Source organism: Lygodium microphyllum, chromosome 24 (assembly GCF_053477565.2).
Source record: "Lygodium microphyllum isolate KBCC chromosome 24, Lygodium_microphyllum_v1.1.10, whole genome shotgun sequence".
Classification (NCBI taxonomy): Eukaryota; Viridiplantae; Streptophyta; class Polypodiopsida; order Schizaeales; family Lygodiaceae; genus Lygodium; species Lygodium microphyllum.
Genome location: NC_141158.1, coordinates 42,962,469 through 43,034,557, shown reverse-complemented (window position 1 = coordinate 43,034,557; position 72,089 = coordinate 42,962,469).

Genomic DNA, 72,089 nt, shown 5'->3' with positions numbered 1-72,089 from the left:
CTTTAAAGTTAAAAAGAGAACATTTTTGACCCTTTTTTCTTGACTTTCATAAACATCCACATACCATGGATACACAAAATCACCACTAACTCCATCAATGGTTTGGGTCTCATTTTTGGACATGCTGCCTTTCTTTGCCATTAAATAGTTCTACAAAGAGAAAAAGTTGTCAAACAAAAATGGATCTACAAATAGTCAAATTTCATAAAACCTAAATAATGTATAAGATTTCTAGGTTAAAAATTGAAAACACAACACAACAAGATTTTACAAAATACAAGATAAATATACTCCAAAGGGACTCTTTCATAAAATGAAAGATTAAAATTTGAGATTAAGTGTGGTATGAGATCTAAACATAAGTAGATGTGCTTATGTATCAAATCTCATGGATTATTTTGGCCCTAAGTTAGCATTAATTATGTTTCTCTTGCAAGAATCATATAGTAGAAACTTTGCCATGGACTCTATCTAGAAGATCAATTTCTATTAATAGTGAGACTTGGCCATGGGCTTAACCAAATGGTTAAGAGATAATAAAATGTTGACTATCAGTGTGGTATGAGATATAGTGAAAAATCATTGTGGTTATGCAAAAAATCTCATGGATGATTTTGTCCCTAAGTTAACATTGGATATCTTCTCCATATAAGTTTCCTATGCAAGGATCGTACTCTAGGAACTTTGCTAAGGTTTTTGGCCATGTGGTCAAATCCTATTTAATCAAAGAACGAGATTTAGTCCAATATGAGATCCACCCATATATCAATGTGGTTATGTAGCAATCTCACGACTCCATTTGGCCCAAATTTAACATTTTAATTATTGTACATGTAAGTTTTCCTTGAAAGTTCTAGAAACTTTGCCATTGGTTTTAGCCATGTGCTCAAATCCTATTTAGTCATAAGACTTATCTATGAGATTAGAAAATTGGTCATGGTTTTTAAAGGCTAGTTAAACATAGGATGTGGTTTATTGTGATATGAGATTCACATATAAACAAATGTGTCTAAGTAGCAAATCCCACAAAAATCAACATAAGGTAATGTGAAGGACACTTGAAAGGTGGATATTTGACCTCATGGTGAGACTTACAAGATATCTATATTTTTATAAACTAGTTTTAACCATAAGGCCAAATCTAGTTTCATAACCATATGAAGAAAGTGATTCATTTGTTGCAACATGTTGTGAAATTGGATTTGATTATATAGACAGATATCATTTTATAGTGGAATGAAAAAAGTGGTCTCATTGTTTGCAAGCTGTATGAGATTAGATTTGATCATATGGATGAATGAAACAAGAATGGGGGATTCTTGGATGCTAGCACTGATAATAAAATGAAAGATTTGATTATATGGCCACTTTTTATTTTTCAGTGGAATGGACAAAGTGGTTTATTTGTTGCAAAATGATATGATATTTGTATATAACCATATAGATAAGAAGTTATGAAAAATTAAAATAAAACAAATGGCTTATGGAAACAAAGTGGTTCGTTTATTGCATGACAAGTTTTGACCACATGGCCAAACTTCCTGTAAATATAGTAGGTAATTAAGGAGTTCCAAGTAGAATATGGCCTTCTTTTTTGGAGATAATATAAAATATGTTTGTCTTAGAAGATTTTTCCATACGACCAAATCTAGCATACCCAAACTCTGTGTGATTGAACCCACCATAGATTTAGTCTTAATTTTTCAGGATCAATTCCCAAAAAAGTGGTTTGTTTGTTGCAAGGCAAGATTTGACCACACAGTCAAATGATAGAAAGTAAGGAATTCTAAGTAGAAAATAGTCTTTCGTGTTAGAAGTAAGTAAGGGTTGATAATGTAAGAAAGCATATGACCAAATGGCAAAATATCATTCTTGTAGTAGAATGAGCAAAGTGGCTGATTTATTGCAAGATATTGTGATACTACAAGATTCCTTATTTTGGCCAAGAGAAAGCTTAAGGAGAAGATTTGGCCGCATGGCTAAATCTAATAGTATAGTGGAAAAAATAATACAAATTACATATTATATTATAATAAAAGATTTGATCACATGGCCAAATCTCAAACTATATTGGATAAAATAACAAAAAGTACTTCTTATATTGTAAGAAAATTTTTGACCATATGGTCTAATCTATAGATTGATGAAAGATCATGATATGTGTTGTTAGAAGATCAAATTTCATCCTATAGCAAAATCATATATTGCATTCCATGTAATATGGTTTATTGAGTATTGGTAAGTATTGTATGGCCATATGCTTATTGTAAAATCATAAAAAATGTAACGATCAAATATTACAAAAATGCTTTTACTATGCATATATAGTATAATATAGACTACTATATAGTAAAGTATAATATGATGCATAAGAACTTGATAAAATGCTCTAATATTAGTGAACAATATAAGAAATATAAGGCTATATTTAGCATTGAGGCGAAACCTTAAGGTATATAGCATCACACAATAGAAGGAAAGGTTAGTATTTTGAAAGCACTCATTGATGAAAGCATTGCACAAATGATTTACTTGATATCTATATCCTAGAGAGTTTTTTCAGCATTACACAAATCATATATTTCATATTCACAGCAAAGAGAGTATTTTTAACATTGCACAAAATCATGTTTTTCATATTCACATCAAATAAGCTATCATTCGGTTGCAAGGTAGTGGGCATAAAAAAAGACAAGCACTCTAAGAGATCAATCAAGCAATTGCGAAAAAGAAGAAGACATTGAGTTTCCAAGAGTAAGTGCCGAATCTCATTGCTACAAAAGTAAAGATTGCATTTAATTTTCATACATGATTCTTATTTAGATAATGTTTGTGGTGCTTGATCTTAAATATCATTTTATACTAATCATATGAAAGATTACTAGTGTGATTTGTAGTAATTGTATGGATTGAATTGATCAAGAGAGAGTATGCATTAGTTAGAGATTAGAAAAGAAGTGGAGCATCACTAGCATCAAATCATTAGTGTAGTTTAACCTAAAATCAGAAATAAAGTAGTGAAGAGTTTAAAACCTATTGTAATTAGTAGAATTAAGTAATCTCTGCTATTTAGAATGTAATAAAAATCACCCATCAAGTAGAGCAGACATGTTGTGGAGTGGCGATCATTCACTGCCTTGTAGAATTGCTGAACCCTTGGAGCAAGATTTATGAGTTGAAGACGCAGGTCATTTTGGTCACAATACCCATATTTGAATCAAGATTTGCACTACACAATCTATTTCAATTGAGAAAATGAAACAATAGAGAGTACTTAGAGAAGAGCAGGGAGAGAATCGCCAAATATTAGGGCCACAAAACTTATAGTAAGAGAGGGGTGATAGGAGCAGAGATAAAAACACAGAGGATTAGAGATGCAAAACTTGCACTGTAAAAATGCAATAGAGAAAACACTCATATTAGAGAGTTATGTGGAAGAGAGAGGGAGAGAAAGTCAAACTCATTTTAAAAAATTTCATGGTTAGTTGTAAAGACCGATCTCGTGAAAGAGATCATTTAATGTATTGCTCTATTCGCATTACCATAACTTGTTACAAAATACAAGTAGATTTAGATATTATTTTTGTAACTATTATTTAATTTATTTAAAGATTTCAAGTCATGAATTTTTCAAAAATCACGTAATTGCTATATCGTTGCATGCTAAGGTCTACCGATAGCCCTCAGATCCCACTGCTGGGGGCATTGTTTGCATACTCCCACCCAAAGCACTGCCCCCCCTTGGATTCCCCTTTGGGGCTATTGCCCCTAAACCCCTATCGGGGATGCTGCCTCCAAAACCCCCCCAAGGGATACCCCTTTGGAACCCCTGTTGGGGGCGTTGCCTCTAGATCCCCACCAAGGACACTGCCCCCAGACTCTTATTGGAGCATTTTCCCTAGACTCCCCCCCCCCCCCCCAAAACCCATGATTTGGGACACTGCCCCTATTTTCAAAACTAAAGATATCACCTATACACTCCCTATCCTACCTTGCTAGAGATTCTACTCTTGAACTGTCACTAAGGTGGCTTCAAAATCCTCAATGATATTATACGTTACATATTAAACACATTAAATATGCATAATCTTATAGAATATGATTTAATATATTTCGATTAGATCTATTAATTATTAATAAATTAAATTAAAAATATATTTTGATATTATATTCCATAATATAAACATAGTACAATATATTAATATAACATGATTTAGACTAAAATAGTATAACGTAAAAACAAAATGCAATATGATACATTTTATTGTTATGAACAAGTAGGTATTATAAGATTTATAAATATTTAACCATGATACAAATTATCTTTCCTTCTCAAATAGCTTCTAATTGATGGTGAAATTTTCTCAAACTTTATAGCTTCATATCATAGGGAATGAAATCTCCTATTCTTTAGAGGTTCTTGTGGTTTGAACATTTAAGCACGAGGTCCATGTTTCTCATTAAAATATCTCTATCCTTGTTGTCATGTGGAATACATGAAATAAAGATTTTGATCATTTGATCAAATATTTTCTTATGGAGATTTAAAAAAAATATTTATCCTTGTTGACATACAAAAAGGCTTTGACCATTTGGCTAAATCTTATTCTATAGATATCATAAACAATTATTATCCTTGCTATCATCTAGGTTACATAGAATACATGCTTTGACCATCTGGCTAAATCTTTTCTTATAAACATCACAATGAATTTTTATCCTTGTTGTATGTATTTTTCTTGAGGTTTTAACCATTTAGCTAAATATTTTTCTATGGAGGCCACAATGAACTTTTATCCTTTTTTTCATGTGAAATACATGCAACAAAGGTTTCAATCATTCGACTATATCTTTTTCTATGGGGATCATAAATAATTTTTATATTTGCTATGGTGTGGAATATATACAATAGATTTTTGACCAAGTGGCTAAATCTATTCCTATATACATTATAAAGAATTTCAATCATTGTTCTCGTGTTGAATAGATATAATACAAGTTTTGACCATCTGCTATATCTTTCCCCAATGAGAACACACAAAGAAGTTTTTGCTTATGTAAAGAGTAGCTAATAAAATAAAGTAAAATCAAGGGAAACTAAAAATAATAGAAGAATATTTTCTTCTTTAGTTTAGGGCATAGTTCATGAGAAAGTTTATTTTTGGCCATATGGCCAAATCTATCCCCTTTCTGTAAGATGTTTCCATTAACACTTTATATTATGGATGTTGGTCTCATTCTATCTAATGTTTTAGTGCTTTTTTTTTTCAACAAAACTTGATACTTCATTGTATTTAGCAATTTCATTACTATTTTCTTCTTTCTAAGAGGTGACAATATACAAATTATAAAATCTCCATTTTCTCACTTGTACAATTATCATGAATTATGAATTTTATTCTGGAGAAATTGTGATTTTGCTAGTTGATCATGAGATTGTTGTACTTGGGAGAGTGCATGCAATGCATTCAAATGAGACATGCCATTGAGAAACACTTCAAGATAGATATATTTCAATGGGGCTATTAATAAATATCCAAATGTAGTAGCATATTTTCCATTCCCAAGAATTGATGCAATGAAGGTTCATGAAGTTGCACGTGGTTTTGCAAAATGGGGAAAGAAAGATATAGTGGTTGTTTCAAACTCAATAACAATTCATGAAGAAGGAGATGATTGCAAATCAAACCATGTCCTACCTTCTAAGGTTATTGATGTGCTTAGCGTTCGTGAAAGTTGGAGAGAATGTAAAGTGATGCTATGGACAGAAGGCAACACGATGTGTGTTAGGACAAGGGTTATATTATTGGCTTTTCCATATGATGTGATAAAATTTAAATTGTTGGGAGAAGAGGATGTTGGTGTGGTGGTAGATAAGTCCCTTGATCAAACCACATGAACATATTTACGTGATAACCTTCACTGTGTCACTTTGGAAAGATGGCCTATTAAACAGGTCACCTTTGATGATGGAACACCGTTGCTATAACAATAATCATACATGCAATTTATCTCTACAAATGCTTGTGCCAAAAAGATGGAAGATACCAATGAAGATTTATTTTTTTTTGCAAAAAAATCAAATTTTTGTTCAGAAAAGATTATATTGTATAGTCAATAGAAAGCCTCGAATCATTTCCCTTAAAGGTGCAAACTTGAGGACTTCTATGGACTCCATTTCATAGGTTTCCATGATTGATTAATGCCAAGAAAAGTGTTGTTTATTTGCTGATAGAGAAAAAATGCAACAATTACGAAATACTTTTGGGGATTGCAATTTGAAGACCACAAACTATGTTTATGACAAGTTTGAATCATCATGTAAGATTGATCATGTGGAAACAATGAAATACAGCTTCATCTTCAATGGACAAGTGGTATGCGGAAGGGCATGGTATGAGATTCATGGAGTCCCAAATACATCTTTTTATAAGTACAAAACACAATTTGAGCATGGTGTGAGGAGGGAAATGCGTGGAAATAGGGGGTACTAAGAGCAAGTTGGGATCACAGAGAGATGGAAAGAGCCATCCTTAGAGACTTTGTCAAAAAGAATGTAGAGAAAATGCCACATAAGAGTAGAACAATGCAAGATGGATCAAGGGAGACACAATTGGTCATCCCAGATGTTTACAAGTAGGTAGATATATGGGCAAAAGTAAATGCAACATTGAATGGTATTGGATGTAAGAAAATGTCCTTTTCCACCTTCAATCGTATTTGGAACATAGAGTTCAAGCATGTAACCTTAGCAAAGACAAGTGAATTCTCCAAACATAGTATTTGCTCAGAGATCAAAGAGAAACTTCCAGCAAAACAAAGTGTCTTCAAGAGTGAAATATGCTTCTAAAAGAGCGTCAATGTCACATGCTACAACAACAAAGTTGTTGGAACATATACTACAATTGGCGCTTGGCCTCAGCATTAGATCCAAAGAAAAACTTGTGCATCATACATGATAAGATGGACTAGCAAAAGATAGCTATCCCTAGGTTAAGGCTTCAATCAAAAGAGATTGAAAGATCTACTCAACTACTAGTTTCTTTAATAGGCATGATTATACATGGGCATGGAGAAGGCAGATATGGGCATTTCTCACTTGATCTATGGCCTCACGATCCTAACTTCACAATTGCCTCATTGTCCTTGTGTTTCAAGAACTTGGAGTGACTGCATAGACATGCAAATGGTGATCTACAAGTAGATGGAATGCTGAGATCAACCTTTGTGCTACTAAATGTCCTCAACTTGAAAAGAGCACTAGATCACCATCAAGGTGTTGCACAAAATAAAGCATGCATGGAAGATAATACACCACAAGATGGCCATCATCATTTCAAATGATTGCTAGAGAACTTGGTACTTCAACTTGATAATTTTGGATTAGAAAATAAAAATCACTATCTCTTTGCATATCTATCATTGCTTGCTGCACGAGGAACATTGAAGATGATCCAGCTTGGGTTTCTCATGGTGGGTCGTCATACACATAAAAACATTGATGCAATGTTCAGAAATTTTTTAGAGAAGCTAAGGACAAGCATGACCACTTTTCCTCATCTTATGCAACATTTTGAATCATGCGAGATGAGAAGTACTACACCTTTCTTATTGACACATGTGCTTGACTTTAAGAGATACATTGAGGGATACTCATTTGATTCCAAAGATACACTTGTTGATCACTCAAGACCTCTTCAATTTCGGTTTTATATGCAAGGAGATACACATATCATGCAATACAAGATGCATCTAAATTCTTCAAACTAGTTACCAAGAGAAGATGGCATTGAATTATGGAAGAGAGACTTTGTAGGAAAGCCTACTCTTCCAAAGGCATTCCAATGTTGTTGCCCATATCTAATGTTGTTGCCCATGTTCAAGTACATTAAGGATCATCAAGAAGTAGTAAGTAGAGTTAAAGATTATTTGAATGTACAAGGACATGAAGTAGAGTTCACAAAGTTTATAACACCAATGGTTGATTATTGGAAACATATGATCTATGCTCTTAAAACTCCAAATGTCCAAGAAGATATATTTTTCATAGATTTTTGGCCAAGAACAAAAAGTGATGTAACTAGTATAGATGTAGATAATGTAGATGAATTTATTGGATTGGAAGAGTTGGATGATCACTATTGTGGTCCTCTCAGCAAACGACCCAAACATGCATTTGAACCAATGCTTGATATTAAGAAAGATGACTTTGTGCTTAGTAAGCCTTTAGATCCAGTATATCCAATATGGCTTGGTATTGCATAAAGTGAGGTGGATACAAATAGAAACTCCAAAAACTTCAACAAGGTACATATACAATATTGGGCACCAATTTGTGGCTATCAAGATGCTACAAATACTGAGTGTATCTTAATTGACTCAAAAAAATAAAAAGCTATAGCAATTTATATAAAGAAAATAGAGAAAAAATAGTTTGTACATCTAAAAAATTATGAAAATTTAGAAATATATTTGTGCAAGTATGACAGAGATAAAGCATGAGGTTTACTCTTAGTTTACCCTAGTTTGTATATCAAAATACATGTTTATCACTTTCTACATAAATAAAATATACATGAAAATCCCCTTTAACCTATCCATCGAATGCAAAATTTTAAATGGTAGGGGGAAGGGATTGTGGGAGTTAAGTATGATTCGAATTTTGATTTTATGCAAATTCTATCGTATAGAATTTGTTTGATTTATGTCTTAAAAATGGTAGTAGCATGGGTTAACTTAGTGCTACCTTAACAATGATGCAATACGTTAGAGTAAAATCATGAAAGGGCTATTTGTGCACATCCATGCTAATTGATATATAAGTTTAGTTGTTTGAGCACATATGCCATTCACTTCACATATGCATTTCCATAAGTGTAGTATCAAGAGAATTACCTCCTGGATGCATAGCACTTGATTTCGAATGATTGACCCATGTTGAGTGCGAGATTTCCTAAGCCGTAGATCTAGTGTTATCATTTCCTTTGGGGATTGATGTGGTAAGGATTATATTATCCCCTAGTAGAACATTTTACTAAAAGAGAATACTATGTTGCATATGTGCTTTATGTTGAAACATCACATCTTGGGGCTAATCCCCAGGATGTAAGAGAGCTGAAGTGGAGCCACAATGATAAGCTAGGGTGCTCTCTTCATTTGTGGTGCAAGGTGCTCCTTTTTCTTGGAGTTAGAAAGGGCATGAAGTTGGACTATGATTTAGAGATGGTATCTACAAATGCATTCTCTGGATTAATCAGCTTATAGTGTCTATATTCTCCTGGTCATGAGACCACGAGGTTGTTTATGTGAGTTTAAGAGGCCTTGCTAGAGCTCCAGAGTTAATGTCGGGCCCATTTTTTGTCTCGACAGGTGGTGAATTTGCAAGGAGTTGCTAATAAGTAGCAGTTTCTGATTCATGGTTGAATAGGGACTAATTAGTTAGTTTATGCCAAAGATCATCAAGACAGATCCATTGTTTCCCGATAAACACTATCAAGCTGAGATTCAAAAACAAGAAAGAGCTGGAACGGCTAGATGGCAGGCTGAAATACTTAAGAGGTATTCCCCTCAATGTAGTAGTTAGATATCCCCTACAAGGGAGAGATTTTAGTGATCCTAGTAAACAGTCTGTTAGGAGGAGGAGGAAGCTCTAGTGCTTCTCTTCTCCTAGTAATTCAACCCACTTTAAGTGGAGTTATAGTCTGTTAACCCTCAGACGAACAAGGTGGAAAATCCGAAAAATGTAAAGCAAAAGACAAGGCTAAGGGAAAAGTGAAACGAAAGACAAAGGAGTGCCAAGAAAAATATAGAAACACAAGAAATGCAGAAAACTCCTGAATCAAGGAGAAAGGCGCACAAGAAAAGCGCAAGTCAATACTTTTGTAAAGGAGCGTAAGGTGCATCATGATTTATTTTAAGAGCGCACGCAAATTGTATAGGTAGATGGATGGTAGGAAGGAAGTTAGAAAGATAGGAGGACAATGGAAAAAAGGACCTAGGCCATGGCCACCCATGTAAAAAAGTAAATAATGGGATAACCACCCAAAAGGGAGTTAGGGTTTTGTATATAAAGTTGAAAAGTGAATGAGAAGCTCATTCTTATGTGTGGCCAAAAGTGGCTCTCCTCTTCTTCTTCTTCTTCTTGCTTGCTTGAGCTTGTGGTTGAGAGAGGGAGTGTGAGAGTGTGAGGGAGTGAGTGTGTGAGGATGAGGGACAGTGATGGAGAAGCTCTCCATATTCTCCTCTCTTCTTCTCTTCTCTTCTCTTGCTCGAAGAAATGGAGCTTGGAGCGTGGAGATTGAGGATTGAGCTCACTTGGAGCTTGCAATTGGATCGTGGAGCTATCGTTGTGCTTGGGAGAGGAGGCAACACAATCGGGCATGGAGGTAAGCTCACTACATTTGTAGAGATAGATAGCACATCGACTATGTGAGAGGTAGCCATTAGTGCTAAGCTTGAAACGCTTGAAGAATAAGCAGTCCGTGGGTCTTGGTGGTTGCTCGCCTCCACATAGTCACATCATCACAAATTTCTATAACAAATTTGGTTGTCGTTATGGTACAACCTATTGCAATTCTTGTAGGAACACCAAATTTTCCAACTTTAGGTTATCCTCTACCCATCTTTAATGGGTTAGCAGAGGAGGATGCGGAGCTTCACATTAGTGAGTCCTAGGAACTCATGTTTAATTATCAAATTTAGGATAAGGGACATTTAATGATGTTCTTTAACATGACCTTGAAATGAAGGGCTACAATGTGGTATCATGGCTTAGAAGTGGGTACCATAACCACAATAGATTTATTATTTGCAAGCTTTCAAAGGGAATTTTTCCCTGGAGAGAGGTGGACAATATCAGCTATGTGTTCTAAATGCAACATGTCAAGAGCCCCATGAAAATGCCCAAGCATATGCCAAGAAGATGAAATAGGTCTTTCAAAAATTGCAAGCCTCTATTCCTATTCCACCTACTATCCAATTGCAATATTTCTTGCGTGGATTGGACTTCAATATCCAAATGTAGTTGAGTAGTGTCCCTCTAGCAGATATATATGCTGCTATAACTTGAGCAGAGAAAGTAGAGTCCCGCTTACAAGTGGTCAATGCATTGAGGGAAAATCTAAATTCAAGCCTCAACGTCCTAGAAATAATTTGGGATTGGTTAGTGGAGATCAAGGTGCAATCAATGCCCCTATGATCAACTTGAATGGTAGAAGAAGCATGATGCAAAATGTGTCTTTGTTCCTAGCTCCTCTAAATGTCATTAAGCCATCAATTAGTTAAAAAGCTCATTTTGTAAACCAACGGTCCGCACAGGTAGTGGTCCCTTTGCAAGATGTGCAACCTAGTGAGAGGATAGCTCTTGAACCCATTGGTTATGAGCACTTTACATCAAACATTGTAGAGAAGGAAAGGATATCAGGGCCAAAAATGCTTCAAAAAATGCACTTTTGTTAATCACGGGACTAAGGAAAGGGCCAAAGAGAGTTCGCCACATGTGCAAGAATATGGTATTCTTGTCTCCTCTTTTTTAGAGATAGTGGAGTCCATTTCGTGATTCTCTCTTCTTTTTTAGCCAAAACCCCTAAAGTCTGACATGTTTTGAAGTCCCAAAGACGTTATTTACTTACAAATTTGACAAAATACGTGACAGAGATGTGATGAAATTAATAATGAGTTTTTTGAAAGTCGGGAGATCTTTCAATATTGTTTTTGGCGCCCAATACATTCTCATTTGTGTTCTTGGCGCTACTTTTTAGTTCATTCACCCCTCTTTGAGCTTCTTTCTCTGCGCTTTCATTCTTTTCATGGCTTCCTCTAGACGCCCTTCTCGTTTAATACACTCTTGCACAGTCTATAGCCAGGGAGCAGATAGAAATTGGGAGCCCAAAACCTTTACTGTAAACGATTGGGTTACCATGTTGCCATCTTGCAAGGGCTCTCATAAAGTGAAAAGAAGAAAACGAGATGATATAAAACATCACTGGAAGGGGCGTATCATTGCCTTCAAAATTATGCCCGAAGGCTGGTTTGTCAAGGTGCAACATGTTTACATGGCCAAGGATATGCACTTGCCTCCAAACGAACGTGTTCCCCAACAAACACATTGTAAGTTATTAGTTGAATAACACATATAATTCTTTTCCATTTATGCAAGTTCTAATAAACGGTTCGTCATTGTAGATATCTTTCCGTCAACAAGTATTGAATGGCAACCTGTGGAAAGCCTAAGTGGGACTTTCCATGCCATTCATAAGGTATTGGCAGACATTATTTATGCCGATCAAACTGTGTCTTTTTTTAGTGAATGCAAGGTTTTTATATATTATGCATAGTATGTGGTTCCCTCTAAAGTGGATAGGTATGGGAATATTGAAGATTTGCCATTTCCAAGTCTTTCATCTCTAAACTGGGAGATTCCTAACAAGGTAACGGTGTAGAGTTTCAAATTCAAAATATCTCAGGATATTAAAAAGTCCATGATAGTTGGAAGGATCTCAAGAAGAATACGTTTATAATGGTTTGTACCCCTCCATATCTTCGTGGCTTGCTTCAAAACAACAAATTTACAAAGAATGAAGGTATCCTGGCTAAGTAGAAACTTTTTGGAAGAGGATTTGGACAACACTATAGGGACACTTTGGAAATCTAGAGAGTGCAACCATAAGGGTGATATCTTGAGGTGCAGTGCATGCCCTCAATCCTTGGCTTTGGCTTACAGTATCCCTCGCCAAACTCCTGCTTTGGGCTTTGATTACAGGAGATACAAACTAAGATTGGGTATTTGGGTTCCCTTGGATTCCGATACAGATTGCACACCATATAAACTTGCGGTGCACGTTTTGCCGCATGAAGAAGTAAAGAAGGTGAATGTTACTTCCAATTGGAGTCTGAAAGATGTGAGGGATACCTTGGAATTGCTAGACAATACATCCCCTAGATATAAGTTCAAAGTGAATGGCGTAACAATTGGTAAAAGAGCCGAGTGCTCTTTCTCTTGTACAAGTTGTTTGTCTCCCACAATTGTGAGTTTTAAGCCTTGAGAATGAAAACTTTGCAGGAATTTATCTTAATAGACTATCCTTAAGATATTTTTTAGTGGGAACTCATAAGCTATCATGAAGCAAGTTGCCTTTCGAATGTATATAAATAAAATGTACATTACATTCGATTTATAAGTGAAAATTTTCATTACACCATGAGGTACAAAAATGTCATATAAATGTACAAAGCCAAAATAATAAGGCTCGTGTATGCTTATGTTTGCTCTTTTGATTCTTTATCTACTGCCTTCTCCTTTGTTGGCTTTGTGGCTTCTTTATTGATTTCTTCAAAGATGTTTTTTCTCACAGGGCCTTTCTTTGATTGTTGAAAGAATTTCACATTTACAGGTAGTCTCTTTTCTTGGGGTTTAAGAGTGGATGGATCAAATTTCAGAGGAGAAAGCATTGGCATTCCTTTTTTTAAGACTCTGCAAGCAGTGGTCCCATTGCCTTTGCCCTTGCCCTTGCCCTTGCCCTTGCCCTTGCCATTGCCATTGCCCTTACCCTTTCCCATGCCCTTTCCCTTGCTTGTGCCCTTGGCCATTGAAGTTTTGGGAGGAAGAGGGGAGTCAGGATCATATGGTGTGATTGCCTTGTCCAGAATCAGCTCAATGCATCTCTCCCTTATGCACCAAACATATGAATTAGGATAGTCTCTACATTGTAAGAATAAATGTTATAAGTTAGTGAAAAGAAATCATGATAAGGGTTACACAAACATCAAATGAAATTAACTTACATTCACTCCTTCTATTTGTAACAACTTTGAATCCACTGTTCTGCAAATATTTGATATAACTCTCCATCCACAAGAATGCGTATCGCTTTGCAATGGAACTTCTTGTAGAAGAAACGTATAAGGCCTTTGAGGATTAGCAAGATCCTCATATGTAGTATCCAAAAAAGTAGAAACAAGTCTACCAGCACTGCAAAAGGAAGCTTCGTTGAGACTCCAATGCCCTCTGCAAATTCAAAATAGAGGTCAGTAGAAGGGTGAAAGCAAATGAATACAAATTTTCCTCTACAGAAAAGAAAAATACATTTCTACATAAGGGAAAAAGATGTGGTAATTTGTCACACTATCGAAGGTACGAAAAAATGGTGAAATATTAGACCCAGATCTTGCAAATAATTCCAAAGAGAGAAGTGGATCAACAATATATATGGTTCTACAGATATCGAGAGTGAGAGAGGAGACCAATGCCCTGCAGTCAATAACAAAAGCTATTCAATACAAATTACATCTAAAATATACTTGAACCTATAAGCCTTACCTTATGCAAAAAAAAACAAAAAATATAAGCCTTACCTTATGCAACAAAAAACAACGGAGTCAGATAGTTGGACATCCCTTTTCTCCAACATGGGCTTGTCCTCGGGAGATATACTAAGGTATTCCTCCTCAGGTTCCGCAGAAACATTCACAAGTATCTGCCCATACACTTTGCGCATCCTCTCTTTGTTGACGGGAGCAAGTGATGCGGCTTTCCTCTTGTAAACTTCGTCTTCAGTTTCCAACACCTCCTGATTTTTTTCACTCAAGAAAGACTCTTGCTGGGTGGCACCCCTTGTAGAGTAAAGGTGAGTTACATCCTCAACCTTTAGCTTTTTCCCTTTCCTGGACAATTTCGGGGGAATGTTAAGGATTTCAAGGGCTTTTTGATCGTTGGAAGGCAAGGGCCTCAGCACTTTATCGAACCTATACCTGATTCTGCTGATGATGCTGAAATCCTTATTCATAAGGGTAATTCTATGAGCATGGGCAGCATCAATGTAAGCATCGTTCATGAAATCAATAACAAAATCCTCTGCGGCCTCTTGTAGAGCAAGAATGGCTGAGAGTTGCCACTTCTTATTTAGACTAGAGACAGTTGCCACTTGAGACAATCTATTAGAGATCTCTTTAACGACTCTTATAAAAGCAGCCTTTGGAATGACATGCTGTGTAGCTCTCTGGGCTTTCCTAATCTCACTGAAACAGCTCTGCATATAGAAGAACCGGGACTTCCTCTTTCTCGTTTGTGGCTTGGGAGGTTCAGTGGCTTCTACAGATGTAGGCTCACGTGCAATTGGAGGGGATGAATCCTTCACAGGGCAAGTCTCACCCTTTGCCTCTTCAACTTCAGGAGAAGAAACATTCACTGCACTGAAATTCTTTAACTCCATGGAAGATGTTAGGCCAACACCTGGTGTAGGGGGGATTTCTATGGCAAAATGCTCTAGGGCCTATGATGGCCCAGCTTCAGCAATATTTGAAGAGGGCTCCTCTTCAGATTCATCAAATTGTAACTTTCTTCTACCCCCATTGTCCTTCCTATCCAGATACACTCTTCTTGCAATTTGCTTTGTCCTTGCCATACAGAGAAGCAAATAGAAGAACCAGAAGGACAAAAAGTGGTATAGCACATTTCTAAAAATGCAATAGGGCTTATACGGCGCGAGAAGGGACAAGAAGAGAAATGCCGATATGGCGCGATATGAAGAATACGAAGAGTATGGAAGTGCACCCTCGCTCCGTATTGGAGAGGACAAGAAGAGAAATGCCGATATGGTGCGATATGAGGAATACGAAGACTATGGAAGCACACCCTCGCTCCGTATTGGAGAGGACAATCGCATCGTATCGGAGACGAGAGGAGAAATGCCGATATGGCGCGATATGAAGAATACGAAGACTATGGAAACACACCCTTGCTCCGTATTGGAGAGGACAGAAGGCCGATATGGCGCGAGAGGAAGGTTACAAAAACTACGGAAGGATGTCCTCGCTCCGTATCGGCACATCGACTAAAGACCACCAATGCGAAGAAATTAGCAAAGAGACACACTCATTCTGAAGTAAGGACGATGACCGATACGACACGAGAGAATTGAAACGCAGCAGGCGCAAGACTTGGATCGCACCATATTGGCAAGCAAGGCGGAAGAGCTCGAGAAATGTAAAGTGTACATGTAGGCAAAATAACCCCTTATATACCCTCATCAATCATGACACGTGTCAGACACGTGTCTAAGACTGATTGTGCCATGTGTCCACGCATATTGTGCATATGCTACGTGTCGACTAACGACCGGTCCATGTGTTTGCTACGTGTTTGTCAGCCACGTGTCGGCCAACGGCTACTGCCACGTGTCGAAGCCCAACAGATAGTGCCAGGTGGCATTATTGCGCGCCTACATAAGGGGGTGTCCCTAATCCGTACGGCTTTTTTCGATTTCTTTGTGGACCTCTATCTCTTCTCCTGATACGGCGTGACAGCGAGTGTTTGTCTTCCGCGCTTTCATCTGTTCACGTCGTTTTGGGTGTTCTGCAGAGTCTTCCTTCAGCGTGCCTCCTAAGCTCATAGTGCTCGAGGTCGCGTGATCACTAATTCTCGCTCTCTCTTCTCGCGTCCTTACGGTTGCGGCCCTTTGGTAAAGTTGCTTGTTGGAATCACTGATACGGTGCAAGGAGGAACATCCGTGTCAAGCGTTTCAGTCTTATCGCGTCGTATCAGCACAAGTTGGAAACATGTCTGAACCCACAGAATTTCTAGGCTCCAAGGTTTTGCCAGGAACTGGTAAAAGAAGAAGGCTTTCAAAAGGCTCAAGGGCATCAACATGTGATGAGCCTGTGCATTCTGTTTCTTCTCCATGCTCTGCCACCAGTGTGAGAATGCCAAGCACATCTCGAGGGAAGCGAAAGTTGGTAATGAGAGGTCAAGGAGTATCAGAGCTTACTAATATCACTCCATCAAAGAGGCTTCTTGATTTTCTCCTTCAGAATGGAATGGATCTCTCTTTCTATGGAGTTGTGAAGAATGTCTTTAATCCTGATTGGGACCTTGACAGTGTTTTGAAATCTTGTAAAAATTATATTTTGGAGGACTTTTTGGAGTTTGAAAATCTTGCAGGTCCTTCTATTGAAGTTGGCACAAATGAATATGTCCATGTTCCCATTGGGTCAACAAGAAATGAAAAGTCAGTGTTTACTAAGAAGTGTGGTGTCCACTCTCTGGACAGGTTTTATGCAAGAGACATACTGTGCTCCACTCATTCCAAAAATTGCAAGATGATGAGAAAATCTGCTGCTTTTATTGTTTTCACCCTTATCAAATATCCTGTGAAAGCTGATGAGCAACAGTTGGAAGGAGCAAAGTCTGCCAGCTTTTGCATGTTAGATGATCTGGCAGATGAAAAGGAAACAGAGGAGGTTGTAGATGCAGATTTTGAGGCTTCTATTGCTGAGAATTTGGATGTTGCTCACTTCAAAGCTGAGACTATCATTGAGGAGAGCCAAGGAGATACAAACCCTCCAACTGATGAGAGTTCTCACCATACTGTTCCTTCTCTACCATCTATACCTTTCAAGGACAAGGAGTACATTTTACTGTCAGATATTCAAAAACTTTTCAATCTCAGGGAAGATTATTGTCTAGCAATTATTGCAGAGGCTTCTGATGCTGCAAATGGGATAATTGACACAGAGAATGAATCAAAGGAAGAGATACTCAAACTTGATAAAGAAACTCTAGACGATAAGTTTATTGATGCTGGTGAGGCCCTCTCTCTTTGTTTTGAAAAGGCCAAAGAAGCTGAGAAAGAGTTGAGTATTACTGATGAGGACTTCGATCACATTCAAAGCCAACTTGGGATTTCCAATTTTGGAAGAGAGGAGTCTGAATATGTTAAAGAATTGATTAACACCAATGAGACATCATCATCAATAAATTTATGGAATCCAGTTAAATTGGAGTACAATGAAAATCAAGTGGTAAGATAATTTTGAATTTGCTTTTACACATTGGTAGGTTTGCATTTCACGCTCATTCAGTATGGGTTTTATTTGCAGTTGGAGATTGCTGATACAGATAACTTCTTGGGACGTGGCAAAGGATTGAGAGCTGGTGGTAGTACATTGAAAGACATTGCACTCGGCCACTACTTGGCTAGGATTGACCCTGATTCCTTTTTAGTACTTCATAGTAGTTTCTCAGAGGATGCAGCATGGCCCATACTTTGTATTAAAGCTCTTACAAGGCTTTTAGGTTTCTCAGGATTACAATATAATGCTCACAAAGTAATGTTTTTGGAAAAGACTGCAGCAATTAGGATTTTTGGCTATGGTCCAGGTTACTCTGCTTCTAGAGCAGGATACTTTTTGGCGTTCACATCCTACGCCTTGGCTGCAAACCAAACTGATGTAAAATCTATAGATGGCTACAAGAGAAAAAAATTTCTATGTTATAGAGGAAAGATTCCTGAGGAGGAAGAGAATGTGAGAGTTTTGGAAAACTAGCTTTGTATATATTCTTTCTTATATATAAAAGTGCGATTGCTCATGTGTCATTGCCGTCTTTTATTTGCATTCTTTGAAGTTGTCGTCGAAAAAACCAATTGAATAGCTCCTCCAAAGCATTTGATGCCAAGAGGCATATTCCACGGTGGATTCCGTGCCACGGTGGATTCCGTGAGGTTTTACGGTGAATTCCGTAAACTTAGATGACCGGGGCTCATACACAAAGAGGATTCTTTGTGCGAGAAGTTGATGGGGACGCCTGTCCTTTTCGGGCGTTTCATTAATTTAGTGTGTACATGGGTGATTCCATAGCGGGTGATTCCGCAAAATGCATATTAAATTAATAAACGTTTATGAGTTTAGAGTGCGCACTCGTAATAAATTAAGGTTAGGATTTATTTCTAACCAGTTGATTTATTTATGTAGCTGAAGATTGCTAGGTATTCACTTTTGTCGGTTTAATTATATTATTTTACTAACGATTGTGAATGCTTCAGTTGATGTGTAGAGATAGCAGCAGTGGCGGAGGAAAGCATTGGAGTCTAGCGGGTATTCGACTTTTGGACTATATTTTGATAGGCGCCACGCCTATATTTTGTTATGTCAATAGAGACATTGATTATTGATTATTATTTTGTATGCGCTTATGCGCCCGGATATGTTATTTCTATTTGGACATTGAGATTGGGAGTGCCAGACTCTATGGGCACCGTCCACTAGCTTTATTTTCCTATTTTTGTAGAAAGCAAACTCAAAAGCTAAAAAGCTTGTCATATTTTTGTAATTGGGCTATTATTGAGCATGAAGATTGGAAATATACATAAAATACATGCTTTGTGAAGAGCTCACACAAGGCATGGGGGAGATTGAACCCAATTTGTCTCTTGCCTCTTGTCGTGCATGCTTTTACATTGTTTTTTGTGCAAAAAGGTAGAGTTCATTGTTCTTGGGGACCTTCAGGAATTCACTACGCGAGCTATCTGCGACCGATCTGCGCACCAGTGGTATCAGAGCAAGGTTTACCACTGGTGCGCAGATCGGTCGCAGATAGCTCACGTAGTGAATCCCTAAAGGTTCCCAAGAACAATGAACTCTACCTTTTTGCACAAAAAACAATGTAAAAGCATGCACGACAAGAGGCAAGAGACAAATTGGGTTTAATCTCTCCCATGCCTTGTGTGAGCGCTTCACAAAGCATGTATTTTATGTATATTTCCAATCTTCATGCTCAATAATAGCCCAATTACAAAAATATGACAAGCTTTTTTAGCTTTTGAGTTTGCTTTCTACAAAAATAGGAAAATAAAGCTAGTGGACGGTGCCCATAGAGTCTGGCACGCCCAATCTCAATGTCCAAATAGAAATAACATATCCGGGCGCATAAGCGCATACAAAATAATAATCAATAATCAATGTCTCTATAGACATAACAAAATATAGGCGTGGCGCCTATCAAAATATAGTCCAAAAGTCGAATACCCGCTAGACTCCAATGCTTTCCTCCGCCACTGCTGCTATCTCTACACATCAACTGAAGCATTCACAATCGTTAGTAAAATAATACAATTAAACCGACAAAAGTGAATACCTAGCAGTCTTCAGCTACATAAATAAATCAACTGGTTAGAAATAAATCCTAACCTTAATTTATTACGAGTGCACACTCTAAACTCATAAATGTTTATTAATTTAATATGCATTTTGCGGAATCACCCGCTATGGAATCACCCATGTACACACTAAATTAATGAAACGCCCGAAAAGGATAGGCGTCCCCATCAACTTCTCGCACAAAGAATCCTCTTTGTGTATGAGCCCCGGTCATCTAAGTTTACGGAATCCACCGTAAAACCTCACGTAATCCACCGTGGCACGGAATCCACCGTGGAATATGCCTCCTGGCATCAGCATTGCTTTTTGTAACTCCTCCCCCATGCCGTGTGCTTCGAAAATAACTTGTGCGTGCTTGATAGTGGGATTTTTCCATGCCTTGGTTACTATAAGTTGCTAAGGGGCCATGCTCCTCCACAAAGTAAGGTCCATGAATATGAAGAATATGCTGCAATACAAAGTAACACTAATTTTATACCAATTGAAAAACCTGTAAAAATAAGCCCATATTAAATAATTGTTACTTTACCATATAAAAAGTGATATCTTTTTCTCCCCATGCCTCTTTTATCGCCTGAACAAGATTTGTGATTGATCTTTTGAACTCTTCCGCATATGTATATGTTGCCTTATGTTGCCTAAGGAGTTTCAGAAAAACATCAAGGTGTATCCAGACCTCCATTCTAAGAAATGCAAGCCTCGGCGTGCTTGCAACATTTGTTGTGATCTCAAATAGCTCTCTCCAACACTCCCAAGCCGCATTCACCTGCTTTCCTGAATGGTTTCCTAAGAATCGTCTAGCTTTTGAGGCTCCCATAGAGACATCGGCCAAGATATCTCTTGTTTTTCCTGAAAGTATTGGATCCTTTCTCAAGTGAACTTGGCCCCCATGAAATCCCATTTTCGATAGTAATGCCTCGCATTTATTAATACACTCATCTGATAAAGATAATGACTTAATGGAATATGCGTAGTCAAGATGCAACCTGAGAAGCTTATCGATTATTCTAATCTCTGCATGCAAAGTACAAATATGAATATTCTTAAGAGAGATTGAAAGAATGGGATCCTAGATGTCTTCTATGTTTTTAAATTTACTCAAATCTATAGAGTCTCTATTTGGGGCTCTTCTTACTGGTCGCAAACTACTCCAATCTTTGGATCCAATACTTTCCATGCAATAAATGCAAGGATATTTTGCATTTGCACCATTATATATTCCAAGCATACATTTGATAGTTTTTAAATCAGCACTCATATGCCATTCCACATTAAAATTACCAACCCCATCAACTACCAACATTTTGCCTTCACTTTGAGACTTAATGATATTTGGAATACCTGTATGGTTGAACAACCATTTCAACATTTGATGATTTTCAATTGGTACCTAGGCTGTACCAATCCACCAAATCTCCATCTCGGATTGGATCTTATGCAATGGAGCTTGGCCCTCACCATTGCTATGGTCCAATGCCATGTTCATGAGGCAAATGCTAATTCTTTCCATCTTCTGTCCCTTTTGAATCTGTGCTTCATCCAACTTCAAGGCAAACTTTAGAACACCATAACTTTCTTCTACTGTGATTTTATACATGTGAACCATTGCAATTTGTACCTTTTTTAGATCAACCCATATATTGTTAAACGCTTTGTAATAAAAAATTACATTTTTTTTGTTTTTCATAGGACATAGACCTTTCGATGTGAATGTAATCTCCAAAAACATGTGGAATCTTGCGATTCATGGCAATTCTTGCAGTCGAAACTGCAAGGGCTCGGGGCAATCCAAATATAGTTACCCTATTGGGTTTAAGATTTTTAAACCATAATCCAGAGATAGCACGATAACCTTTTCGACTTATACCCACAGTATCACATGTCTCTACAATTTCATTTGCTTTCACCGTGCCTTTTAAGTCCTTCACTAACTCTTTGAGAGTTGGACCTCTCAAATCCGCATTTTCGAGTGACTTAAGAATCTCAAAATATCTTTCTTATTCATGGTTTCCTTCAAAAGTTTGATTCTTTCCTCATTCTCTCGGATATTGATGCCTAATATGTTAGAGACATATTTCTTTGTAAGATTTAGTCTCCTTTTCTTTGCTCTCTCACACAAGTTGGTTATATTTTTTAATGGTCTCTTCCTCTCTCTAAATCCTACTGGAGTTTCTCTCAAGCGTGTTAGCTTATCCTGCAATGACTTGTTAACATTTTTCAAAATATCAATCTGACTTGTCAACTCTAAAATATTTGTTTGTGTAGTTTCTAGTGCTTTTTTCATTTCGTGCATTTGAGCTATATATGTGTAAGATGCAGAGTATAACCTCATACAGTAGCCAAGCATCCCATTGTAACCTTCTTCAGCATATCTTATATAGTCATGGACATTGAAAAAAGGAGGTGGTTTACCTGTAGAAGGATCCCTGGGATAAATATTTCCGTCCACCCACAAATCTATATGCTTCATTCCTTGTGTTCGCAACCTGTTGGCTTCAACCTCATCTATCAATACTCGATGATGTATACTTCTCCAAGATGTGTAAATCGGATCTAGCTGAATAGTTAGCTTGTATTTACGTGTGCTTGCGCCTGTGTTATTTGAAGTAGTATTGCTAGACATTCTAGCAAATGAACCGAGCAAGAATCTCACAGTGATAGGAAACAAGTGCAACAAAAAGAATGGCAAAAGAGAATAGTGTGTAGAAAGAAAACGCGGGAGCAGACAAATGCGAAGTTCGTACGAAAATCTTGAAAATACAAAATCTCTCGAGTTCCAAGACAAAAACGGCCGAAAAGGTGACCCCTGACTTGGATTAAAAGATGAGGGCAATTAATGGTCGACCTCTTCAATGAACCAAATATTCTCTCATTAATCACATCTGGACAACCAAATTTAGAGGTTTTGTCACATGCTTATATGTATTTATATACATATGGGGGACTAAAGTCAAAGCATCTTTTAGAAGCCATTTTTTATAATCTCAATAACTCCCAAGAAAAAGCGAATTTCAAGAAAATTCCCGCAATGCCCGATCGGTTTCGACCTGGTCTACAAAGTTGCAGAAGAAACTTTTTTCAAATTCCTCACGGATTTGAAGTTACGAAGGCACAAATTGCTGGCTACATGCAATTTTCTTCTCTCTTTCACCACACCAACTTTCCACTCTATCCTTCTTGTAAATATATTATAATAATGTGCTTTAGGCACCCACCTCTTGTAATCTAGCTCCATTTCTCTATTTTGTCTACCACCACCCTTGGCTTCTTGCATGATGACCAAGTGGGGACTTGTCCCATCCACTATTCTCCATATTTTCAAAGATGCCATACATCATCTAGGATTATGTTAATCAAGAAGATTAGCTTAATCTAATCCCTCATGGAGGCTATATAAAGAGCCCATGGAGAATGAAGAAGGAAGGGGGAGAGAGGACAATGACAAGTCCATGAGAGCATTCTAGAATATCCTCATCTCTTTGAGGTAAGCTATGAGTAAGTTCTTTTATTATGTAGTATAATGGCAAGCTTCCTCTACCTCTTCTCCTATTATCTCCCTCTCTTCTCATCTTCTCATTCCATGTAGCATAATGGCAAGCTTCTTCTACCTCTTCTCCTCTTGTCTCCCTCTCCTCTCATCTCTCTCTCTTATATTCCAATATGGTGTCTAGTACATATATTCTCTCTTGTAAATTTGTGTCTTGGTTCTCTTGATTCTCTTTGAGAAAAGGGATGTCCTAGCCCATCCTCCCTTTGGCTAGGTGGTGCCCCTCTTTAGTTCTCTTAGTGAGGATTGGAGGTTGGATGGGTAAGAGGCAACCCGTTCATCATTTCAGCCCTCATTTTTGGTGCCCCCACTGAGGACATTCTCAACCACAATTCTCTACCTCCTTATGTGGAATGATACAACACATGGTGGTGCATCCTCTACAACAAGTTCCCCAAGTAGCTCTTCCTCAACGCCTTCACCAACTATTTTTGAAGCTGGTTGAAGTCCACGACTCCTAGAATTGTCTCCTAAAGAAGCTCAAGAAAGAAAGTATGCCTATCGGATGACGGCACGCATGCGGGTAAAAGGTGTTCACTTTAGAAATTCCATTATCTCACAACGGAAAAAATTATGTTGCCATCAATTGCTAGGTTCTCATAATTGTGGTGAGTGTTTTGCAAACAAAGTGAAAGCTCTTCCGAGAGGTCCTCGTCTCCAAATCATCAAATCCCTCTCTCTCTCTGGCCTAATCCACATCAAAGGAGGACAACTATGCATGAACGGTGTGGAGTTTTGTACAGTGCAAAGTATGGAGACTACCTTCAACTATTGTTAGCTCGAAGGTTGGGTGTGGTTGAAAAGGTGGCCATCACACCTTATGAAATATATGTCACCGAGGATGGACACACCAAGACAAGAACAATCACTGGTGAGCAAATTCTCCGTATAGCAAAGTTGGTGGGTTCCAAAAAGAAACACTTTGAGAAAAATCCTTCATAATTCAAGAAAGTGCATTCCCTCTACTCCCTTAAGTAGTCTCCACTCATGAATAATAACAATGGCCCGAATTTCTACACCTTCCACTCTGTACAAAACATCCGAGTTAATGTATGCATCAGTAGGAAGATTTTCTTCCAGCAGCGCCTTGTCATGTACTTTGGGGCTGAAAGATTAAGGGAGATTCTTGTATCACCAGAACCTATAATCTTCCCAATGCTAGACTACAATGCATCCTTCAATGTCCATGTCTTTATCCTATTATAATAGTTTCTCATGAATCAGAACGAGTTGTATGGACCTATCTGTCCACTTGCTATGCAAACTGTGCATATTGTAGCTAGCACAAAGCTTAGATTCCAAGGCATTATTAGAAGCATACTCGGGCCTAGACGTCTTGCTGAAATCAATGCATCTGTGAACCCATTCATCCTTCCCCTTATAAAATACAACTTAAGTCTAGACGTTTTCATCTTCATACTCTACTAAGGCGACATGGCATTTCCAAGTTTTTTTGGGCACAAAGGGGAGAAAGCTCTAGACTTTTTGGATGACTTAGAAATGGCCTTCCTAGTCACAGGCTGGGATGATGAAGCAACCAAAGATGGGCCTTCTCTTTAGTTCTAAAGGGTGATGCTCGAGTGTGGTATCAAGCTCTCCCGGAGGCTACAAGGAGTAATTGGGAGGATCTCAAGACCGCATTCATGCACAAGTATCAAGATACAGAGCCACCTGAAGATATTTGGAGACAACTCTTAGATCTTCGCCAAACCTTACCAGGAGAGTACCAAGCATATGAAGGCATGTTTATAAAATTGTGTGGGATAAATGGACAGCCTCTTTAGCCGAGAGAGAAAGAGTACCTGATTGCCTTAAGAAAGATTTTTTTCTAGCCGGACTCCATCCTCTACTAATGGACAAGGTCAAAGGAAAGTTTCCCACATCCTATGAAGAATCAGTCACTTATGCGAGGGAGAAAGATAGAAAATTGAAGTATCAAGCCCAATTGAAGGGGGGAGTTGAGCCCATGCAGGTTTTACCAACCATGCCAAGGCCTAGAGAAATAGCAGAGGCCCCACTTGAACCAGAGATACCACAGCAAGAGCTCCTACAACGCATTACTAATCAACTTGAAAGGCTTTCATTAAATTTGGTGCAAGGAGTGCGGCCCCCTCCCCTCATAAATGAAGGCAATCGAGGTCCAAGGAGACAAGAAAGAGAGTATGTTTGCTATAATTGTGGGGAGACTGGCCATGGTATGTACTTTTGCCCGCATCCTAGGCGTTTTCTAGGAAATGGGTTCCAACCAAGAAGGAGGGGACAACAAGTGACACCACCTAGGGAAAGGTTTGTTCCACCGAATCCAGGCCCTCCACCATCCGTTCAAGTTCTCCAGCATCCTCGACCACTTGCAGAGGTGTCGCCCTTACCTGTCCAACCGCCAGAGAATCATGATGTTAGGATAATTAGTTTAGATGAGAGTGATGTCAAAGGGAAGGCCAAAGTAGTAGAGGTTGAAGCAATGCCGGTGAATAAAGCCCGAAGAATTGAGAAAATGGAGCCTACACCACCAAAGGAGGTTGAAAATATGCAAGAGGAGGCAGAGTCATCAATGGCTGCAAAGACACGCATCAATAAAAAGAGGAGGGCTTTCTCATGCCGACACATTGAGCCAGATGATTTTTCCCTGGGTAAAGGTACTAGAGCTTATGATTTGCTTGCTGATGTGAGGAATCAAGGGCCAAAAATTTCATGGCCACAATTACTACATCTATCTCCAACAGTGCGGCGACAATGGTCAAAGATGGTAAGCATTAGACCCATAAAGAATAGACATGTGAATGCAATCCAGGCTAGAAAGATGAAAGATATTGTACCTCTAGTGGAAACCGAAATCAATGGGCAGAGAGTGTCAAAGACATATGTGGATGGAGGTGCAGAGATTTGTGTCATGACGGAAAAGTTGATGCATCGTTTGGGATTAGAGGTAAATGAAACTACTAAATTTGGGGCCAAAATGGCTAACAATGTAGTAGTAAATTGTTTGGGAATTATAAAGAAAGTCAAGGTAAAGGTGTGTGGAGTGCAATTGGAGCTTGACATGTATGTGATGCCAGTGAAGGGGGACGGCTATCCGCTCATTCTTGGGCGACCATGGCTAATGGGAATAAAAGCCAGACAAGATTGGGAGACAGGGGCTTTAGAGTTAAGGCCACAAAAGGGGCTGCATAAAAAATGGAAGAGCACTATCTACAACATGAAGGAGGGCCGACAGGAGGATCTTGTGTTAGAGACTACCGCTGATGAATGGAGTTCCAGCGAGGGTTGGTCATCTATGAATGACAGAGGGAGAGTCTTCTAATGAGGAGGAAGAAAGCTCTCTAGAAGTGATGGAGATTACATTAAAAGGGCCTTCTAGTAGTGCAATTCCAGAGCAGCTTCCAAAGGTCGAGAAGGAGGGTTTAGAAAAAATGTTGGCTAAGGATCTATGAGTTGAGGAGAAGGCAGCCTACATGGAAATGGTGATAAAACACTCTGCACTTTTTATTTCTGATTATGAACACATCACAGGTGTGACAGTAGTACAACATCACATTAATCTAAAAGAGGGAGCACGGCCAGTGGTGCAGTGACTACGACGATTGGGAGTAGTTCAACAAAACACTCTACTCACTGAGGTGCAACGACTTTTGAAGGCAGGCTTCATCTATCCAATAGGGGACTCAGAGTGGGTTTCATCTGCGGTGGCGATACCCAAGAAAAATGGAAAATGGAGGATTTGTGTGGATTACAAGCTGCTAAATGCTGCAACTAAGAGAGATCACTTTCCTCTTCCCTTTCAGGATGAAATACTCAACGAGGTGGCCGGGCATGAAAGATACACTGTTTGTGATGGATATTCAGGTTATTTCCAGATCCGAATAGCTGAGAAGGATCAACAAAAGACCACCTTCATTACACCTTGGGGTTGTTTTTCTTACAAAGTAATGCCATTTGGGTTAACAAATGCCCCAGCTACCTTTCAGCGATTCATGAATTATGTCTTCCAGCCATATTTTGGGAAATCCATCAGGGTCTTTATTGATGATTTTTGTATTTATAGTTCTAAGGTTCTACATCTAGGGAAGGTGGATGAAGCTTTCAACCAACTCGTACAAATGGGGGGGCAGTTAAACCATGAGAAGTGTCGCATTGGTGAAATCAGTGTAACTTTGTTAGGGCATGTCGTAAGTGAGAGGGGCATTGAAGCCGATCCAAACAAAGTTAAGGCCTTATTGGCGGTGCCATCACCATCTTCTGTGAAGCAACTAACCTCTTTCATTCAGAAGGTGCGATATATGGGGCAGTTCATTCATCTCCTCTCCCAATTAATATTTCCACTGCAACAGCTAACCCACTCTGAGGAGCTCCTGTGGAATGACGAAAGCAAAAGGTGCTTTCACGAGGTGAAGAAGGCTCTTAGCACCCTTCCTATAATTTTACAGCCTTGTTGGGATCAGGAGTTTTTTGTCAATCCGAGTTTTGGGGAAGATGCTCTAGGGGTAGCATTAATACAAAAGGATGCTAAAACTGGACTAATGAGATTGGTTTACTTTTCTAGTAGAGTAATGACAGTATCACAACGAGGGTACAAGATGGTCGAGGTGATGGTTTTGTCTCTAATGTTTGCTATAAGAAAGTTTCGTCCTTATCTTCTCCCTAGGCCATTCACAGTGATCACGACAGAAGAGCATTTTCCCTATGCCTTACAGCACATGGATGTTTCAGCTAGAATCGCTAAGTGGGTGATACAACTCCAAGAGTTTGACTACACCTTCAAGGTGGAGGATTCTACTCGAGCTTGCCAGGTGATTTGTTGACCCATAGATGCCATCAAAAGAAGGAAAAGGAGAAGGGAAAGATAAAAGAGGAGACACCTCCTCTTGAGGAGCCACCACGGGTGGAGAATGCCCATGCCCTCTACTTTGATGGGGCCTACAAGCGTATTAAAGATAGAGCGGCAACAGGAATAGTGGTGTTCAGTCCCGAAGGTGACAAAATTTATGGAGAAGGTATCAACTTGGAGGATGTCCATTCTAACAATGAGGTAGAATATCAAGCCTTGCTTTTAGGTTTGAGGTGGTTTCTCTCACATGGTGTCACTCGACTTAATGTTTTTGGGGATTCTATGCTGATTGTTAAGCAAATGAAAGGAATCTGGGCTTGTAAAAATAATAACTTACCAGTGAAAATGAGGGAAGCTAAAACTCTCATGAGAAAGCTACAGAAAGCCCAAATCTATTTTGTGCCAAGGCACACAAATGGCGATGCAGATGCTCTAGCAGCTGAAAAATTGAAAGAGGTAATGGTGGGCATTATTACAGTAAAGCTTCCCTTGTTTCAGGGTAAGTTTCAACTACAAGATGTGCTTTATTTTCTTGAGCAAGGTGAGGCACCTACACATATTACTAAGGCCACTAAATATCGCTTGATAAATTATGTGTTGTATTGCAAAGGAAAGGATGCAGTGCTTAGAAGGGTGCCAACAACAAAGGAGATTATAGATGTGATTAAGAGCTGCCATAAAGGGGTTTGTGGCGGACATTTTGCTCAAGAAATAACCAGTAGGAAGATTCTCCAAGCCGATTTTGTGTGGCCTAGTCTACATCGAGATGTGCAACATTGGTGCCGCACTTGTGACAATTGCCAAAAGGCCGGACCAAGGAAGCTAGTGCATGAGGAACAAAATCCCATAACTACATATGGCCCATTTGAGAAATGGGGGATTGATGCAATAGGGCCACTCCCACGAACTCAATCTGGCAAGGAATACATCATAATGGGTGTGGACTACATGACGAGGTGGGCAGAGGCTTCAGCAAACAACTAGTAGGATCACAGCCCAAGAAGTGGAAAAATTTGTGTTTGAAAATATTTGTTGCGGGTTTGGCATACCTTTGGAAATTATCTCTGATCGGGGTCCTGGTTTTAGGGCGAACCTAGTAGAGGAGCTAATGGAAAGGCTAAAAATCAAGCACAGGCATTCTACTCCCTACTATCCACAGTGTAATGGTTTGGTCGAAAAAGCGAATGGGCTAATTTGTAAGATAATTACCAAGCAGGTACACATGCACCCCAAGCACTGGGATAAAAAATTGAATGCAGCTCTTTGGGCCTACATGACTTCATTCAGAACCTCACTTGGCTATACTCCATTTCACCTCGTCTATGGCCAAGAAGCTTTGCTTCCTATAGAGGTGGAACTGGCCAGTTTGCGTGTTTTAGTAGCTAGTCAAGAGAAGAATCAAGATAAGAAGTTAGAGGAAAGGATCTTGGATCTAGAGAGGCTAGAGTTAGATAGAGAAGCAGTAGTCCAACACTATTCCATGGAGGCTGAAGAGAGGAGGAAGACCTTTAATAAGAAGCTGGCTAGCAAACACATAAGGGAAGGATCACTTGTGCTACGCTATGATAACCGCTTTGATAACAGAAAGGATGCTAAACTTGTGTTCAAGTGGGAAGGGCCATTCATGGTCATAAGGAGATATCCAAATGGCAGCTATAAGCTAGGTGACATGGATGGGAAGGTTCACAAGACAAGGGTAAATGGATGGCACGACTGAAGCCTTATTTTCAAAGAAACATGAACACTTTGGAGCAGTCATTCAATGAAGAGCCACCAATGAGGGGGTGCAGTCCTCCTTGCTCTATTGGACCATCATTCTCAAGCTAGAGGCATGAATACCTCTAGCCTAAGGGGAGGGCTAATGATCCGGGTTTTTTACAACCCAGATTATTACCACAAAATTTGGCCAAAGCCCCTATCAAGAGCTTACCATATCACTTTGGGTTTACTCTTCAGGCACTAGGTATACTACATTGCTTCTCAATTATGATAACTCTAGCAAATGGGGGGAACAAGTTCTTAGGAGGTATGTCAATGTAAAGGGTAAAAGGGATGGTTATCTTAGTGAAGATGGAAATGGATTACATCTAGGAGTTGAGTGAGTGCATAGATTTTTCAAAGGACTAGCCTCCAACTACACATGGGCCCCATCTGCATCACTAAGATTTGGAATCTATCACCATCATTAGAGGACACCTCACCCTAGCACACAAGTCAATATCCACATCATGGTATCATTTGGATCTTGCACAAAAGCTTACAAGCATGGACCCCTTTTGTCACATGCTTATATGTATTTATATACATATGGGGGACTAAAGTCAAAGCAGCTTTTAGAAGCCATTTTTTATAATCTCCATAACTACCAAGAAAAAGCAAATTTCAAGAAAATTCTCGCGATGCCCGATTGGTTTTGACCTGGTCTACAAAGTTACAGAAGAAACTTTTTTCAATTTCCTCACGGATTTGAAGTTACGAAGGCGCAAACTGCTGGCTACATGCAAGTTTCTTCTCTCTTTCACCACACCAACTTTCCACTCTATCCTTATTGTAAATATATTATAATAATGTGCTTTGGGCACCCACCTCTTGTAATCTAGCTCCATTTCTCTATTTTTTCTACCACCACCCTTGGCTTCTTGCATGATGACCAAGTGGGGACTTGTCCCATCCACTATTCTCCATATTTTCAAAGATGCCATACATAATCTAGGATTATGTTAATCAAGAAGATTAGCTTAATCTAATCCCTCGTGGAGGCTATATAAAGAGCCCATGGAGAATGAAGAAGGAAGGGGGAGAGAGGACAATGACAAGTCCATGAGAGCATTCTAGAATATCCTCATCTCTTTGAGGTAAGCTATGAGTAAGTTCTTTTATTATGTAGTATAATGGCAAGCTTCCTCTACCTCTTCTCCTATTATCTCCCTCTCTTGTCATCTTCTCATTCCATGTAGCATAATGGCAAGCTTCTTCTACCACTTCTCCTCTTGTCTCCCTCTCCTCTCATCTCTCTCTCTTATATTCCAATATGGTGTCTAGTACATATATTCTCTCTTGTAAATTTGTGTCTTGGTTCTCTTGATTCTCTTTGAGAAAAGGGATGTCCTAGCCCATCCTCCCTTTGGCTAGGTGGTGCCCCTCTTTAGCTCTCTTAGAGAGGATTGGAGGTTAGATGGGTAAGAGGCAACCCGTTCATCATTTCAGCCCTCAATGTGCAAGGACTTGGGCACTGAGTACAGTGTTAGACTAGGTATCTGAGTTACTACATCATGATCATGTAGATTAGCTGCCCCTTGCTCCATTGGTCCTTCAACCCACTACTTTAGTTCTTGCCATTGTGTTTGATGTTGCCTAAGTATATCTCCTAGGCTTAGAGTCACCCGCGGTGGTCACTAGCATGGTGAGGAGGTCGTTGGTTTCTTGCCTCTCTCCTAACTCTATGTTTCTTGACCAATGGCCCCGACTGGTTGGCTGACCTGTAGCATGTAGGCTCTCTTTAAGCGGCACTGCTTGTGGTACATTTGCGTCCCTTGACTTCGGTTGGGGAGGCAAGGCTAGTGTGCTTACGCTTGAGAGATCATTGATCTCATCTTCTAATATGGGATCAGCATCCTTCAGGTACTTATGGGCTTCCTTCACCCCTTTCTTGACCTTTTTGAATGGCCTTGAGGTGGTGCTTTGGGTTGAGCTACTCCCCGTGACCTTTGCACTCCCCTTCTCAGTCGTCTTTGGAGCTGACATTTTCGCTTCTATGTCCATCACCTTTTTCCAGTAAGTAGCATCGTGGCCCTCTTAGTTTTTAATGTGACCTTTGTATCAGTTTTTCTTTCTCCTTCATCTACACCTCTTCTCTCCGATTGAGGTTGCATCTAAGTTGTTAGGTCCAAACAGTGATATTCCGGCCTACTTTGTCTGCGTGCGGGTCATGACATGCAGTTGGATGGGTGTGTCCTCTCCATTAAATGTCTCAACTCCAAACATCCACAATGGTACAAATGGCTCGTTTTCCCCACTAGAGGGTGGCCTTTCTCTAGGGCATTTAGCAAACAGGTGAGTGATTCCACACTTTGGGCATCTAAGATCGGCCTTTTCTCGAGTAGCCTCCCGTTCGGGGCAGCGTGAGGGAAATGTGTTCTGGGTGACCGCAATTTCAAGAAGAAATTGGTTCTTGGGTCTGCCCTCCTAGGTCTTTGCATCTGCCCCTTTCTAATGCCATCACTGGTACCGATAGATAATCCATAAGGATTGCATTGCCTCTTTGTTATACGACATGTAGGGATGCAAGTAGGGCTATTCGTTGTTTGGCTCCTCCACATAGTGGATTGGAGTGTCACTCATTGGATGGGTTATGTAGGGTCTAGGTGGTCTAGGAATGCCTGTGGGGTCTATCTCTATCCTAGGAATGGCTAGTTTGGCATCATTAGGTGTCAAGAGAGCCAATGGGGCTCCCCTTTCAAAGAAGTTTTGTGGCCTATTCGCTAGGTAACGCTATCTGTATGGTTGCGAGTACGAGAGTCTCCTTTGTAGCATGCAATGCAGGGTATCGTGGTCAAACCAACCACAATTGGCACAAGGTCGAGACCTGGGTCCTAACATTTGGCTGGCAAGTGATTTTTGCCATAATATACGCATTGGATGTGAGGGCGTGTTGGCCATCTCATCATTTCTTGTAATTTGGCTAGCTCCATCTTTATCTCCACTAGCTCTTGACTTGCGTCTCTGCCCTTTCCTTTATCTTGAGTGATTGGGCCTGATTTTTTACTTGAAGTTGAAACTCTCTCAGAGTTTCTAGCGTTAGTCTCCTCTCGGGTCAAGCTCTTGATTAGAGCTTCTCACTTTGAGCTAGTTGTCCACTCTAATTGCATCGTCAAAGATCCTAGCTAGTGCATCTCGCTGCAAGCTTAAATTTCCTTCCAAGGCCTTATATATTTCTTCACTTTGTATCCATTGATGAAGAATATGGAGACTGCTCTTTTGGTAGGTCGCTCATCACCAATTGGGATTCTTTTGAAAAGACTCCGCATGTGGGTGACATAGTCTTTGATATCCTCCTTATCTTTTTGCTTGACGTTCATCAGCCGCACTAGAAGGTTATCTGAGTAGCTAGGCTCATAAAATCTCTTAATGAAGAGACTCTTGAGGCTATTGAAGTCGATTTGCTCAGCATCCTCTAGACTCAGGTACTGGGTTCTACCCTTATCTCCTAAGCATAGACCAAAAGCTTGCGAGCACAAAGTAAGGTCGGTGAGGCTATTGGCCTCGCAAACTTGCTTAAACTGCTCTATGAAGCTATATGGGTCATCATTTGGCTAGTACTTGTCTAGTTTCTTAGCCATGATAGGGATTCTTGATTGGCTCTTAGAGCCCTGGTTAACTCCAAAACCTACAAGCAACGAGGTTGCCATTGCAACAATGCTCTGCTCTACTTCTACTAATGAGTTGTCTAGCAGTCGCTTTGTAAGAAGTTGGCTCAGTGTGAGGTTGCCTTCTAGTGCTCTTTCCCTCTCTGCGTTCTTGCTACGGCTAGCACTCACCAAATCTCATGCATTTCTATGTTTTGTTATTGCAAGCTTCTGGCTTGCTCTTCTTGATTGTAGGTCACTATGCCCTACAAAGCTTCCCGCACTAGTCTCCTCTCTTCTTCAAGCTTTGCTTGATATCGTCAGACATCCTACCGTGCTGGTCTATCTGGGTTTATAAACCATAGATAGTGACTAACTATTGGATTTTCATTGGGAAATTGCCTAGGTCAACCTCTTCACCACATCCATAGTTAGTGCTTTTCTATGCCATGTTTGCAGTCTCTAGGGTCTGTGCTGCATCATTCAACTTGCTCAGGGTCTATTGGGTAGCGTACGGCTCTAAGTATGTTGAAAATGCTGATGTGAGTATCAGCACTGTGCAAGGCCATTTGGTTGTAGTTTCTAGGGTTAGATTTTCCTGTGAGGCTTGCAATGAATTCTCTTGTTAATTTTGATATGTCAAAATCCAGTCCGATTTCACAAATCAGACGTTCAATTGGACAAGTCTTTGATTTTGAATGGTCCGATTATGGGATGTTCAATTCTGGGAATTGGACATGGTGGTGCGTCTGATTGGATAGGTCAAGTTGGTCCGATTTCAGTGTGTTTGATTTCCAAAATTGGATAGGGTGTCCAAGAGTCCAATTTTCAAAATCGGACAAGGTTAGGTGTCCGAGTGTCTGATCCTCCTCAGGATCGGATGTGTGGTAGTGGTTTGATTATTGGGGTGTTTGAGTTTGGTGTGTCCGTGTCAGACTCCGATTTGCTAGGTCTGATCAAGTTGGTCAAGTTGGGTCATCTGATTCTTGGAATTAGATGGTGTAGGGTATCTAAGCATCCAATTTTGGGAATCACACACCTACAAATTGTGTCTGATTCCGTCGGCATGTAAACATCGGTAATAAAAATCGCTTCACACCAACAATTTTTGGACATGCATGCTAGCAAGCTTCACCAAGATCCAAGGTTAGATGTAGAGAAAGGTTTCTACACACCTAATCCAAGCAAAAAACTCCTATGGCCTTCAATCAATTTGCCAGAAGCACCAAGTCTTGCACAGGCTCTCAAGCTCTTTTTCTCTCTTTCTACTGCAAAACATGAAAATAAGGTCTCCCTTTGCCTCCCAAGGCCTTAAACCCTTGTTGACTCAACCTTAATCTACTTGATCACTCCTCGTGCAATTCTAACACCTCCAAGCACTCTTTTCTCCCATTTCTCTCCCTCTTTGTGCCTTGTTTGGGCCTATTTAATAGCAGAAGCCCTAAAGCTTTTTCCTTTGATTTCTTGGTCTAACCTACTCTAAATGCAACAAAAATTAAAAGAAAAATACTAAAATGCTTCCTCATACTTGTCTAATCAATAAAAATCCAAAATACTTACTTGTTGCCAAGATTAAAAACCCAAGATCTCCTATCTATCTCAAGCTCTAGTTCAGGGATGAAACCTTTACTTCGTCGCTTGATTTGAGATGCAAAAGTACTCAAGCATCTATTGGTCTCGACAATGGAACCAAAATATAGTGGCAAGAGCTCACGCTTAACTGCTAAGACCCACGAACCGCTTATTGTTCGAGCATTTCAAGAGAACACCTATGGCTATCTCTCACCTAGGCGACGCTTCTTCAATCCTATCGGGGTGTAGTGAGCTTACTTTGATGCCCAAATAAGTTGCCTCCTCCCTCAATCACACTAGTAGCTCCAAGATTCGTGATGCGAGCTTAAGCAACCTAGAGCCTCCACCTTCAAGCTCCATCCTCCATAGCCGTATGTGAGATAAGAGAAGAGAAGAGTAGAGAAGAAGAGAGGAGATGATGGAAAGCTTCTTCTCCTTGATCCCTCACCCTCACACACTCACTCCCTCACACTCTCATGCTCCCTCTCTCAAGCACACACAATCAAGAAAGAAGGAGAGAAGAAGAGTTCACTTTGCCACACACCAAAGAATAAGTTCCTCATTCACTTTTCAACTTTATATACAAAACTCTAATCCCTTTTGGGTGGTCATCCCTTTATCCCCTTTTTTACATGGCTAAATGCCCTTTTTCCTATTGTCCTCCTATCATCCTAACGTCCTTCCTATTGCCCATCTACTTTTACAATTTGCACAGGAGGGAGCCTGACGCTCTTTTACAAAAAGTTTTGGGGGCGCCTTGCATTTAAAAGTGCACTTTTTTCTTTGCCTTATCTTTTGAGACCGTCCTTGTACTTTCGGCTATTTCCTTTCCTACTTCTTCCGTTGTATCCAATTACCTTCTGGGCCGCCTCTTTTAGGTCTCGACTTGTGCTTTTTCAAATTTTCACTTTTTTTTTGTGCCACGGTTAACATTACCCCCCTCCTAGCCTAGTGTCAGTCCCATGGCACTAATGGTTAGTAATTGGAAGGTGGGATGGGTGTAATTAGATGGATTTTTGAGTTTGTATACAAGCCCTTGCAGGGGATGGTGTTGGATGGATTGGCCCTTGAAATTGAAGATAAAGTTGGGGAAGGTCCCTCCATGACACTAACAGTGGGTGGATCAATCATTTGGAATTGCACATGGTATTGGATGGATCCTAGATGGATGGATTTGTCCTTGAAATTGAAGATTGTGTTGGAAAGATCCTTCCCCTTGCCCTCCTAAGCATAGCTTTTTTGGATTCCCTTCAAGTTTCTTTATCCCTTCACTTATATCCGTTTAGACTTTACCACTTGCACAGGAGGAAACCTGACACTTTTAAAAATGAATTACATTGCACCTCGCGCTTTTCTTTGCAAGAGCCTTGGGAGGTGCTCCCTCATCCTTAAGAGAACCTTGCTAGAATATTCTGTGGTTATCCCCATGCTCTTTGAGCACCTTGTTAGAATCTTTGGTGCTTTCATTCCTCCTTGAGAGAGCATCCTTCATCCTTTTTTGATAGGACCTCCCTCATCCTTGAGAGGACCCCACCAAAGTAGTCCGAGTTGCCTCACATTTGTATTGAGGTTGCCATCTCCTGCACTTTTCTTGCTTGAGCAGAATGAGATTTTTCATTCATTTTTTGACTTGGGCTTCCTTGGTCTTCCTTTGCTTTGTTTCGGCTACAAGGTGACACGTCGAGCGATAGCGATCGTGGAAGTCAATGATAATAGGGTTTCATGAGGATTGGTCTTGCGGGCCGAGAGTGAATTGAGTGGATGATGGGGCCTCCGAAGTTGGTGGGTTACATCATTTGTATTTACCTAAAAAGAAAAGAAAGTGCACTATCTGGGGGTGTATCTATCCCACTGTGTGGTGTGTGGTGCATTGTGCTTGTGCTAGTGGAACCGAGAGTTGGATCAAGAACCATAAGCAAGCATGGGTGTTGTCCCACACTTAAAGACCTATTTTGTCAATCGTTAGAGGTGAAGTGTGTGGCTTAGGGAGACAAGTTTGGAAGTCCTACCCTTAAGGTGCCCTAAAAGTGAAGTGGGTAATCAAAATGGGCTAGCGGGTTAGTGGCAGAGATGGCCGATTGAAGCCACTAGGTGTTTCTAACTTGAGGGCCCCTAGGTGTAGTGATTGTGACATGCGTGAATTTTTTTAATACACATTGATCTAGCCATATCATAGATGTTTTTGTCAACATTTGAGGTCAAAAAGAGTGGTGGGGACATCCTTGTTGTAAATACCTCCCTCTAAGGAGCTGTGGCTAGTTGCCCCCCTCAAAACTTGGTCATGCATCTTTAGTTGACCTTTGCCTCTCTTCTCCCCTGTGCTCTTGTGGCTCTACTTCTGTGGGCCTTGCAATTTGTGTTTGGGCATGTAGCCCATGACTTAGAGTCTTGTAGGTGATCCCCAACTTTTTCCTTAAGGACTCAATGGCCTCCTCTTCCTTCCTCAGAGTGTATGGCATCCAAGAGAGTGTAGAGGAAGGCACGTTGTTGGGCTTCTAAGGTCACCTATATGGCCTCTACACTACTCTCTACTAGCACCTTGTCATCTTCTCTAGGGGCTGTCAAGAATTGCATGGTGGGGGACTTTGCTTGAGCTGCTATACCAAACACACACTGTATACACAAGAGGAAGCTCACTCAAGAACACAAGAAAAGAGATGGAGGTCAAAACGTTTTCTTGCTGATTTTTTCTTCTTCTACCACACACTATACAATGTACACAAAGTATAGATAAGGTACAACATAAAGGAAAGTTACCTTCTAAGTCAAACAGTGCATAACCGACTACACTAATCGACTACTTGGTACTATATCTTTGCCAATAGTAGGTAAGTGTAACAACCTAAATATAATAAGTGATAAGTCAGTGGCCATGTGAGTGTCATAATGACTACCAATGTGCTAAGTGTAGACGTGTAGACCCATCTAGCCAAGCGGCCCATCATCAATGTCCACACGTGTTGAGCTTGCCATCTCAACACTCCCCCTCAAGCTCAACTCTATCTCTGCAACTCCAAGTAAGCTTCAAAACTTTCGAAGCTTCTCTGCACCCAATGCCTTTGTGAAAATGTTAGCTATTTGATCTTCTGTGCTAACATATACCAAGTCAATCTCTCTTGCAAATACCTTCTCTCTCACAAAGTGGTAGTGCACCTCAATGTGTTTTGTCCTAGCATGGAACACTCGATTCCTAGCTAACTGTATGCTGCTCATGTTGTCACAATGAATGACAACTGGACTATCTCCCTGCACATCCAAATCACCTAATAACTTTTACAGCCATACCACCTCACATGCTGCCATAGCAACATCTCTATACTCAGTCTCTGTACTCAATAAAGCAACTATAGGTTGCTTTTTGCTGCTCCATGTAATTGCTGCACTACCAAGGGAAAACATGAATCTACTATTAGATCTTTTATTTGACATGCTACCAGCCCAATCTACATCTGTGTATCCAAAGACACGTACGTCCTTACCTACCTCATAAAAAAGTCCATAATGTAAAGTGGATTGATGACCAAACTTGCATCTCCCTTTCTCACATAAAGTGAGTGATCAATATAAAAATACAAAATCCAATATTGACAAGATGCTCTCCAATCTTGTCAGACCATGCTCTAGGTGCTTGCTTCAGCCCATAGAGCACCTTCTTTAACCTGCACACATATGTGGAATGCTCTAAATCCTCATAACCTGTTGGCTACTCCATATACACTTCTTCTTGCAATTCACCATGCAAGAAGGCATTCTTAACATCCATTTTCTACAAACTCCAACCTTTGGCTGCTGCCAAGGCAATCACACATCTAACAGTGGCCATCATAGCAACTGGACTATATGTCTCTTCATAATCTATGCCATATGTTTGAGCATAGCCTTTTGCAACCAGCCTAGCTTTATACCTGCTAACTAAACCATTTGCATTATGCTTGAATTTGTAAACCCACTTATAGCCAATATCTTTCTTACCCTTAGGTAAGGGTACCAAATCCCAAGTCTTATTGGCTTATAATGCAGCCATCTCCTCATCTATTGCTACATCCCAATGAGCATGACCAATAACATCCTCAAAACAAGTAGGCTCAACATCCTCAACTAGTTTCACCATATAAGCATAATGGTGAGTTGCATAACCTTCAAAACCAAATCTTTTAATAGGGTATCTGACCCTGCTAGATCTGCATACCACCGGATCACTCAATGGAGCCTTTACATTACTATGAGCTCTCTGTACACTTGGCGTCCTGACTGAAGGAATACCAAGCTCATCATCCAAACTCTCTGAACCACTAGAATCTCTGTCAAATCCCAAATGACTGGTAGATGTATCATTACCATCCAACACTTTCTTCTTTCGTTTTTCCTTCCCTGCAACACTTATAGATCCACTTGAAGATGTGAGGCTACTCCTTAGTCTCCCAGACCAAGGGCTCACTGTAGGTATAGTACCAGATGATGTTTTTGGTCCACTAAGACTCCATGATTCTTGTTTTTCTTTCTGCACATAGCTGTCCTGATCATTATTATCATTTAATATATCACATTAGCTGCATACCAAGTGCCCATCTCATCAAAGATAAAATCCATGCTCACTCTAAACTCACCTGTGACAGGGTTATAACAGCGATACACTTTCTACTCTAAGGAGTATCCAATAAAAATACATTTATTCTACCTTTGGATCAAGCTTATTCCGTAGCTCATCTGGCACATGAACATATACAACACATCCAAATACCTTCAAGTGCAATACATCAAGCTTCTTTCCAGTAAAGCATTCTTTAGGAGTCATCCCATGAACTGCAGCTGTGGGGGTTTTGTTCATAATATAGAAAACAATATGAACAGCCTCAGACCAAAAATGTTTGGGCATATTCTTTTCAGCCATTAATGCCTGTGCAAATTTTGCAATATGCCTATTTTTTGTTTCTACAACCTTGTTTTGCTGTGGGATATACCTGCAAGTAAATTGCCTCTTTATCCCATAAATCCTCAAGAAGCCACTAAACTCATTAGACAGGTACTCTTTCCCTCCATCTGATCTCAAGGACTTCACTTTTAAGCTTATTTCTATTTCAACAGCTGCCTTAAAAGATTTGAAGTGCTCAAACACATCACTCTTTTCCTTCATGAAGTATACCCATAACTTCCTTAAACAGTCATCAATAAATGTGACAAAGTATTTGTTGCCACCAAGAGATACATTCTGTGTAGGCCCCCAAATATCTATATGCACTACATCAAGTATTTTTCTACTCACTTCTCTTCCATGCGAGAAGGGTTGTCTTTCCTACTTACCAAACTGACATGCTTCACAAACTTTATGCAATTCTGCAACTCTAAATGAAGGCAACCCTATAACCAACCCTCTAGACTGCATTAATATCAGCCTTTGCACATTTGCATGTCCAATAAGTTTATGCCATATTTTAATATCTGCAACTACTCCTTTTCCTTTAGCGTACATAGCAGCACCCATTGCAGGAATTCTAGCATCTAAAGTGAACATGTAGCCAACTTAACTTCCTTTTGCGACCAACCTGCACTTATCATTAAAGTCTTCTACAAGACAACCTTTTGCATTGAATTAGACCTGCAACCCCTACTCTACAATTTGGCCAACAGACACTAGATTCTTTGTGATTGATGGCACACATAATACATCTGTCAAACTCTTTGTCTGGCCATCATACAAGGACAAGGGAACCTTTTCAATGTGGAAAATTGGGTGGCATGTGAATCATCACCCGTCTTCACATAACCTGGATTTTGTAAGTCCTGTATCTCTCCAAACCATTCAACATGATTGGTCTTATGATTCGATGCACTTGAATCAACATACCATACATCATCATGTGTCCCCTTTCTTGTAACTGCATTCATCATATGCTGCATAACAAATAGATGCTCATTTTTGTCTTCATTCTGTCGTGAAGACGATGCATAGTTTCCACTACGAATATCATCCTTCTTAGTATAACAATTGGCTGCAATATGACCTATTTTCCCACAATAATGGCAAACAATAGTAGAATTTTCAGAACCTCTATTTTGCCATCCATCTCTTCCTCTAGAGCTCCCCCTGCCTCTAAAGTTTCCTCAGCCTCTTGAAACCTGCATTTCACCAAATTGCTGATTGAACCTATTTTGCTTGTTATCGCTAGCAGTCCCATACCACGGCCTCTCAAAGAGGATCTACCACTTCCCTTTCCTGAACTTGAGTAAAATGCTTGAACCTGTTCACCATTTTTTTCAGATGAGTCACCTTGCATATTGATCTCTTCGATAACCATGAGAGAGATCAACTCATCAAAATCTAGAAATGGCTTCTACACATATACTAAAGTAACAAATGATTTCCGTGCTTTCTCATTATTAAGGCCACTCAAAGTGGATGAAAGCAAATCATCATCATCATCATGCATTGCATCAATCACTGCTAAACCATCTACAATGCTCCTCACCTTCAATACATACTCATTGACAAACATTTTTCCTTTCTTCAAGGCATTCAACTCTTGCTTGAGTTGAATCTTTCATGCCTTTGTATTTACTAAAAACATGTTCTCAAAAATTGTCCAAACTGCATGTGAAGTTTCTACATTCATGATATGTCCCAACATCGTAATATCAATCACTGCAGATAACCAGTACATCACTTTTTTGTCTTTTGCATTCCATTCTTTCCATGCTTTTAATTCATCTGCAATCAGAGGGATGCCCAGCTCTGGCTCCTTTTCTTCACCTGAAACAAACTCATAAAGGCCCTTTCCAATGAGGAAGTTTGTCACACGGAACTTCCATGAAGGGTAGTTGTTCTTGTTAAGCTTCTCAATAATGGGATTTCCATAGTTCTCTGGCATTATCACAAACAAGGATACAACACAGCAAGCTAGTCTTCTACAATCTTTCACAACACGTGCACAGCAATACACCAAGCAACCTTTTTCACCAATTTCTCAATAGTACATGTAATCTGCAACCTATTTGCAGATAAACCTTATGTTTATTTCATGCAAAAACCTCAAAAATTACAGATTCAAAAGCTGTAACCTGTGCAGCCACTTTTGGTCAATACAACTGAAATCACAATGTACCCTGAAATTGATGTCCGTAGTCTTGCGGCTCTAAAACCGGGCCTAAAACGGCCTCAAATGGCCAAAATAATTGTGGGTAGGCCCTAAAGGGCTGTTCTGTAGAATAAATAGTGCTATGCTCACACACCAAATTATCAAGATTGTGGGAGAGAAGGAAGGAGTCTCACTTGTAGCTTTCTTGCTTGCACAATGGGGAAATACACACAGAGGTGGAGGCTGAAAATAGTTTTCCTCTTCTTAGTTGTGTAAGCCAAAAGAACTCACATACAAAGAAATAGAAGAACCCTATATATGGGTCTCAAACCAAAAGACAACTAACTAAGGTGGCATACTAACTGAGCCACGAACTAGAGTAGATAAGGATAGCTGTCATGTAGCTATTATTCATGGACGGTGTACCAACCGCATCTGCAACTGACACGTCGGTGACATAAATGCACAACGGCCACCCTAGCATATCACGAGTGGAGCTCGATATCTCAACACTCCCCCTCGAGCTCAATCCCAATTCCTGCACACCAAGGTGGTCTCTGAACTTGCGTAGCTTCTCTGTGCCCAATGCCTTCGTGAATATGTCAGCTACCTGATCCTCTGTGCTGACATAAACTAGATCAATAAGACCTAGTAAAACCCTCTCCCGCACATAGTGATAATGCACCTCAATGTGCTTTATGCTAGATATCAATATCTGCAACTACACTGGTCCCATGTGCAAACATTGCTACACTCAATTCAGACATGTCTGCATCCAACGTAAACATTCTGCCCTTCTTCTTTCCTTTTGCTATCAAGCGACCTTTATTTTTCATATCCTAAACAAAGCATCCATGAGGATTAAATCTGACCTGCAAGCCCTGCTCAACCATTTGACCAACAGAAACCAGATTCTTGGTGATATTCGGGACATGAAATACATCGGACAGGTATTTCTTTTTCCCATCCTGCATATACAGTTGCATGGATACACTGATGCTGATTGGGCTGGTAGTATTTCTGATAGACAATCTACTAGTGGATATGTGTTCTCTTTTGGGAGTGCTGCAGTCACTTGGAGCAGCAAGAAACAACCTACAGTTGCCTTGTCGAGCACAGAGGCTCAGTACAGGGGTGCAGCAATGGCTGCATGTGAGGTAGCTTGGTTGCATAAGCTACTTTATGATATGCATCAGCCTATAGATGGGCCAGTTGTCATTTATTGTGACAACATGAGTAGTATACACTTGGCAAATAACCCAGTCTATCATGCTAGAACAAAGCACATTGAGGTGCATTATCACTATGTGCGGGAGAGGGTTTTACTAGGTCTTATTGATCTAGTTTATGTCAGCACAGAGGATCAGGTAGCTGACATATTCACGAAGGCATTGGGCGCAGAGAAGCTGCGCAAGTTCAGAGACCTGCTTGGTGTGCAAGAATTGGGATTGAGCTTGAGGGGGAGTGTTGAGATATCGAGCTCCACTCGTGATATGCCAGGGTGATCGTTGTGCATTTATGTCACCGACTTGTCAGTTTTTGCATATGCGGTTGGTACACCGCCCATGAATAATAGCTACATGACAGCTATCCTTATCTACTCTAGTTCGTGGCTCAGTTAGTATGCCACCTTAGTTAGTTGAGTTTGGTTTGAGACCCATATATAGGGTTCTTCTATTTCTTTGTAGTAGAGTTCTTTTGGCTTACACAACTAAGAAGAGGAAAACTGTTTTTAGCCTCCACCCTTGTGTGTATTCCCCCATTGTGCAAGCAAGAAAGCTCCTAGTGAGACTCCTTCCTTCTCTCCCACAATCTTGACAATCTTTTCCTGCAATATGCTGAAATTCAGGGTTCAAAGATTTAATGTGTGCAATCCACCGGAGCATAGCAATGTCCGGGGTAGCACAACTAGTAATCATACCCAATACCGGCAAACAATCAGTCTCAATGACTATATGAGCACCCATAAAATACTCCTTATCACATTTAAGGGCTGTCACAATTTCCCAGAATTCTCTTTTAACCTGTGGATATCTTCTCTATCGTTCAGTCAATACTTTAGCACCAAAGCAAATTGCATATATTTGTCCTTCCTCATCATCTTGCCCAATTGCCCATACAATCCCGATTGGGCTTGTATCAACAGTAATAATGATAGACTTTCCATGTGAATAGTCAGCCTTTCTCAACGTTGGAGCAGATTTTAAGAGTTGCTTCAATTTCTTCATTGCTTTCTGATGCTTCCTTTCCCAATGAAATTTTTGACCTTTCCTTAGAAGCTGATAAAGAGCATCGGCTACATGTGCAAAGTGAGGAATCCAATCAAATAGAACACACATGCACCCAAGAATCTATGCACCTCTGATATTGACTCATAAGGCCCACACATATACCCAACAATCAAAACCTCTTCAACTCCAAAGATAGACTTTTGTCTAGAAAGAGTTAAATGCACCTCTTTTAGATGTGCCAAAATCCTCTCACAATCCACAATATGGTCTGCAACAAAATTTCTACATCCATGAGCATCCATCTCTTCATTCTTTTCATCCACTGCACACCCTTTGATTAGAACATCATCCAAGAAGGGCATAGTAAATTGTGGTATAAAATCCATGAGTACCCTATTCATAGCATTTGTCATGTGTGCCACTGAGTTTGTTGCACCTTGTGGGAGAGTACACATCCGTACTAACTCCAAAGGAGTTTTCATGGTTGTGATATCCCTGCTTTTAATTGCAAGCTGAAACTAATCATAACCCGATAAAGATCACCCAAAGAATAGATTGCTCTGCCTGCAAAAGCCTCTGCAAATTCATCAACCACACGACCTGCACCCACATTTCTTGTGGTCACTTTATTGACCGGTTGCATGTCTTGAATAAATCTCAAAGCCCCATTCTTTTTGGGCACATTAAACCAACGATTTGAGTACGGGGCTGAAGAAGGCTCCAAGATCTTCATGCGCATCTTTTCATTTAGCAAATCCATCAACTTTGGCAAGTAAGATTTAGGCACTGGAATAGGCCTCAAGTTTCATGGTAAATGTGGCACAGTAAATATGACCATAGGAGAGACAACATCTGGATACAAACAACCTATTTCACTTAGTTGAAATGCAAATGCCTTCCCATGTCTAGACAACATCTGCATAAAACAGTTTCTCTCAGCAGGCAAAAGAAACCCTTCTGCACCAACTTTCAATTCCTTTAATGTTTGAGATGTAAACTGATGACCTATATCTTTAGGATCCCACAAGCTTGGCTGCCTTGACACTTTTTCATACATACCCTCACTCTCTAGTGGAAGTGGCAAAGCAATTGGTTGCATCTTTTTGTAAACTGTCTTATACTTTGTCTCTACAAGTGCTTCAACCCATTGTAATCCTTCCTGCTGAGCAAAGAATGCTATAACATCATACATATCCAAAGAACATACTGAAAACACTCTGTTTTTAGCCTCATTTTCTGAATGTATAGTTGCTGAAATTTCAGCCATAGTGTTAGTAATATTCAGCCCATAAAAGATGCCTCAAATGCCATCGTTTTTAGCTAACAGGCCCAATGATCTCAGTTTCTTAATAGCCTGTTTCATAGATATGCGTTCAGCCCTACACACAGCTTCCATAGGCTTAAACCAACATGATCTGCTTGCTGTAAAAATTGAGAATTACCAATAGTAAATACATGCTTTATTTCATCAAGAGGCGAGTACACCCTCTGAACAACACTATTGTAGCCCCGCATTACAGCAGTGCTTAATGAAAATCGAGGTCTTTGAATTCCCTTGCAGTTGGAACCAAAGGAGACTCTCAAAGCGTATCACGATTTCTAGGATGATTAACACAAATAGTAAGAAATTGGACTGCTTTTCTCCCATCCTTGCTTCTGACTCTTGCATAAGCAGAACCATCATCAAGCACCTTTGTTTCCATATGCACACCTGTATAGGGCTGTCCCAAAATCACTGCATATGAGGAATTATCTTGCACAAAGAAGTGTTGCTCTTCCTGTACATCACCAATTGTCACTTTTACATTAGGACATGCAACATAGAGCTCCCTTGAATAATTATTTGTAGCCCTCATACGCCAACCATGATCAGTGTTCACAGGCCATGCACCATTTTCATACAATCCCTGCTCGATGACATTTATCTTAGACCCATGGTCAAGTAAAGCAACACAAGGAGTTTCACGTTCCCCTATTTTCACTACCGTTTCAGTGGTAGCTCTAGCCCAATGATTTCTTGTGTAGTGACTGCGAGGAATAAATCCTAGAGTTTCTTCTCCATATTGTTGCATTTGCCTTACTCCACCATGCATATTGCTACAAGACAATGCATTTTCAGTCGCTTTCTTCTCTTTTCCACATGTTGTCCACTAATTTGTAGCTTCCTACATAGATAATCCAGTACTTACTTCATGCTCATATTTAGCCTGAATACCCAACAAACTAGTTTCCTCTTCCAATTGCAACAATGCACTAGTGGTATCACCAAGAAACTAACGCTTCCTTTTAATTATGTCAATGATCTCATCATGAAATTCTCGCTTGGCAATGCCAATCACCTCTCCTAAGGTAAATTCCACCCGACTATTTAAGATCCATTCTTCAAGAACCTTCTTAATATCTGTGGCTATCTCAATGTCAGATTACAACTTATATCCTAGTTGCTTGCCCTTCTTTTTGCTCTCTTGTTTGTTATCTTGTTTATTCTCTTGACTTACCTCTTCCATAACATGCTCGGGAGGTGGCTGATTTGCAGCTTTAGGCTGATCCACACTTCTTCTTGTCATTCTTTTAGATGTCCCTGCAATATCTTCATCTCTTTTTCGTTTTTCTTTCACAAGTACATCTGTGTTTTGTACCTTTGCTAAATATGCATACACTGAATATGCATCTACCAATGATTCCCAACCAATTATGCCATGAATGTCTTGCCCTGCATGAGACATTTCACTATCAGTGACCTTTCTCTTTTTAGCTGCATGTAAAGCATGTGTCCATATTTCAGCCTTTGGACCAACCATCACTTGGCCATGCATTCTATCCAACTGTGGACCAAAAGTAGATGCATGTACCGCCGCATAAGCATTTCGGACAGCCAAGCCTTCCAACAACTTTTGCATACCTCCCTTTCCAAAATTCAAAGCAAGAGGCAATCTCGTTTCTTGTACATGGATCTTGCCATCTTTCCAAAAGATAAGTTGTCGTACCAAGGCCTCCTAATAGGCAGAACCATCCTTTCTCTCATGCTGCAAACTGTCACACCACATATATCTTTTTCCAAGCTTAGGGGCTGCTGCCCATCCCCTTTCCTCTTGTCCTTTTTCGTCTAATTTTGCAACCTTCAATTCAAGATCCCGCATCCCTTTGACCAATTCATCCAAGACATCTTCCCTAACAGAGGGAACAATAACATGTATAACCATAGGGTTAGCCATAGAAGTAGGTGGCTTACTGGATACATCAACTGTCTTGCCCATAACAGTGGGCAAGTTAGAGATATGCAATCTTTATCTTCTTCTATGCTTCTTCACAAGTGCAGTAACAGCTTCCTTGACATGTCTCCACTCTGTTTTCAAACATGTCTCTGTAGTCTGATCCTCTAGTAAATCATCAAGCTTCTCTTGAAGCTCAGGATCAACTGTCTGTAGAAACAATTCAATTTTTTGACTTGCAAGAGCTTGCTATTCTGCAAGATCCAACTACTCAAATCCACTTTCAAATTCTCTTAACAATTCCGTAGCCACAAGACCCTTATTGGGTTGTATAACCCACTCCTGAAAAGTCTTACGCGTAATCAAACTGGTGTCCTCAATGTAAGATTCTTCCCTGAGTGTCTTCTTGAAGGCTACCCAGTCTGCACCCTGCAAGTATAATTCAGTAATCCGTGCTTTCAATTCATGAACAGTAACACGTTCAAAATACCAACTCCATGCAGATTGAGCCACTCCAAAGAATTCTATCTTCTGAGCATAGGTATGTACATATGCAGATACATTCCTGCCATTGAATAACTTCACCTCACGCTCAACTACTTGCAAAGCATTCATCACAACACTTTCTGTTTGAGCTGAAGCTTGCATCACCTGTTGTTGTTATTGTATCTGCATAAGCATATTCATATTTTACACCAAAACAACTGTTGCAAAACATCACTGGAGAATGTATTCGAAGATTCTCCCATCTTGTCTTTCCTTCTTCTGACGACCTTTCATGTCGGGTTCACCAATGTTGGAGGGGTTTTTGTCAAAAGGTCGAATCCATCAAGGAACAGAAGTAGAAGGAAGTAGAGATAGGAGATGGAAGAGAAGATAGAGAATACCCAAGTGGTAAACATGACAAAAACAAATCACAATGAATTGATTCAATATGTATTGAAAGAACCTAGAATCTTTGCACTACTTAGAAGCAATCTCCAGGCATTAGTTCTCCTGGAGCTCCTTCGTAGATAAAAAACATGGATCAGAAAAATTAGCTCTTTCTCTGCTAACCGGAACCCAAATCTGATGGCTTCGTTGGCTCCGAAAGGGGGGTAAAACCCTCAGGACACCTACCCTCAGGACACCTGCTCACAGATCTCCCAGATCACTCATTCTTCTTCTTTCAGTTCAATCTGCAGTTTTCAGCCTGTTTACAACGATCGCGACGCTGCGATTTCATCAATCTGTCCTTCTTGTGAAAATCCCCTAATTGGTTGAAAAAGCAACTAGCTTTTGCATGCCATCCTAATCTAGAAGTTTTTCTAACTTTTTCAGATTTTTACAATAAATAATATAAAAAATAGACTAAAATTATCCAAAAATCTAGTATTTTTGAATAATCCATGCAACTCATACTAGTACTAATGGCTCAAATCACATTGACTCTCTAGATCAATAGAGAAGTCAGATGATGATGCATTCCATACTTTTTCACACTGTGCCCTCATAACATCATGACAATGCACCATCGACCGATTCGATATCCCAAGGGCATGGAGGAGATTCCGCGGTTCATGTCAATTCGATGGTGCATGGATCTTTGACTGCAACATCTCGCGAAGGGGTGGAGGTCTCAACGGAGGAGTGATAATTCTCGAGGGGATGTAGTCCAAAGGTGATGATGTGTTTAGGATTTGTCGTATCTATAGTTTATATGCGACAACTAATTTGAGTGTTCCAATGTACAGTACAAAATATATAGTGCAGCGTGGTCATGCGGATGACATTTTCGCGTGGAGCGTATTGACAAAGTGCACTCCACAATGGACTATGGTATCATGGCAAGGTTCGAGCAGGAGAGCCGACAATGAGCAACAGATTCAAACACGGTTATAGATGAGATGGAGTATTTTGGGAACTTGCAAAGTATTGTTATGGTGGATTATCATAGCTTCTCCATGATACTATTCGATGTGCAGTGGTTCAAAGTGGTACTTGAAGGAACTGGAGCAACAGCTTGACAAGGTCCATCTGGATTTCTCAAAATAGATTTTTAAAAAAATGGATGGATTTGCGCGACACCTTTGTGTTGCCGGCCCATTGTGAACATGTGCAAGAACTCATTTGTTTGTTAATTGTATTACGACATGGTACATGTCACAATAGTTTAATCTCTCTTGTACGTGTTTGTGAACATGTAATCTTCTATCCAAACCCTCGACAACCTCGATGGTGGTATGTTATACCTTCAACTCCCCAAAGTGCGAGAGTATATTATCAAAGCGATGTTCCGAGCATAGATGAGGACAATATGCAAATAGAGGGGTCGATATTGCAAGGGGTGGAGGCCACCGAAAGCTTGGAGAATGTAGAGGAGCTAGCATCGGCTAACAATGATGGAAATATAGGAGTCCGAGAATGAGGTGGACTCATCCTTTTGTGGTGACATGTCTATCGACCTTCCACTGTATGTGGAGTTGTGTCAGGAGATTGACATGGGACCATAGGATACTTCATACTTGGAGTATCCACTTACTCAATTCGTTTACTAATCGCTTATAAGGGTACATAAGATATGTATTTTAAGTGAGATCATTTTTTTAGGATTTATATTACCATGCTTTGTATGATTTAAATTGATTATGCTTTGTATCATTTTTGTTTGTGTGCAGGTGCTTTATATCATTTTTTGAGAATGAGGTGGACTCATCCTTTTGTGGTGACATGTCTTCCAGTGTATGAGGAGTTGTGTCAGGAGATTGACATGGGACCATAGGATACTTCATATTTGGAGCATCCACTTACTTAATTCGTTGACTAATCGCTTATAATGGTACATAAGATATGTATTTTAAGTGAGATCATTTTTTTAGGATTTATATTACCGTGCTTTGTATGATTTAAATTGATTATGCTAATAATATTTTTTTTCTATGTGCAGGTGACCTTTTCAGGATATAAGAGTATATTATCAAAGCGAAGTTCCGAGCATAGATGAGGACAATATACAAATAGAGGGGTCGATATTGCAAGGGGTGGAGGCCACTGAAAGCTTGGAGCATGTAGAGGAGCCAGCATCGGCTAACAATGATGGAAATATAGGAGTCCGAGAACGAGGTGGACTCATCCTTTTGTGGTGACATGTCTATCGACCTTCAAGTGTATGTGGAGTTATGTCAGGAGATTGACATGGGACCATAGGATACTTCATAATTGGAGCATCCACTTACTCAATTCGTTGACTAATCGCTTATAAGGGTACATAAGATATGTATTTTAAGTGAGATCATTTTTTAAGGATTTATATTACCGTGCTTTGAACACCATATTGGGAAATATGGGAACTTTCCATAAGTTTGGGACACGTGGTCAAATCTTTAGATTTTTCATAACTTGAACACTATAACTCCAAATCAAGCGCTCTATAGCTCAATAGATTCCATTTTTCAAGTGCTTTCCAATGATAGGTCACATCAGATGGTTTTGAGAAACTTATGGGCATGTTATTCGAGTGCCACCTTTCTAATATTCAAAAAATGAGAATTGGGAGATTCCCAAACTCACTAATATTGTGTTTTTGTATGATTTAAATTGATTATGCTAACATCATTTTTTATCTGTGTGCAGATGAGCTCCAGAGATGAGTGATGAGGAGTTGCAGGATATCTTCACGTGCATGTCTCCAGATTAGATGGCGAGATTCAAAGACATGGCAGACCAGGAGCTGTCTCGGACATCATCAGGCCGCTCTACTAGATCTACTTCGGCGCGATCAGATGCTTCTGTTTCGAGCAAACGAGGTCAACAATTTAGACTTGGGCCAAAGGGAGGGAGTGCTTCAGGGTTAGAGGAATGCTATAGAGATATGGAGGCAGTGAGTCCGCAGTCAGCATGGGATACAGGTGTGACTCCTCACTCTCATGGCGGTTCTAGGGAGCATTGCTCAGGTGGATGCTGTGGAGGCACGGACACGGTGTCTCCGTCTCGTCATTTTTCTAGAGTTGTGTCACCTCCAGGATTTGTCACACCTGTAGGGATGTCTACTCTAGTTACTCCAGCTTTTGCTTAGCCGTCTATAGGTGGGACCCCTATGGATGCTACTCCAATAGATACTACCCCGATCGGTACACCAGATATACAGGGGTCTCCTCGATATGCCCAGGAGCGTGGACGCAGGTGGGAGATGACTCATCTTAGGCATATCCCAGAGGGATATGCCTATCTTGTCGATGATAGGTCAGGAGCCATCATCATGAATGATGAGGGGACGAGGGTGATGGCTCGCATGAGAGAGTTGTGCCAGTTTTTCAGCACAATGTCTTAGATCATTGGAAAAACATACTGGAGGGGAGCAAGGACTACATAGTAGCATCCTTGCATAGTTTTAGTTCCAACCATAGCAGATAGATTTTCTACAGGCTGGATGATGGACTGCATGCGTGCCTATATGTCACATGGACGATCGGATGCACGCAAGGCACTCAAGAGTGGGGCTACAAAGCCCGAATGGCTAGACGTGGACGATTGGCGCCGACTGAGGGAGGAGGCTACAAATTCTCCAGGATGTTAGAGTCAGCATCACGAGGTGGCAAGGGCATGACTAGAGGCCGGAGTGGTCCATCATCTTGGGAGTGGCGGCCACATGACATATCTGGAGGACTTTGTAAGTTTCTCTTTTGTTTTGCTTGCTTTTTTTTTTTGCAATATCCTTTGTACTGACAATCATGTTTCTAACAGTTAGTATTTTGTTTTCTTTGCAGCACTCCATTACAAATTGCGATCCGACCAGCCTTGAGACTGGATATGCAGAGAGGCATGGTCTCACTGCATTGATTGACCGATTGTATAGATGCGGTGGCCCTGTAAGTCACTCATCTTTCTTGTCCGTAGTTACCATGTTTAATTAGAATGCATTATTGTATGGTGGACTAATGTGTTGTTTCTTTTTTTGCAGAGTCCATTCGATGCTTCTTTGTAGCGGTACAAGCTTTCAGATGGCGAGGATATGCAGCTCACCCTTGGATCCCTGGAGCTAACACACCCTTTTTTTCGGTCGCCCTATCTGTGTAGACATTTTCTATGTAGTAGTGATATCTTGTCATGATTGTACTAGTCACTTTCATTATGCGATCATATTTATTTCATGTATCAGTGTTATGATTTCAATACACATTGTTTTTGTTTACACTAGCATTGTACACAGTGTATAAACTATTTTGTATGGTCCAAATAAAGCACACAATGCTATATGTGGCAGGGCAGCTTGCCACCCTACCACAAATTTTTTTTTCCCTGTTACCGTCGCTATTAGTGTCACAAATTTACCTGCACGCGTCATTATTTGTGTCGTTATTAGCGTTGCAGAGCATCGTTATCAGCGTCACTATTTGCATCAGTATCAGCATCACAAGGATGCTGATAGCGACTGTTCTATGGCGTCGCCAATAACGACGCATTTTGTGACGACGGGGGAAAATTTTGTTATTTATATTTTTGTCGCTTTTAATGTCGGTATAAGGCCTATATCTTGTAGTGAATATATTCAAACTAGGATCACAATTGAAAAAGAGGTATTCTTCATATGCATATTTGGCTAATGAATCAGCAAATTGATTCCAATATTGTGGAATGAGCTCTAAAGAGACACTCTCTCAAAGTCATTGATTAGGTTCATGGCAACACAATAGTACATACGAAGAATAAGGTTCTGTATTGTGTACATCCCATTCAGTTGTTTCAAAACCAATTGGGAATCCCCTTTCACTAACAACTGGCAAATATGGCTCTTCTTCACAATGTTCAATCCTATAATCAAAGCTTTGTACTCTACCATATTATTAGTACAGCCTACCCCAAGGTAGACATCTAATTTCATCACGATTCTACATCGGGGATCCCTAATAACCACGCCTATACTGTTGAGATATCGAGCTCCACTCGTGATATGCTAAGGTGACCATTGTGCATTTATGTCACTGACGTGTCAGTTGCAGATGCGGTTGGTACACCGCCCATGAATAATAGCTAGATGACAGCTATCCTCCTTAGTTATTTGAGTTTGGTTTGAGACCCATATATATGGTTCTTCTATTTCTTTGTATGAGTGTTCTTTTGGCTTACACAAACTAAGAAGAGGAAAACTGTTTTCAGCCTCCACCTCTGTGTGTATTTCCCCATTGTGCAACCAAGAAAGCTACAAGTGAGACTCCTTCCTTCTCTCCCACAATCTTGATATGGTATCAGAGCCTTGTTCGTGGTAAGGAGCTCAAGAAAGCAAGCCAAGCTCGCGGTGTTCTGGTAAGAGGAGCAGTGTTGCTTTCATTTTCTGTCTTGGGAGTAGATCTCTGCAGGTAGCACAGCCGGAAATTGCAAGAGTGCATTGTCTCAGGTTGAGACGCCCTTCGCGGTGAAGCAAGAGGGCAGTATATGCTGCGGGTAAGGCCTTTAGCCCTTGGCGACCCTATTTTTTTGATTTGAGGCCATTTTGGGGCCTGTTTTGGAGACAGAAGTTTTCTGCACGCACTCAGGAAAAGGCCCAGTTTTATACTGTGCAGCCACTGTTCTACAGGTCAGTGAAAAGTTACTGTAGAAATTGCATCGTATGCCTGTGCGCAGAGACATTGGGAGTTACAGAATCATCCCTGTTGCCTGTTGATGCAAAATCGTCACTAGGAAGTGACTGTGTGGTCAAATACCACTTTCGTCAGTTTTGCAGATTAGCCCTTGTGAGGCTAAAGCTGTGTTCTTTGCAGTGACAGAACTTTTTGCAGTGTTCCGTAATGGCGTCTGATTCTCTCTCACATATTGTCACTGAAAAGCTTGACAAGAACAACTTCCAAGCATGGAAGTTTAGAATGACGAATTTCCTTATGGGAAAAGGATATTGGGAATTTGTTGCAGGAAATGAAGAAGAATCAGTTCTTCCTGATGTTCCCAATCAGCAGCAAATGCAGGCATTTAAAGCATGGCATGAGAGAGCCAGGAAAGTTATATACTGGCTGTCTATCAGTATTTTAGACTCTATGATTGTGCATATTCAGGATGCAAGTACGCCAAAGGAGGCATGGGATACTTTGTCAAAAATGTATAGCACAAATATGCAAGCCAGGAAAATGCAGCTCAAGCAAGAGTTGCATAATGTGCAAAGAGAAAATATGAGCATCAATGACTATCACATGAAGGTGAAGAAGATTACAGATGCACTTGCTTCCATTGGGTCGCCAGTGGAAGATGATGATTTAGTTTCTGTGACCCTGAATGGTCTAGGAAAGGATTATGCACAGTTTCGGACATCCATTTCAGTTCATGAAAGATTTCCTGATTTTGAGGAGTTGATTGCTCTTCTAATTTCTGAGGAGCAGAGAAATGGTGGTGCGTCTTCTTCAGGAGGAACCTCAAAAGAAGCTATCTTCTACTCAAATGCTGGAAGAGGTAGAGGCAGAGGTAGAGGAGGCCGATCTGGAGGCCGTGGTAGAAATAAGAATATGCAGCAAACTCAAGAAAACCAGTCCTATGGAGGAGGACATGGTAACTCTAGAGGCAGGGGGAGCCAAAGAGGTCGTGGTGGATGGCAAAGAGGCCAAAATGCAAACAGTAATGTTGAATGCTACTACTGTGGTAAAATGGGTCATATGGCTAAAGACTGCTATAAAAAGCAGAATGACATCATGAATGGAAAACTGCAACAAGGGAATTATGCATCTTCTAGTAGACAGGGTGATGACAGAAATGAGCATTTGTTTATGGTGCAGCACATGAACAATTCTGTGACAAGTGCAGAAGAAAGCAATGATGTATGGTATGTTGATTCAGGTGCATCAAACCACATGACAGGTCATGCAGAATGGATGGAGGATGCAAGGAAAATGGAAAAACCAGGATTTATGGAGACTGATGATGATACTGCACATCCTATTGTGCAGATTGAAAAATTTCCTTTGTCTATGCAGGATGGGAAAAAGAAATACCTGTCCGATGTATTTCATGTCCCGAATATCACCAAGAATTTGGTTTCTGTTGGTCAAATGGTTGAGCAGGGCTTGCAGGTCAGATTTAATCCTCATGGATGCTTTGTTGAGGATATGAAAAATAAAGGTCGCTTGATAGCAAAAGGAAAGAAGAAGGGCAGAATGTTTACGTTGGATGCAGACATGCCTGAATTGAGTGCAGCAATGTTTGCACATGGGATCGGTGTAGTTGCAAATATTGATATCTGGCATAAACGCATTGGTCATGTTAATGTACAACGACTTAAATCAATGCAGGCCCAAAATATTGTTGCAGGATTGCCTAAATTCAAGGTTGCACAAATGCATAAGATATGTGAAGCCTGTCAATTTGGAAAACAGGCAAGGAAACCATTTCCTAGACATGTTCAAGAGAGTAAGAAGCCATTGGAATTAATCCACTCTGATGTGTGGACTACTAAAGCTGCATCTCTTAGAGGCTGTCATTATTTTGTCACTTTTATTGATGACTATAGCAGAAAAGTTTGGGTGTATCTTATGAAAAAGAAAAGTGAAGTTTTTGGACATTTCAAAACTCTTAAAGCTATGGCTGAAAAAGAAACAGGTCTGCAAATAAAATGCCTAAGGTCAGATGGAGGGGGAGAGTACCTCTCAAATGAGTTTGCAAGGTTCCTGCAGGAGCATGGTATAAAGCAGCAATATTCATGCAGTCATATCCCACAGCAAAATGGAATTGCAGAAAGAAAAAACAGGCATATTGGAGAGGTATCTCGTGCCATGCTCAATGAAAAAGACCTGCCAGATTTTTATTGGGCTGAAGCAGTTGCTACAGCAGTCTACATAATGAACATGATTCCCACTGCAGCAATACATGGAATGACTCCAGAGGAGAGGTATACTGGTAGGAAACTAGATATTTCTCATTTGAAAATCTTTGGTTGCATTGCCTATGTTCATGTGCCAGATGAGTTGAGATCCAAGTTGGATCCAAAAGTTGAGAAGTGCATCTTTATTGGTTACTCTCTGCAGAGCAGAAAGGGTATAGATGCTATAACCCTTCTACTCATAAGTTTACGGTGAGCAGATATGTTGTTTTTGATGAGATGAGTAGCTGGTATAAACCAGTAAATGTGATTGATGATGTAGATGCACAAAATGGTAATGCTGCACAGAATTCACAGCAACAGTCACAAAATATTAGTGGACCTGGAGTGTCCTCTAGCAGTGGTTCACATTCTTCGCCATGGACAGGCAGATTGAGATCAAGAGAATCTTCTCAAAGCAATGGAGATAGTGGTATGCAGGTTTCACGAAAAGGAAAAGAGAAGGTAGATCAGCCCATGTTTGATATGGATGTAGGTCACTCTTATGTGGATGGTGAATCTAGTGGCTCAGAACAGAGCATTGATGATGAGTTGGGTATCCCCTCTATTGTTACACCTGGAGTAAGGAAGACCAGGGATGTTTTGAGAGCACCTCGAAGTGAGCCTACTTTGCATAGGTCTACCAGAGCTAGGTATCCTGTGGATAGGCTAAAATATGATGGATTTACAGCCATCCACTATGCATATATGGTCAAAGTGATATAGGAACGAGAACCCACTTCTTTTGAGCAAGCCATGGGAAAAGAAAAATGGGAGAAAGCCATGGATGAAGAAATGGATGCCTTGGAAGCAAATGCTACATGGGAATTGGTACCTTTGCCTAAAGGTAAGAATGCAATTGGCTGTAAGTGGGTTTATAAGGTGAAGCACAATGTAGATGGTTTTGTGAACAGATACAAGGCAAGATTAGTAGTCAAGGGGTATGCACAAACATATGGCATTGACTATGAAGAAACATTCAGTCCGGTTGCAAGGATGGCAACCGTAAGAGAAGTCATTGCTATGGCTGCATCAAAGGGATGGTCTTTACATCAGATGGATGTAAAGAATGCCTTCTTGCATGGTGATTTGCAAGAAGAGGTCTATATGGAGTAGCCACCAGGTTATGTGCATGATGTTCATCCTGAGTTTGTTTGCAGGTTGAAGAAAGCCTTGTATGGCTTGAAGCAAGCACCTAGAGCATGGTCTGACAAGATAGGACAGTATCTTGTCACTATTGGCTTTCAGATTTCCAAGGCAGATTTCTCACTTTATGTGAGAAAAACAGAGAAAGGTATTATGCTACTTGTCATTTATGTTGATGATTTGATTATGACAGGTGACAGTGATGAAGATATCCTTCATGTGAAAATGCTATTGAAGCAAAAGTTTGAGATGAAGGATTTGGGAGAGCTGCGTTATTTCTTGGGCATTGAGGTGATTAAATCACCAAGTGGGATACAGCTCTTACAGAGGCAGTATGGCTTGGACATGCTGTCCAAATATGGGATGACAGGCTGTAAGCCTATTTCAGTTCCTTTGGAGCAGAATGTGAAGCTGAGCGCAGATGCAGGTGAGCTTCTGGAAGACCCTACTATGTACAGACGCATAGTAGGAAGTTTGATTTATATGACTATTACCAGGCCAGATTTGAGCTATGCTATTGGATTGGTAAGTCAGTTTATGCAGGCTCCAAGGAAATGGCATTTGGATGCGGCTAGACGCATACTCAGGTATGTGAAGTCCACATTGCAGTATGGACTATTTTATGAGACTGGGGTTCAGATACAGTTGCATGGATACACTGATGCTGATTGGGCTGGTAGTATTTCTGATAGACGATCTACCAGTGGGTATGTGTTCTCTTTTGGGAGTGCTGCAGTCACTTGGAGCAGCAAGAAACAGCCTACAGTTGCCTTGTCGAGCACAGAGGCCGAGTACAGGGGTGCAGCAATGGCTGCATGTGAGGTAGCTTGGTTGCATAAGCTACTTTATGATATGCATCAGTCTACAGATGGGCTAGTTGTCATTTATTGTGACAACATGAGTAGTATACACTTGGAAAATAACCCAGTCTATCATGCTAGAACAAAGCACATTGAGGTGTATTATCACTATGTGTGGGAGAGGGTTTTACTAGGTCTTATTGATCTAGTTTATGTCAGCACAGAGGATTAGGTCAGTTGCATGGATACACTGATGCTGATTGGGCTGGTAGTATTTCTGATAGACGATCTACCAGTGGGTATGTGTTCTCTTTTGGGAGTGCTGCAGTCACTTGGAGCAGCAAGAAATAGCCTACAGTTGCCTTGTCGAGCACAGAGGCCGAGTACAGGGGTGCAGCAATAGCTGCATGTGAGGTAGCTTGGTTGCATAAGCTACTTTATGATATGCATCAGTCTACAGATGGGCTAGTTGTCATTTATTGTGACAACATGAGTAGTATACACTTGGAAAATAACCCAGTCTATCATGCTAGAACAAAGCACATTGAGGTGTATTATCACTATGTGCAGGAGAGGGTTTTACTAGGTCTTATTGATCTAGTTTATGTCAGCACAGAGGATTAGGTAGCTGACATATTTACGAAGGCATTGGGCACAGAGAAGCTGCGCAAGTTCAGAGACCTGCTTGGTGTGCAGGAATTGGGATTGAGCTCGAGGGGGAGTGTTGAAATATCGAGCTCCACTCGTGATATGCCAGGGTGACCATTGTGCATTTATGTCACCGACGTGTTAGTTGCAGATGCGGTTGGTACGCCGCCCATGAATAATAGCTAGATGACAGCTATCCTTATCTACTCTAGTTTGTGGCTCAATTAGTATGCCACCTTAGTTATTTGAGTTTGGTTTGAGACCCATATATAGGGTTCTTCTATTTCTTTGTATGAGTGTTCTTTTGGCTTACACAAACTAAGAAGAGGAAAACTGTTTTCAGCCTCCACCTCTGTGTATATTCCCCCATTGTGCAAGCAAGAAAGCTACAAGTGAGACTCCTTCCCTCTCTCCCACAATCTCGACATATACTTCCTTTCTTGTTGGGACCCCTGGATGCTCCATCAAAGTATAGTGTATACGTCCATGATGGGTTTACACAGCCAGTCACTATCATCACCTCTACTCGTAATTATGATATTCAAAATTTATCATGTTCATAGGATGTATTGAAGGCTCCATCCCACCTTCTTCATTAAATATAATAGGGATACTCGTCATTAGAATTCGTAAGTAATGATGGCAGAAGACTTTGATTTCCCACTCTTGCTCAATGATTTTATATCCCTTACTTCACCGGATAAGCTTTCCCTGATGATATCTTTGCTCCAAGTATGGGTGTTCTAAGTAAGAAATTAGTCGCCCCATCAACCAATGTTTTCTCTTGCAGGTTTGAGATCAGCCAAGCATGGACCTGCAAGGCATAATTCTCATTAATGCATTTAGAGATAATAAGGTTTAATCTTATTAAGATTAATCTTATTTTTAAATTCCACTCCCTATAGATCGACTAGTAATACCATGGGCTTATTTTTCCCTATTTTGACTATTTTGTAGGGACCATCATCCCACGTAGGCTCTAGTTTCCCTAGAAAAATCTCTCTACGTGCATCATAGCATAAAACTAATTTTCTTTTTTTAAAGGTATTTTTATTTGCTTTTAAATCATGCAACTGCTTCATCCAATGCTTAGGCATTTCATGATGTAATAGACTTTGCGATTTGAGCTCATCCAAGTGTGCTAAAGTCATAAAGCGCTCAAAGAGTGCATCTTCGTCTCCCAAAGAATGGTTAATTGCGAATCTTATGGTCGGTAACTCAATCTCTAGGGGTAATATGCACTCCTCCCCATAAATTAACTTGAATGGGGTGTGGTATATGGCTTGTTTAAATGTCGTATTATATGCCCATAGTGCCACATATAACTTCTTATTCCAGTCTCGTTTCTTCTCTGATACTATCTTTCACAGAATACTCACAAGCTATCTATTGGTACTTTCAACTTGCCCATTCGCCTGTGGGTTATAAGAAGTCATCTTATTATGCTTAATCTGCCATGCTTTCAGTCATGCTCTTAATCACTATATTTAGAAAATGGGTTTCATGGTCCCGACACTAATTCCTTTGGTGTAGACCAGATCGAGAGATAATTCTGCTATAGCAGGCAGCTAGCAGTCTCTTTTGCATCACCCTTCTTCATCGCTCATGATTTTGACCATTTTGTAAAATAGTCACTATTGCCACTATCATATATCTCTTATGTGTAGAAGATGACGAGGTAATAGGACCCACAAAAACAATGCCCCACTTCTTGAATGGTACTATAGACATAATAGGAGTCAGTGGGTACTTCCTATTCTCCCTATTGTCATGCCTTTGATATATATCACATCTCTTGACATACTCAATTTTGGTGCTTTCAGGACTAGTGCTTTTGCCAATTCTTGCTTCACATCCTCAAAGGATACTTGACAAGGATCACTCCAAATAAACAAATAGTTAAAAGATAATAGATTCGCCAATGGCAATGTCTTTCTGATAGTGCATTAATAAATCATTGATAATATCCCACTAATGACAAAAACCTATGCACTTCTTTAGGATTACATGGCAAACTCATAGCAACAATAAGGTTTATCTTTTCAGGATCAGTCGCAATACCACTTGAACAATAAGGTTTATCTTTTCAGGATCAGTCGCAATCCATAGGACACTCCAAAGATGCACTTTCTTGGGTTAAGAGCAATGCAAAAATGACTGCAACATTCAAAACACTTTTTTAAAATAATTAGCATTCTTTCCCTTATGTGGCTGCCCCCAGATTATCAATAAAGATTTTTAAAGGGAAAATATCACCAAATGTCTTATTAGTTGTACGTTGCCAAGCAAAGGTACCAAATATAGTAATAAATGTCATTTTTATCTTATCTTCCTCTGCAATAGCCATTTGGTTATATCCAGCAAAGCAGTCCATAAATGAGTAGACATCCCTATCCACTAACTGATCTAGAATCTAATTAATGAATGGTAGCAGATAGTAATATTTAACCATGTGTTTATTGAGCTCCCTAAAATCTATGCAAAGCTAGATTTGATTATTCTTCTTTTTCCTGATAACCACTGGTGAATACCACTCCGTGTGTTGTATAGGAAATATCAGGCCAGTCTTACACAAGTTTTGTAGCTCAAACAGTCCATTCCTTAGCTCAAAAGGCATATGCCTCACTTTTTGTCACACAAGATAGCTATCTTCCTTCAAAGGAATAGTATGCATAACCAAAATAGGAGGAATACCCCTCATCTCATCATAACTCCAAGGAAAGATGTCACTGAATTCTTGGATCAGGGACACATAGTCCCTCCTCTCTTCTAGACTGAGTATAGCCCCTAATTTAATAGGTCATGGATCATTCAACATTCCGAGATCTAGCTCAATCACATCTACATCTCTTATTCTATCTTGAGCTTCAATCGGCTCATTTAGAGTCACCTTATATATATCCTTTGTAGTGGACCCCCTCTTTTGATTCATCACTTGATGAAGTCTCACTACCAGATGGTTCATCTAGTGCATCCAATTCTGACGAGGATAACAAAGCTCTCTCACTTTGAGGAGACTCAGGATATGCATCTACTACCACATGACTGGCACCTCTACCAAAAATCAAACAACCACCAGGTATATCCACTTGACACTTGGATCGCAAGATCCATGGCCTTCCTAACAATACTTAATAGCTTGTCTGTCCTGCAAACTGAATAACCCGAAAGTCAATAGTGCATTCCACACTTGCAATAGTCACAATAGTCACATGGACTTTGGTAATGCAACCTTCAGGTTGTCTTAAACTGTCATCAGCCATTCGAAGAATTGTGGAGGCATCCTTTCAGATTTCTAATCCCAGCCTTTACATCAATTCCAAACTCATGATGTTAATGAAGGATCTCGTGTCTAAAATAGGATGATCCACTAACATTCCATTAACATACGTTGCTACCCTTGGCCAATGCTTTTCAGCATGCTCAAACCAATCCTCTCCCACATGAGCTATTGCCAAGGGCTCAACGATATACCCAGTGCAAAGAATCTTTTTAAATTCTTTATGCACTCCTAGAGATAACTTGATCAATTGCAAGAGGTTCACATCAGGCTTTATGTTGCAAAGAGAACTCGCTAGATCAAACTCATGATAATTGACAATGGTTCTCTTCTCCTTTGCCAAACCATTCTCTACTTTGGCCTTTGAATTGGCTTTGTTCCTCCTTCTTGGCTTTTACCTTTTTCTTTGGTAACTCAATTTGAGGATCACCTTTGCCATCAGCAACTTTTAGAGAACTAAATTCTACATTAGGGTTAAGGACTTGCATCCCTTTATCATCTTGTTTAGGGTTTACCTCAACACGTTTTGTCAAGAATTGCATGGAGGGGGGACTTGCTCAAGATGCTACGTCGAACACACACAGAATGCACAAGGAGAAGCTCACTCAAGAGATAAGAAGAGAGATGGAGGCCAAAAAGTTTTCTTGATGGTTTTTTCTTATTCTTCCACACACTTTACAATGTACACAAAGTATAGATAAGATACAACATAAAGGAAAGTGGCCTACTAAGTCAAACAATGCATAACCAACTACACTAGTCGACTGGCGCTATAACTATGCCAGCTGTAAATAGGTGTAACAACCTGAATATAATAAGTAATGAGTCAGTGGCCATGTGAGAGTCATAATCACCACCGACGTGCTAAGTGTAGACGTGTGGACCCATCTAACGAGGCGGTCCATCATTAATGTCCGCATGTGTTGAGCTTGTCATCTTAACACTCCCCCTCAAGCTCAAATGCATCTCTGCAACTCCAAGTAAGCTTCGAAACTTTTGAAGCTTCTTTGTACCCAATACCTTCGTGAAGATGTTAGCTATCTGATCCGATGTGCTGACATACACCAAGTCAATCTCACCTGCTAGTACCTTCTCTCTCACAAAGTGATAGTGTACCTCAATATGTTTTGTCCTAGCATGGAACACAGGGTTCCTAGCCAACTGTATAATGCTCATGTTGTCACAATAAATGACAACTGGACCTTCCACCTGCACCTCTAAATCAGCCAATAACTTTTGTAGCCATACTACCTCACATGCTGCAATAGCAGGACCTCTATACTCAGCCTCTGTACTCGACAAAGCAACTGTAGATTGCTTTTTGCTGCTCCAAGTAACTGCTGCACTACCAAGAGAGAACGTGTATCTGCTGGTAGATCTTCTATCAGACATACTACCAGCCCAATCTGCATCTGTGTATCCAAACACCTGTACATTTGTACCTGCCTCATAGAAAAGTCCATAATGTAATGTGGACTTCACATATCTCAATATGCATTTGACTGCATCCAAATGTGGCTTTCTAGGTACTTGCATAAATTGACTCACAAGACCAATAGCGTAGCTCAAGTCTGGCCTTGTAATGGTCATGTAGATCAAACTCCCCACTATCCTCCTGAACATATTAGGGTCTTCTATCTCATCCCCAACATCATCACTCAACTTTACATTTTTCTCCAATGGGACTGAAAGTGGTTTAAAATGCTCCAATGGGGCTGAAAGTGGTTTGCATGCTGTCATACCATACTTCGACAACATATCCAAGCCATATTGTCTTTGGGGCAACTATATACCATCATCACATCTGATCACCTCAATGCCAAGGAAGTACCTTAGCTAACCTAAATCCTTCATCTCAAACTTGTTCTTCAAAAAGCCCTTGACTTCAGCAATCCCACTATCACTATCACCTGTAATAATCAAGTCATCCACATAGATGACTATGATGACCAAACCTGCATCTCCCTTTCTCACATAAAGTGAGTGATCAGCATCGGAAACATAAAAGCCAATATTGACAAGATACTCTCTGATCTTGTTAGACCATACTCTAGGTGCTTGCTTGAGCCCATAGAGTGCCTTCTTCAACCTGCACACATACGTGGGATGCTCTAAATCTTCATAACTCGCTGGTTGATCCATATACACTTGTTCATACAAATCACCATGCAAGAAGGCATTCTTCACATCTATTTGCTACAACCTCCAACCTTTAGCTACTGCCAAAGCAATCACACATTTGACAGTTGCCATCCTAACAACTAGACTGAAGGTTTCATCGTAATCTATGACATATGTTTGGGCATAGCCTTTTGCAACCAGCCTAGCTTTGTACCTACTAATAGAACCATCTGCATTGTGCTTAATCTTATAAACCCACTTACATCCAATAGCTTTCTTGCCCTTCGGCAATGATACTAGATCCCAAGTCTTATTGGCCTCTAATGCAGCCATCTCCTCACCCATTGCTGCATCCCAATGAGTATGATCAAAGCATCCTCAAAACAAGTGGGCTCAACATCCTCAACTAGTTTTACCATATAAGCATAATGGTGAGTTGCGTAACCTTCAAAACCAAATCTTTTAACAGGGTATCTGACCTTGCTAGATCTGTGTACCACCAGATCACTCAATGGAGCCTTTACATTACTATGAGCTCTCTGTACACGTGGTGTCCTGATAGAAGGAAAGCCAAGCTCATCATCCAAGCTCTCTGAGCCACTGGAGTCTCCATCAAGAACTGCATCAATGCCATCTGACACTTTATTCTTTCCTTTGTCTTTACCTATAGTGCTACTAGATGCACATGAAGATGTAGAGCTACTCCTTAGTCTCCAAGACCAAGGACTACCAGATGATGTCTTTGGTCCACTAAGAGTCCGTGATTCTTGCTTTTCAGCCTGCACATGAGTGTCATGATCATCATCATCATCCAATGCATCACCATTAGATGCATACCAACTGCTCATTTCATCAAAGATGACATCTCTGCTCACTCTGAACTTACATGTGATAGGGTTATAACAACGATACCCTTTCTGCTCTAAAGAGTATCCAATAAAGACACATTTTTCTACCTTAGCTTCTTCCATAGCTCATCTGGCACATGAACATATGCAACACAGCCAAATACCTTCAAGTGTGATACATCAGGCTTCTTGCCAGTAAAGCATTCTTCAGGAGTCATCCCATGAACTGTAGCTGTGGGAGTTTTGTTCATAATATAAACAATAGTATGAACAACCTTAGACCAAAAATGCTTAGGCATATTCTTTTCAGCCATCAAGGCACGTACAACTTCTGCAATATGTATGTTTTTCCTTTCTGCAACCCCATTTTGCTGTGGGGTATACCTGCATGTGAACTGTCTCTTTATCCCATGAGACCTCAGAAAATCACTGAACTCATTCGAGAGGTACTCTCCCCCTCCATCTGACCTCAAACACTTTACTTTCAAGCATGTTTCTCTTTCAACTGCAGTCTTGAAAGTTCTAAAGTGCTCAAACGCTTCACTCTTTTCCTTCATAAAATATACCCACAGCTTTCTAGAACAATCATCAATGAATGTGACAAAGTATGAACTGCCTCCAAGAGATACATTTTGTGTAGGCCCCCAAATGTCTGTATGCACAACATCAAGGATATTTCTGCTTCCATCTCTATCATGTGAAAAGGGTTGTCTTGCCTGCTTACCAAACTAGCGTGCTTCGGATACGTTATGAAATTCTGCAACTCTAAATATAGGCAAACCTGTAACCAACCCTTTGGATTGCATTAATTTTAGCCTTTGTACATTTGCATATCCAATGTGTTTGTGTCAAATTTCAATATCTGCAACAACACCTTTTCCTTTAGTATACATAGCAGCATTCATAGTAGGAATTCCAGCATCGAGAGTAAACATACGTCCAACTCTACTTCCCTTTGCAACTAACTTGCACTTGTCATTGATGTCTTCTACAAAGCAGCCATTTGCATTAAATCTGACTTGCAGCCCTTGCTCTACCATTTGACCGACTGACACCGAGATCTTTATAATAGAGGGCACATGTAATACATCTGAAAGACTCTTTGTCTTACCATCATGCAAGGATAAGGGAACTTTTCCAATGTGTGAAATTGGGTGGCATGAATCATCACCCGTCTGCACATAACCTACATTTTGCAAATCCTGCATCTCTCCAAACCATTCTGCATGGCTGGTCGTATGATTGGATGCACCTGAATCAACATACCATCATGTGTTCCCTTTCCTGTAACAGCATTCAACATATGCTGCATAACAAATAGATGTTCATTTTTATCTTCATTTTGTCGTGCAGATGATGCATAGTTTCCTTGCTGCAACTTACCACTACGAATATCATCTTTCTTAGCATAACATTGGGCTGTAATATGACCTGTTTTGCCACAGTAGTGACACACAATACCAGAGTGGTTACAACCTCTGTTCTGCCATCCACCTCTTCCTCTAAAGCTCCCCCTGCCTCTAAAGTTATCACGACCTCCTGAAACCTCCATATCGCCAAATTGCTGATTCAATCTGTTTTGCTGGTTGTCACTACCACGGCCTCTTGAAGAGAACTTGACACATCCCCTTCCTGAATTGGAGTAGAAAGCTTGGACGTGTTCACCACTTCTTTCAAATGTCTCACTCTGCATATTGATCTCTTTAGTGATCATAAGAGAGATCAACTCATCGAAATCTGGAAATGGCTTTCTGACATATATAGAAGTTACAAAAGACTTCCAAGCCTTTTCATTATTAAGTCCACCCAAGGTAGACGCCACCAAATCATCATCATCAAGCATTGCATCAATCGCTGCCAAGGCATCTGCAATGCTCCTTACCTTTAGTGCATACTCATTGATAGACATCTTCCCTTTCTTCAATGTATTCAACTCTTGCTTGAGTTGAATCTTTCGTACCTTTGTATTTACAGAAAACACACTTTCAAGTATGGTCCAAGCTACATATGAATTCTCTGCATTTCTGATATGTCCCAGCATATTGTTTTCAATTACTGTAGATAGCCAATACATGACCTTTTTGTCTTTTGCATTCCATTCCTTCCGTGCCTTTGTCTCTTTTGCAGTTGGAGGATCACTCACCTCCGGCTCCTTTTTTTCACTTGACACAAACTTGTAGAGGCCTTTTCCAATAAGGAAGTTCGTGATACGAAACTTCCATGAAGGGTAGTTGTTCATGTCAAGCTTCTCAATGATGGGGTTTCTACTATTCTCTGCCATTATACAAAACTAATACCAAACAACAAGCAAATCTTCTGCAACCCTCGACCTGTAGTGCACAGCAATATACCAGACAGCCTTTTTCACTGTCTACTCAACAATACATGCAATCTGCAACCAGTTTGCAGATAAATCTTGTGTTTATTTGCTGGTAAACACCTTTGAACTTACAGATCTGAAATCTGTAACCTATGTATCTATATACGGCAGACACAGCAAAAATTGCAGGGTATCTCGAACTGCTATCCGCAACCTTGCGGCTCTAAAAGGGGGCCTGAAATGACCTCGGATGGCTAAAATAGTAGCGGAAAAGCCATAAAGGGCATATTTACATAATAGACAGTGCTCTTCGCACACACCAAATCTCACTACAATCTGAGATTTTTGCTCTGTCCTGCTTCTGGTGCCTCCACAGGCACTATCCAAGAGAAAGAGTGGAAGAATGGGAGAGCTTTTTACCTGTGGCTTGCTTGCTCGAACCTTGCTTCTTCTCCTTTACTTCAGCCTTTGAAATCAGCCTCTCTTAGTGGTATGGCTCTGATACCATGTCAAGAATCGCATGGAGGGGGGACTTGCTCAAGATACTGCGCCGAACACACACAGAATGCAAAATGAGAAGCTCACTCAAGAGACAAGAAGAGATATGGAGGCCAAAACGTTTTCTTGCTAGTTTTTTCTTTGTCTTCCACACACTTTACAATGTATAAAAAGTATAGATAAGATACAACATAAAGGAAAGTGGCCTACTAAGTCAAACAATGCATAACTGACTACAGTAGTCGACTGGGGCTATAATTATGCCAGCTGTAAATAGGTGTAACAACTTGAATATAATAAGTAATGAGTTAGTAGCCATGTGAGAATCATAATGACCACCGACGTGCTAAGTGTAGATGTGTGGACCCGTCTAACCAGGCGGTCCATCATTAATGTCTGCATGTGTTGAGCTTGTCATCTCAACACATTTTACATTATCCCAATTGCCTTCATTAGCCTTTTGCCATCTTAAAGCTTCAATGTTGTTGACACTCATAGCTTCAATAAGGTTGACACCACTACCACTAGGCAGCTCTTTTATAGTAGTTTTTCTTCTTTACAATATTTTCTTTGGCCCATCATCTGGCCGGAGATTATTCCCTTGTGCTCAATGATTGACTAGACCTGAATGCCTACTCTCTTGATGGAGACAACTAATCTTACTCCAATAGGTACTAGCTAGATGGCTGGACTTCCCACATATGTCACATTTAACATTAGGGCAATTCTTAAGGAAATGTTGGCCAACACACCACTTACAACTGAATCTTAAGGGGGCACCCTCTTCAAGGTGTCAACTCCCTATCAAGTTCTACTGTTTTTTAAGAAAATTAACATCAACATCTATTTTCCTATATTGCTTGGTGATCATGTTGGTATAGTGCTTCATCATATCCTTAACTTCACTCTAAGGAAATTTGATGCACTAGACTCATAGCCATGATCATTTTCTTACTATTCCATTGGCCTAACCACTTGATTAAGGGTTGGCTGCTTTGCTGATTAATTGGAACCACATTAGAGTTTATCATTTGACTTCCATTATTTAGTGGAACCATTTGACTAGCCATTGGCATGGTCACATTGGGAGGAGCTGGTAGCAAGGGCACATTTTTTTTAATGCTTTTTCTCCCATTCGGGTTAGTCATAGAGCTATCCCTTGACTTCCCTTGGTCAATGCAAAATTATTTCTAGGAATTAGACCCGCATTAAGATTGGCTCTAGAGGCATAGGCGGCTTATAGTTAAGATTCTACTTCATCTGCTTATCTAATAGCAGCGTCTATATCCAACAAGGTGACATTACTCAATTGCACTTGAATATTGAAGTCCAAACCATGCAATAAATATTGCAATTGGGTAGATGTTGGGACAGGGATAGAGGCTTGCAATTTGCAAAAGACCTCTTTTAACTTCTTGGCATATGCTTAGATATCCTCATGTGGCTCTTGACGTGTCACATTTAGTACACGTAGCCAATATTGACCACCCCTTTGAGGGGAAAATTTCCTTCAAAAGATTGCGTAAAATAAATCAAAAGTGGTTATGGTTCCGGCCTCTAGGCCTCTAGACAATGATACCATATTGCAACTCTTCCCTTGAGAATCATGTTAAAGGACATCATTAAATGTCCTTTATCTTGAATACAACTAAACATCAACTTTTGAAACTCCCTAATGTGGAGCTCTGCATCTTCCTCCACTAACCCATTAAAGATGGGTAGGGAGAAACCTAAGGCTATAAAATCCACCATTTTAGCAGGAATTGTGATAGGCTACATCGTAAAACAACAATTGGATTTGTAATAGGATTTGGTGAAGGTGGATTCACACCCGCACTTGATTTAGGCTAACTTACTGGGGGAAGGGGAGCACTAGAGCTTCCTCCTCCCAATGGACTACTTGTGGCTCTAGGACCACTAGATCCACTCCCTTGTAGGAATATTACACTACTACATTCAGGGGAATACCTCCTCAAGATCTCGGCACGTTGCCTAGCTCTTTTAGCTCTTTCTTGCTTTTGGATTTCAACTTTACAGTGTTTATCAATAAACAATGGATCAATCTCAATGTCCTTTGGCATAAACTCACTAAATGGTCCCTAGCCAATTGAGACTTGAGGACCGCCACTTATAAGCGGCTCTCGGCAAATGCACCATCTCTATTGTACCCAAAATGGTCCCAACACTGACTCTCTAGAAAGCTTTGGTAAATATTTTGTGGTTATCTTTTGTTTATTGTACCATCCTCAGTTTAGTTTTTAGCCTTGTTAGCAGCATCTTTATGTGTGCACCCAACTACTATGTTGGCAATGTCGCACTTATTTTCGATGCTATGGTACCACTACCATGCAGCAAGCTATTGGATAAACTTATCAGCTCCATGACTTTGATAGTGTATTTTCTCCCTTGAGCGTGGCGTTGCCTAGTATAGGATGGATCAAGAGTAGTAGGAGTTTTCTCGATATCAGATTAATGTTTATCGTTTGACTCCCTCTTATCTTGATCTTGAGTTGGACGATAGCTGTCCATACTAGGATTACATTTATGCTCACATGGACTTGATTGAGGGTAGTACCCATGCCACCTTACAGTTTGGTAGCTCTCATGCTCCACTCCATGAGACGATGAAGAATTCTAGTGATGCGCTTGATGATGCTTCTGATGTATTTGATGTGAGGGTGCTAGGGATTCTTCAGGATCATCCTACATGTTATGATTTGTTTGATGGATTTGATCTTGTTAGTTTAGATTATTTTGGGTTATGTTTGTTGTTTGTTTTAGAGGATTTATGGGACTATGATTATTTTTATTTAGGTTTTTTGTTTTCTTAGTTTGCTTAGTTTGTATTCTGATTTACATGAATTTAAAAAAAACCTAATAACAAGAATAAACAAGACAAAATATTTAAAAATGATTCACTTTTAATGTAAGATTTTCTCTGTTTTTGAGCCTTTCATACATTAGGTTAGTTAACTTTCACTAAGACGCATGCACGGTTGGGTTTAGCTTTCAGTGCAAGTTGTCTTTTCAATTGGCTCTGGAAACACGAAGTACAATGCACTATTACCAAGTGTTTGCTTACCTTATTTTGTTTTGAATTATTTGTTATTACACTTTTTGTTTTTAGTAGTTTCGTTTTGTTATGATAAGAATGTTGTACTTATGAGTGTTACATTCTAAAGAGACAAGGTTCTTAGCTCATGCATGACTGTGTATTTTCCAGTTTGAACTAGCTGATTAGAAACTCACTAGAGTATATCCCCTACGGATTTGTTTCATTTATTTCTTGGATTTATTGAGTAACAAACCATCTCTCCATGTAATTTTGACTAGTTTGTTTGTGATGAAGTTACTTCTGTTGAGCCTTGTGAGATTAGCCTAGATGTTAGGTGACTAATTAGTAAAGCTCTCTTGATAAAGTTTCTCGAGGAGTATTGTTGAGCTAAAATGTTTATAGGCTTAATGCTAAATAGTGACTGTGTAAGTGCTGTTAAACAAAAAAAACTCAAAATATACTTAACCCAACAGACTCAAGACTTGAAAAAAAAAAACAAAGCCATGAAAAGAAAGAAAGAAAGAAAGAAAGAAAAACTCTCAAAAGAAGATATCTATCACCTCTGAGGTCTTGGTAGGCTATAGGGATTTCCTTGATGGGTGCCCTACGTCCAATGACTTGCATCTCTTTGGGGTGGGACCTTTCGAGGATGGCTAAAAACAAGTCTTTTAAAGAAACAACAAACCTTTGATAAAAGGAGATAGAGGTGTAATAATAATTATATTATACATTGTAACCAACTAGTAGCTAGACACATTGTCTCTTATTTCATTGAGGGACTCTATCTTGTGGAGCATCCTACATTAGTTTTATTGAGGTCT